This window comes from Ipomoea nil, unplaced genomic scaffold (genome assembly GCF_001879475.1).
Source record: "Ipomoea nil cultivar Tokyo-kokei standard unplaced genomic scaffold, Asagao_1.1 scaffold0099, whole genome shotgun sequence".
Classification (NCBI taxonomy): domain Eukaryota; kingdom Viridiplantae; phylum Streptophyta; class Magnoliopsida; order Solanales; family Convolvulaceae; genus Ipomoea; species Ipomoea nil.
The window spans coordinates 445,188-517,276 of NW_017616527.1; the positions used below are offsets into that span (position 1 = coordinate 445,188).

Sequence of the window (72,089 nt, forward strand, 5' to 3'; positions counted from 1 at the left end):
CCATGCATGCAAACAACTCTACTACTTCTAAATGCATCAAAGAATGATATACCACATGCTTATGGTTTTTTAAAGTATTCTTGGTCTAACGTTAGCCCCTTATGCATTTTTGAAATATGACACATGTGAAATGCCAAAATGCTCTATAACATGCTTCTAAGTCATGTATAAAATAACATGAAGAATTCAAAATATAATGTCATGCTCGATTTTCAAATAGGTAACTTCTATACATTTCACTTCAACAAATATGCTTCCATTCTCATTGATCAAATAATCGCAATTAAACATGCTATAATAGTGAATCACATTCTCAAATGATCATGCTTCTATACTTAATAAAACATCAAACAGATCACAAAGATATCAACTTCTCATATACAGTGCATAGCAAAAATATATACTCTGTGTAGTATTTCTTCACAATTTCCTTCATAACATACTCATTTTAAATCCAAAATCAATAAAATCAAAGCCAAAACGTGCGTCGAGACGGTCCCGAAGAGTCGAGCCACAAGGGCCCGTAACACTCGACCCAAAACGACACGTAGTTGAGCCACAAGGGCCTGGCCACTGCACAGATTCTTATCAGAATCAAAGTCAGGGGCCTGGGGCGGGACTCCTCATGGTCCGCCCCTTACACCCTGTTACTTCACCGGGACTAGGCAGCGGCCGTCCTCTAGGGCCGTGCCCTAGTCCCGTGCAAGCACGGCTCTAGCCGGCGGCCCTCCTGATGGGCCGCGGCTAGGGCCGTTCATCTGATCTGGTGCACACTGTGTTGTGCACCAGAAGGTTTTTCATCTGCAAAATCTAATCCAAACAAGTCCAAAACAATCTCAACAACTCACAAACAAATACTAAATCACTTTTAAGCATGAACACATCAAAACTAAGGCTTCACAGAGCCAATTTTAAAGAGGAATCCATGGGGTTATACCTCTTGTATAGTACTACAGAATTCACATATAACGTCGGGCCTTTAACGTCGGCTATATACATAGCCGACGTTAAAGCCTATTTTAATTTTTTTTTTTACAAAACTTATAACGTCAGCTATTACCAAATAGCCGATGTTATAAATAAAAAATAAAAAAATAAATACAATACGACATCGGCTATATAGATAGCCGACGTCGTAGGTTATTTAATTTTTTTAATTTTTAATTTTTTATTTATAACGTCGGCTATTGGTTAATAGCCGACATTATAGGGTTGTTAAAATAGATCTCGGGTGAAGCTGTTTTGAAATTATTTTCACTTAGCAGCAACTCCCGTTTTCCTTCTCCCCACCATCCACAAAACACCCAGCAGCCGCCCACCGTCTCCTCCCAAATCGACGTCGCACCACCACGTCTCAGCCATCCGCACCGCCGCACCGCAGCCGTCGACGTCTTCCTCTTCTTCTTCGTCTTCCGCACAGCAGACCGCAGCCACCGCCGCACCTGCCCACAACCGCAACCCTTCCCGCCTCACCGCCGCGCCGCTGTACCGCCGCTGTACCGCCGCACTGCCACTCCACCCCACTGAAAAAAATTTATGGATCTGTCCTTGATTTATAAAATCTTGATGCTTGACATTTTGTTATAGTGAGATGCACAGAGACTTATGTCAGCCGGAGTTCATGCACATTTGCAGAGGCTGACTGAGATGCACAGTGACTCTCTGTAAATCGACTGAAGAACATATTAACCCGAACATGGTTAGAATGATCAGCCAAGCAACTAACCTCTACCACCATAGGTAATCATTGCTTCACTTCACTATATTTTGATTATAAATTACTGTTTTATTCAAGTTAACTCCATATTGTAGTTGTTGAACATAGTATGTATATAATAAATCTGCAGTCCAACTATCAATTTTAACTCTAACTTAGTTTTGTAGAAAAGACTGCTTATATATTTCCATATGATTTTTAAGGTTTTAAATGATGTTTTAAGTTGTTTAGACTTAATTTTCGCTCTTAATCATATTAGTTCTTATTCTTTAGAACAACTGCTAGTTTTCAGCTCTGTTCTTCCAAGTGATGGAAAACTTAGTGCATAATGGAAGAAGATGGAATTGACTGAAGAGATTACATGAGAGAAGGTGAGTGTGTATTGAATCTGAGTGAAATGAATAGATCAGGAGCAACAATGATACAACAGAAGTCTTATATGCTAGATAGATGGAGGGAATGGCAGTTATAACTGCCAAAAAGGTGAAAAGACAAGAAAGCCCTCAGGGCTGATTCTGATTCTTCTTTCCAGTGAGCTGAGCTGTTGTGCATTGGTGTAAAGGAATGTGCAAGGCTGAGGCTTGTTTCATCATCCCCCCGTAAGCTGGAGCATGAAGATCCTGAAGGCCTAGCTTAGCATGAAACACATCAAAGCTTGGTTTGGCCAAAGCTTTAGTAAAACCATCTGCAGTCTAATTTTGAGAGGATACTGCCAGTAACTTGATTATTCCATCACTCACTTTTTGCCTAACCACATGACAATCAAGTTCATTGTGTTTAGTTCGTTCATGGAACACATAGTTCTCCCCAATTGCAATGGCTGTGTTGTTGTCACAATATAGAGCCACAGGAGTATTAAAGACTATTCTCAAATCTGCTAGCAAGTATAGAAGCCACTGAAATTCACATGTTGTTGATGCTAAAGCTCTATATTCTGCTTCAGAAGAGGACCTTGAAACAGTGGCTTGCTTTTTTGTTTTCCATGAGATTAAGGAGGCTCCAAGATAGATGCAAAAACCAGTGATGGATTTCCTGCTTTCTATACAATTTCCCCAATCTGAATTTGAGAAGCCTTGCAACTTAACTTCTGAATTTGCAGAGTAAAGTAGACCTTTTCCAGGTGCTCCTTTTAGATATCTTAACACCCTATGAGCTGCTGTTAAGTGGGTATCCCTAGGCTTGTCCACAAACTGGCTAAGTTGCTGGACAGCATAAGATATGTCTGGCCTAGTGTTGGTTAAGTAGAGAAGTTTCCCAATCAACCTCCTATAGATTTCAGGTTCTTCAAGTAATCTCCCATCAAGAGAAGTGAGTTTCTGGCCTGTGATTGCAGGAGTTTTGGCAGGCTTGGCTTCAAGGAAACCATTTTCTGCTAAGATTTCCATGGCATACTTCCTTTGGCAGATATTGATACCAAGATGATTTCTGAAGGCTTCAATTCCTAGGAAGTAATTGAGATGGCCAAGGTCCTTGATCTTGAAGGCTTTATCCAACATTTGCTTCGATTCATCAATGTGGATGGAATTAGTTCCTGCCACTAGAATGTCATCAACATAAACCAATAAGGCCAAGAAGGAGCCTTCTGACTACTTGGTGAAGAGAGAAGGATCTGCTTGAGATTGTTGAAAACCATTAAGCAATAAGGCTTTAGTCAACTTTGCATTCCACTATCTACTTGCTTGCTTGAGCCCATACAGAGATCTCATTAGTTTGCAAACTTGATTAGGCTTGGCATTTTGAAAACCTGGTGGTAGAACCATATACACTTCCTCCTCTAAGTCTCCATGAAAAAAAGCATTGTTGATATCAAGTTGTTGAACATTCCAATCCTTGGCAGCAGCCACAGCCAAAAAAGTTTTGATGTTGGTCATCCTTGCCACAGGGGAAAAAGTCTCAATGTAATCCACACCTAGCTGTTGAGTGTACCCCTTGGCAACAAGTCTAGCTTTGTACCTTTCTATGGAACCATCTGCCTTATGCTTCACTTTGTACACCCATCTATAGCCAATGGGGGATTTTCCTTTAGGTAAGTCAGTGAGGATCCATGTGTTGTTCTGAATGAGAGCTTCTATTTCCACTTCCATAGCTTTCCTCCATTCCTCATGCATTACTGCCTCTTTGTAAGACTGAGGCTCATGAGAAGAAGAAATAGAGGCTGCACAGAATCTGTGAGCAGGTGACAATCCTTGGAGAGAGATAACCTGACTGATAGGGTGAGGTGAGCTTGTCTGGCTAGATGCAACAGACTGACAGATGTAATCTTGAAACTTAGAGGGAATGTTTCTCATTCTCATGGATCTCCTTGGTTGTTGCTGTGCAACATGATCACTAGGACTATTGAGGTGGATTTCAAATTGTGGTTGATCACTGTGGCTACACTCATATTGTTGCTCATCAATATTGTCATGATCATTTATATGGCTGTCCAAGTTAGGTTGTTGAGCATGGTCATCTGAGAGGTGATCATTCTGTTGATAATCAAGATGCTCATCTGTGGGCTGATCACTTCTGAGTGTGGATCTGGCCAACTCATCAGACTGGCCAGGAACTTCTTTTCTCTGAACTGACTTTAGAGGGGTGATTTCTGCCTCCACAGAAATTGGCACCAAGGGTAGAGGTGGATCAAACAATCTTAGCATAGAAATCTCATGCTCAAAATCAGAATTGTCTCTTTTAAAAGGATATGCCTGCTCATGAAAGACAACATCCCTGGAAACAAAAACAACTTTGTCAGTCACATCATATACTATACCCTTTTATATCAGCAGGAAACCCCAAGAAGATGCATTTCTTGGCCCTGGCCTGCATTTTGTTCCTTCCCTGCGGTATGGTGGCAGCAAAACAAAGACAGCCAAAAGACTTCAAATGATTGTAATCAACACACTTGCCATACATGATTTGGAAGGGGGTATCTCCATCAAGGACCTCAGTAGGGAGCCTATTGATGAGGTATGAGGCATGCAAAACACAATGGCCCCAGAAAGTATCAGACAGTCCAAACTGGAATTTCAGAGATCTAGCCACATTTAAAATATGTTGGTGTTTCCTTTCTGCTACCCCATTCTGTTGGTGTGTGTAAGTGCAAGACCTTTGGTGAATAATCCCTTTGTCATTGAAAAAAGGTGTTCATAAGAAACTCAGTTCCATTGTCTGTTCTAACCATTTTGATCTTTGCACTAAACTAAGTAGAAACAAAATTGTAGAAGTTTTGAAATATGGATTTAACCTCAGACTTATGTCTCATAAGATGCAACCATGTGAATCTGCTACAATCATCCACAATAGTCAGAGAATAATGCTCTCCTTTTAGAGATGCCACAGCAAATGGTCCCCAAACATCCATATGTATGAGATCAAAACACTTCTCAGATTTTGTAATGCTAACAGGAAATGTAGATCTTTTGTGTTTGGCAAAATAACAAGTGTCACATATAAGATCAGAAGTAACATGGGGAGAAGCAACTTTTATTCCTTTCAACATTTTCACTTTATTCATGGGATAATGACCCAACCTATTGTGCCATGTCTCAATGGACACACTACTACACAAAATCTCAGAGTTCTTTTCAACAGACTGACTTTTCTTCTTGGTAGGGGGATTGATCCACTACAACAGAAAACGGATTTAACGTCTACATTATAACGTCGGTTTTTTGAAAATCCGACGTTAAATATTTAAAATTATTTTTTATTTTTTAAAAAAATACATATGACGTCGGTTATTTGGTATGGCCGATGCCGTATATTAAATAAAAAATAAATAAAAAATAAATACGAGATACGACGTCGGCGTTATACGTTGCCGACGCCGTATCTCAAATAAAATATATATATATATATATATATATATATATATATATATATATATATATATATATATATATATATATATGGTATACGGCGTCGGCGACGTATATCGCCGACGCCGTATACTTGAATTTAAAAAAAAAATTAAATAAATAGTAGATACGGCGTCGGAGAATTAATCTCCGACGCCGTATCTCTAATAATTAAAAAAAAAATAAAAATGGTATACGGCGTCGGCGACGTATAACGCCGACGCCGTATACTCAAATTAAAAAAATAATAATAATAATAAATAGGAGATACGGCGTCGGAGTTAAATCTCCGACGCCGTATCGTATAATTAAAAAAAAATTAAAATGGTATACGGCGTCGGCGACGTATATCGCCGACGCCGTATACTCGAATTTTAAAAAAAAAAAAAAAAATAGTAGATACGGCGTCGGAGAATTATCTCCGACGCCGTATCTACTATAATTAAAAAAATATATATTTAAATGGTATACGGCGTCGGCGTCGTATAACGCCGACGCCGTATACATAAATTAAAAAAAAATAATGAACAAGCTAGCTCCAAACGCCGTATACATAAAAAAAATAATGGTACATACAGCTCACTGCTCAGCTCCAAACGCCCTAGCTAGCTCCAAATATTTCACTCCTCCAAACGCTCCAAACGTCGTACGCTCTCTGCTCACTGCTCACTGCTCCAAACGCCGTACGCCACCGCCGCCGAACGCCCTACGCCACCGATGCTCTCCACCGCCGCCTAAGCCGTCGTCCACTGTCGTCGGCCTCGCTCTCCGCACGTCGACGTCGTCCTCGGCCTCGCTCGCAACAGTGCCGTCGTCTTCGGCCTCGGCCTCGCTCGCCGTCGCCCTAAGCCGCCGTCCTCGCCGTCGCCCAACGTCATCGCCGGTCGCCCAACGTCGTCGCCGGTCGCCGCCTCTCCTGCAAGGTACGTACGTATATATATATATATATATATATATATATATATATATATATATATATATATATATATATATATATATATATATTATAAATTAAAAATGGTTATGTATATATATTTTTTGAATTTTGAATATATTATTATTGTGTATATTTTCGAAATTTTAGGAATAATTGTGTATATATTTAATTTTATAAGTTAGTGGGTCAATTATGAATTGTTGTGTGTATATGTGGAATTTTATGAAATTTTGTTTATATATTATTGTGTATATCTTGAAATATTATTATTGTGTATATAAAATGATGTTGTTTTGGACCAAGACCCACCATGCTAGGTGAATCTTGGTCCATAATTTGTCTTTTCAAGTATATAACTTATCAAATAATTTAAGTGAACAAGCTAAGTGTATAATACATGATGATGTTATATATTGAATATATTGCACTAGTTGATACTTAATATAAAATGATGTTGTTTTGGACCAAGGACCACCATGCTAGGTGAATCTTGGTCCATAATTTGCCTTTTCAAGTATATAACTTATCAAATAATTTAAGTGAACAAGCTAAGTGTATAATACATGATGATGTTATATATTGAATATATTGCACTAGTTGATACTTAATATAAAATGATGTTGTTTTGGACCAAGGCCCACCATGCTAGGTGAATCTTGGTCCAATATAACTTATTCTAATTAGATTTGGTAATTAGATCATATCTGTCCTAACTTAATTTATTTAATAAAAAAGGTAATAAATGAGAGAGAGAGAAAGGTCGTTTTCAGAAGATGTATCCACGATGAATACAATAGTGTAAGGTCCCATTCAATCAGCCGTCATGGTTTCTTTAATAATTATGTTTTCCATTACTTAAAAAAGCTGATTAGGAATTTAAACATTTTTTTTATAAAATGAAAAATAACATTATTACATCAAGACAAGAAATATTCTTTCAAAAAGTTGAATCTATAACTCTAAAGACAACCCATACTCCAACCTTGGCGGTCCGACAAAATATTTGAGAATTGTAAAATTTGATAATTCAATGGCGCGACAGACATAGTCAAATGTCAGTGTGCATAAAAAAGAATTTGCCCAATTTAAGTATAATTTCCACACTACCACCACTAAGATTTGAACATTAATCTCTTCTTCTAAATACTGGAATAATTAAGTTAAGCCCGTACATATTGTGATGATAAAACCAGTTGTGATAACTTAAATTTGTACACTAAATAAACGTTACTTTTGTCTAATAATATATAAATTACACGCACAAAAAAAAAAAGAAGACAATTTGTATTAAAAAGATCTTGTACTAGAGATTTGATCGAAATAACATTGAACATAATCACACGTTAATTTAACTTAAAATGTTGTGAGAAAAATGTAATACTAATTGGCCGAAATGAATATAGTGTAGTTGTTGTAGTAGTTATAATTATATAAATTTGTTAAAATGTTGTTAACAAATGTTTAACTAGGTTATTATTATTTTAGATTGGCTTGTGATGGATAAAAGTTGGATGAAAGCTAATCGACTTAGTCAGGAATATGAAGATGGAGTTAGAAATTTTTTACAGTTTGCAAATAATAACCTTCTGAATAGTAATAAGAGGTTCTTCTGTCCTTGTACGTAATGTTGTAATCAGAAAAGGTTAGGTGAAGAAGACATATATGATGATCTAATTGTTAATGGGATTAATCCATATTATACACAATGGATTTGGCATGGTGAAAGCGATGTGGCTACAACATCTAACATGTATGTTGACAATGAAGATGATGAGTCTGAAGATCGGTTGGATGAAATGTTTCGCGATGTTGGAGAAGAGTTTACCAATCGGTCAAATGAGTTGGATGAATTATTGAATGATTCAAAACAACCTTTATGGCCAGGGTGTAGTAAATATACCAGATTATCTTCTGTATTAAAATTATTCAACTTGAAAGCTGGGAATGGGTGGAGCGACAAGAGCTTTACTTCTTTACTTAAAATAGTCAATGATATGCTTCCAGATGGTAATGAACTTCCCAAGAGTACATATGATGCCAAATAGATGTTGTGTCCCATGGGTATGGGATACAAAAAAATACATGCTTGCCCTAACGATTGCATATTGTTTAGGAATGATTACAAAGACTTGCATGCATGTCCAATATGCGGGGCATCTCGTTATAAAACAAGAGAGAGTGGTAAAGTACGTTTGAAAAGTCCACCAGCTAAAGTTTTGTGGTATCTCCCAATTCTTCCAAGATTTAAGCGCATGTTTGCAAATCCAAGCGATGCGAAGAACTTATCATGGCATGCAGATGAAAGAATTTCCGATGGCAAGCTTCGACACCCGGCTGATTATTCTCAATGGATAACATTTGATAATGCATTTCCTGAATTTGGCCACGAGTCGAGAAATCTTAGACTTGGACTTTGTACTGATGGTATTAACCCTCACCGGAACCTAAGTAGCAAGCATAGCTCGTGGCCAGTTATGTTGATAATTTATAATCTACCCCCGTGGTTGTGTATGAAACGCAAATACATATTATTAAGCTTGATGATTTCTGGGCCAAAACAACCAGGCAATGATATAGATGTTTTTTTGGCGCCTTTGATTGATGACTTGAAGCAATTATGGGATGAAGGTGTGTTAGTATTTGACGCATACCGGAAGGAGACTTTTAAGTTGCATGCAATGCTTTTTTGCACAATCAATGACTTTCCAGCTTATGGTAACTTGTCTGGATATAGTGTCAAAGGTCATAAGGCATGTCCCATATGTGAAGATAATACCTGTTATCATCAACTGGTTCATGGTAGAAAGACTGTATACATGGGGCATCGGAGATTTCTTGATAAATTTCACCCTTATAGAAAATTAAAAAAGGCATTCAATGGTGTTCAAGACTATACAGATGTTCCACAACCATTAACAGGGAATCAAGTTTATGAACGAGTTGAATGCATCAATGTTACTTTTGGTAAGACTCAAAAGCTTCAATCTCAAAGAGGTAAGAGGTCAAAAGAGATACCTACAAATGAGAAGAGTCCGTGGAAAAAGAAATCTATATTTTTTGATCTTCCATATTGGAAGACACTAGATGTGAGACATAGTATTGATGTGATGCATGTGGAGAAAAATGTATGTGATAGTCTTGTTGGAACTCTTTTAGACATTAAAGGTAAGACTAAAGATGGACTCAATGCTAGATTGGATTTGGTTGAAATGTGTATACGACCTACATTAGCTCCACGTTGCGGGGATAAGAGAACATATTTGCCTCCAGCTGCTCATACATTATCAAGAAAGGAGAAAATAAGTTTTTGTGAGTGTTTACGTGGAGTAAAGGTACCACAATGGTATTCATCAAATATCAGTAAACTTGTTAATATGCAAGATTTAAAGTTGGTCGGGTTGAAGTCTCATGATTGTCATGTCTTAATGCAACAACTATTGCCAGTGGCTGTTAGAGGCATATTACCTAAAAAGTTGAGATATACCATCATAAGACTTTGTTTCTTTTTCAATGCAATATGTGGGAAAGTTGTTGATCCAGACAAATTAGATGAATTGCAAAATGACATTATTGTTACACTGTGTCAGCTAGAGATGCACTTTCCACCTTCATTTTTTGATATCATGGTTCATTTGCTTGTGCATTTGGTGAGAGAGATCAAACATTGTGGGCCAGCTTATTTGAGGTGGATGTACCCATTTGAACGGTACATGAAAGTATTAAAAGGTTATGTTAGGAATCGATATAGGCCGGAAGCATCTATAGTTGAAAGCTATGTTGCAGAGGAGGTTACTGAGTTTTGTACAGAATATTTGGCAGGGGTAGAGGCTATTGGTGTTTCTACTAATCGACATGAAGGAAGAATTGCTGGGAAGGGTACTCGAGGAGTCAAAGTGAAGACTATGCCTCGTGAAGATGTTGAGGAGGCACACTTGTACATCTTGCATAATACAAGTGAAGTCGAGCCGTATTTAGATGAACACAAGGCATTGATTAGAGAGCAAAATCCAAGAAGGACAGACATGTGGATTGTGGGCGAACATAATCGAACTTTTATTCGTTGGTTCAAAAATAAAGTTATTGAAGAGAATAATATGTCTGAAACTGTTTCATGGTTAGCACATGGTCCTGGTTTGGATGTCCTATGCTATAATGGATATGACATTAATGGGTTTTCTTTTTATACAAAAGCTCAAGATGAAAAGAGCACTATGCAAAACAGTGGAGTTACTTTGGTTGCAAATTCCATGCATTTCAGTAGTTCGAAAGATACAAATCCTGTGTTCGCAGAGTTGTCATATTATGGTGTGATTGAAGAAATATGGGAAGTTGATTATGTTTTGTTTAGGGTGCCGGTGTTTCGATGTAGATGGGTAGATAATAAACATGGTGTAAAAGTTGATGAGTTAGGATTTACACTTGTTGATTTTAATCGTGAAGTGCACAAAAATGAGCAGTTCATAATGGCATCCCAAGCAAAACAAGTCTTTTATATTAGTGATCCTTGTGACAAAAAATGGTCAATTGTTCTTCATGGAAAGAGACAAATTACTAGAGATGAGAATGAAGATGTTAGTTTTGATATTGAGGAAATACCACCATTTTCTTCAAGTTTATTGCCCACTATTATTGATAATGAGATAGATGAAGTACATGCATCACGAGATGATCATCATGAAGGGATATGGGAGAATTGATTATTACATGTAATGCCCGCTATTTATTTTGTTTTTTAGTTTTCTTATTGTAGTACTTTTATATATTCTAATAATTTTTTTTTCTAAACAGGCGTATGGATTCAGCAAATGGTGATGGTACTACAGAGGATGGTACTGCACAAGATACTCATACTACTCAAAGTAGTAATACTACTTCTAAGACGAGGGGCGCCACTCGTATGCAAAAACTCATTCTGCAGCGTTCTACTGAAGGGAAACACCACATTGAGCTTGATGGATTGGAGCCTGTCTACGGGCCAGAAGGCAGTGCATTTAAAAGTTATGTTGCATTAGTGGGACGAATACATACTCCTATCACCATAGATGAATGGCCGAATGTCCCAGAAAATATTAAGAGTACTATTTGGAAACAAATCCTGGTAACTTTTAATTTTGTAAGATTTTGATTTATTCATAAAGTTTCTATAATTACATTTCTAACTAATAAATAATTTTGTTTTGCAGAATACTTATGATATTCCCGACACAACTGATATGAGGAGAGTATGGTTAAGATATGTGGGTGATCGGTGGAAAGATTTTAAAGCGAAATTGGTGAGCAAGTATATATACGGTAGTTTTGCAGGTATGAGCCCATGTATAAAATACAACTTCATTGAACAAGAGACATGGGATGAGTTTGTAAAGTCGCATACAGGTTCAGCATATGAGGTATCGTTATTATTCTATCAATATTTCCAACATAAACTCTATCATTATTATGAGGGACATGTAAAGAGTTTGATTAATATTTTGTATTTATATAGGCAAAAAGAAAAAAATATCAAGACATACAAGCTAAGAATATTCATCCACATCTTTTAGCTCGAGGAGGTTATAAAAGGTTGGAGAAGATGATGATGGATGAGAAGTTGAAAGAAAAACAAGCGTTGGCTGATGCAGATCCGACGTATACAATGAGTCCTCCAAGTCCTCCACGTAGAGCCGAAAAGTGGAAGAAAGCAAGAATTGACAAGTCAGGAAATTATCGCACTGAATCAACAAGATTGGTGGCAGAAAAAATTGTAAGTAAATATGTTGTCATTTACTAAAGTAATAGTAATTATTATTGAATAATTTTTATATATGTTAGGATGCTCTTGAGATCCAAATTTCTCAAGGAGAATTTGTTGAGAAAGGAAGACAAGATTCATTGACTGTTGCATTGGGTACTGATGAGCATTCTGGACGTGTTAGAGCCATGGGAAGAGGACATGGCTTCAAAAGTGTATTTGGCCATGCAAAACGTCGCGAAAAGCCTCCTGAAGATGTTCAACAAATGGTTGATGATGCTGTTGCAGTAGCGTTAGAGAAACAAAAGCAGCAAAATATTTCTGAACGGGAGGAATTTGGTCAACGATTAACTGAGCAATTTGAGGCAAAAATAGCTAGTATGATGTTGAAATTTAGTGCTATGCAGACTCCTTTACAAGCAAAGCAGGTGGATGACGTATGTGTGGATGTTGTGTCACTACCTCCAAGTGACAAAGCTAGTTCCCCAGACCCTTTTAGTAATTTACCGGCTGTAAGTATTCGTTTAAAGTTATCTTATTATTATTTATCAATAAAATTTTATATGATTTTTAATTAAAAATTATTGTAGTTAGGGGCACGATGTCAACTGTTCTTAGAAGATCCAATTAGACGTCCAGTAGCATATGGGACAGCTTACAGTGGTGGACAGGTTCATGGGGTTGTACTGGATATAAATCATGTGAAGGTGAGCGTAAATGAAGTTAGTGATCCAAGTGCACATGTACCAATCCCCACCAGTGAGGTTCAGCTTGTAGGTGATGCAATTCAACACTTTATTGCTTGGCCAAAGAAGCTGGTAGAGTTATGTACTAAAGTTGATGTGGTATGTATACTGAAAATATTTCGATTTTAAAATAGTAAGTAATTTACTTTTTAAAATAATAATTCTTACTTGTATTATAATTCACAGTCAAAAGAAAAGACCAAATTGACTTTTCATTCGGGTGTGCAATCCGTTCATCAACAATTCACTATACCTGATGATGATTCTTTGACTGATGGATGCAAAAAGGCCTTTTCAATAGCTCGCCGTTTTGAACACCCTCTTGTGGTCCATGTGGCTCATGGTATTATGGGCAACATTGACTATGACTTGCACCTTCTAAGTGATGAGATAATGCGTTTCTTAAATATGGAGACCATCGATGTTTCTCTAATTCAGTTCTTTATGAGGTAATAAGTTCTTTAGTATTATTTATTCATAATAGTTTTATATTTATATAGTTGGTAATCTATATATAATTGGTTGTGTTTGTGAATAGGGGTATTTACATTAGTTTTGAGTTGGCATCAAAAGACACGTATGGCTTCCTAGATCCATATTGGATTCAACCACAAATGAATAATATGGAAGACAGGAAATCATATATAAATGCCACCATGCAGTCGGTGAAGAAATTGGTATACTTAGCCCTATATGTTCTCAAGTAAGTATTAATTACGTTTTAAATAAAAGTACTTATATATAATATATTTTTATTATATATTATATTCACTTAAAACTAATAAATTATTTATTTGTAGTGAGCATTGGATGTTGATGGCGATTTGTCCTCGACTAAATGAAATTTTTTGGTTTGATTCACTTGGTCATGGGCCGCGTGAAGACATTAAACATATAATGGAAACGTATGTAAATTTATATAATTAATTAATAGTTATCATTAAACTAGTGATGCCAAGTATTTATATATATTCTATGTCTTATATTAATAGGTGTATGACTGCAACAAACATGATGAGTGGAAAGAAACAAAATCGTTCACCAAAATGGACTATATGTTCGGTAAGTACTTCATTCACTTTGTAAAACATGCAAACTTATTGTTTTTTTTTATTAATTTATTTTATTTTTATTGTAATTCAATGTAGTGTGCTATACAAAAGGGAACCACCGAATGTGGTTATTATGTGATGAAGTTCATGTTGGAAATTGTTTCCAACAATCTAAGCAAAGGAATGGATAAGGCAAGTAATTTCTTAATATATCTTTTGGCTTCAAATGTTTAAAAATACTTGCTTATTTATTAATTTTATTTCTTTTGAACTTTGTAGGCTTTGGAAAGACAAGGAAGATTGCCCTACAACAAAAAAGAGATTGATGAAGTTAGAGACAAATGGTCTAAGCTTCTTATTGATGAATGGGTTAATAAAACGCTTCTTAGTTGATACTTTACGTTTAAAATTAGTTTATGTTTATTGGCTTAATGTTTAGTAGTTTTGTTGAATTGTGGTACTTATATTAGTTTTATGTTTAGTAGCTTGAATTAGCTTAATGAATTGTGTTCTTTATATTAGTTTCATGTTTAATAGTTTGATACTTTACGTTTAAAATTAGTTTATGTTTATTGGTTTAATGTTTAGTAGTTTTGTTGAATTGTGGTACTTATATTAGTTTTATGTTTAGTAGCTTGAATTAGTTTAATAAATTAGTTGATGTTGAATGTTAAATTGCTAGCTGCGCAGGGTTTGAAAATTGATACAGGTGGGGTAGAAAACATAAAACGCATATAAATAAAAAAAAAAAAAAAGAACATACGGCGTCGGTTTTTACCTAAAAACCGACGCCGTAGGTTAATTATTATTTTTTTAAAAAATAATAAATATATACGGCTTCGGCTTTTAGGTAAAAGCCGAATCCGTATATATTTATTATTTTTTAAATATATATATATATATATATATATATATATATATATATATATACATATACGGCGCGATTTTTACCTAAAAACCGACGCCGTAGGCTAATTATTTTTTATTTTTTAAAAATAATAAATATATACGGCTTCAGCGTTTACCTAAAAACCGACGTCGTATGTAAATTATTTAAAATATATATATATATATATATATATATATATATATATATATATATATATATATATATATATATATATATATATATATATATATATATATATATATATATATATACGGCTTCGGCTTTTAGGTAAAAGCCGAAGCCATATATTACATACGACGTCGGTTGTTCAATCGACGTCGTATCATTTACTTACGACGTCTCTTAAGACGACGTCGAAAGATAACCGACGTTAAATGGGGTATTTTAACCGACGTTAAAACCGTTTCTGTAGTAGTGATCATCAGGTACAGTCCATCCTTTTGCCTAGCCAAACCATCCACCATTCAATGATGGTCCTGAATTTTGCAATAGTCAGCTCCAATAATGATCTCATAATCTGAATATTTGGTTAGCTTGCTAGCAGAGATGATATTAAAGGAGAAGGATGGAATGAATAACACATCTCTCAACAATATATTCATATGTAGCCTGACATCCCCTATGTGTGTGACACTAACAGTTTCTCCATTAGGAAGTTTAACTAGGATCCCATGAGCTGCATGATAAGACTCAAAATAATCCAAAGAACAAGTAATATGGTCTGTTTCCCCTGAGCCTAAGATCCAATTATCAACAGAATTGATGGTATTAATGAGATGAAGGTTAGAGACAAACTTGCCTTCATTTTGCTCCTGCATAGGCTTTCTGGAGTCTGGCCTATTTCCAGTATTAGAGATGGCTGCTGCTGTATTGCTGAGGGAATTGCCCCTTTGATTTTGATCTTGCAACATGACTAGAAGTTTCTGAAACTGATCAACAGAAATGACAACATCTGCAATTTGACTAACACATGCATTTGAATTCTGCTGTGAATCCTGAGTCTGTTTCCCTTTGGACTTGTAACCTGGGATCCATCCGGGAGGGAAACCATGTTTCTTATAACATTTCTCAATAGTGTGTCCAAGAATCCCACATAAAGTGCACTTAGGCACATTTTTCCCTGAATTATTGTTGAATTTCTTCTTGTTATAGGAGGTTGATGCTTCTACAACAGCCTGCTCTTCTGTGAAATCACCTTGAGCATTCTGAACTGCATTGGCTTGAATTAGTTCAGGATTCCTGGAACTCACAGATCCTTTAAGCTTCCTTTCTATCTTCAAAGACATATTGAGGACCTTTTCCATAGTGGGAATAGGATCCATAACCAATATTCCAGATTTAACATTCTCATATTCATCATTGAGCCCATCCAGAAAACGAATTATTTGATCCTCCTCTTTTTCTTTCTGAATCTTACTCATGAGGGTACATGAACACCTTGGCACACACTCACACTTAGGGATAGGCCTCATAGCATTCATCTGAACCCATAATGCATTGCTTTTGGTAAAATATTCATTGATTGAGAGGTTACCTTGTGTGCATCTATAAATCTCATTCTGCAACTCTGTAATTCTGTGGGCATCCACTTGTGAATATGTCTTTTTAAGAACACTCCAAATGTCAGCTGCAATTTCAAAATACAGAACTCCTTCTGCAATTGTGGGATTAATGGATTTGAATATCCATGAACACACAATATTGTTGCACCGCTTCCAAATAGCATACTTAGGATCTGATTCTCCAAGGTTAGCTATGCTTCCATCGACGAATCCATACTTGTTCTTGACCTCAAGAGCGATCTCCATGGATCTGCTCCAGGAGGCATAATTGACTTCCGATAGCAGAGGAGAAACAAGAACGAGATTTGGATTCTCTGTTATATGCAGGTACATGGGGTCATCAAACTCTTCTACTCGTTGGCTGCTGCTCAGACTGGTCGGAATCTGACTTGAAGTAGCTGGATCGGCAAAGTCATCGTCTCCATTTCCGTTCCCCGTCACGACTGCCGCAACGTAGCTCCGGTGATGCTCTGATACCATGATGGAAAACTTAGTGCATAATGGAAGAAGATGGAATTGACTGAAGAGATTACATGAGAGAAGGTGAGTGTGTATTGAATCTGAGTGAAATGAATAGATCAGGAGCAATAACGATACAAAAGAAGTCTTATATGCTAGATAGATGGAGGGAATGGCAGTTATAACTGCCAAAAAGGTGAAAAGACAAGAAAGCCCTCAGGGCTGATTCTGATTCTTCTTTCCAGTGAGCTGAGCTGCTGTGCATTGGTGTAAAGGAATGTGCAAGGCTGAGGCTTGTTTCATCACCAAGCGACCTGGATAATCTGCTACTATGCTCTTTCCATTTTGATATCTGCTGACATAATATCGTATGAGTGGCTTGATAGACAGGGGTTGATGGATGATAGTATTTCATCTTTTCCCACTCCATAATTTGAGAAAAAAAGAAAGTAAAGAGAGTGTATTACTTTAGTGTCGATTCCAATCATCTACATTTACCATAAGAAAACCCTTTCAATTCTCTTTGTTGGGAAGCAATAATTTCTTTAAACTGTTTTGTTGCAGCATGTTCTCGAGTTCATCATGTGGTTTCTAATATGCCCGAAAGCTATTTTCTTAAACTAGTAAAAGGATACCAGTAAAGTAGGGGATCTGTGTTATTAGAGTTTATAACTGAACTACTATTATAAAGTCTCAACTATGATCAGAACCAACCTGTTCGCATTGATTAAAGTCAATGGACTATCATTATTATTTATAACTGAACTAACCCTTGAAGGAGAAGACTGTTGTCCCAAAGAAATCCCATTCCCAGCTTTCTGAAGAAGACTGTCATATTATTAATCTAAACCCTAACTGTCTAATTATTATGGATGGTATACATTGGTAGCTTATGATCTTAATGAATATGTCTTCTTGTTAGGTATAATATTAATTACCTGGCAAGATTACATGTGATGAACATTATTGTTGCATTCATTTTATATTCTTCGTGCTTCCTACTAACATCCTTTTAGTATATTCTTCTCTCCCTAATTTCATTACTCTGATATTTTATGCAGTTTGTTTGGATCTTCCTAACTGTCAATGCGGGAATTAACTCGTTTCCTGCACAACTACAAGACTCAAGCAAACACAGACTCGGTACACCCTAAATTTCTCCTTACAGTACATTATATTTAGAAAAGAAAAAAAATCAAATTTTCAAAATTAATTTTATTCTAAATCACATGACCAATGGCATGGATGCATGTTTTATGGAGTATCCTTGTTTGTTTGTTTTGTTTTTTTTTTTTTTTTGAAATCTTTAATTGTTTGATCATGTGGAGCTTGTAAGTGTGTGACAGTTTTGTTTTCTTCCCCACTTCTCTAGTTTTTGTTGAATAATGTACATCCAAGGCTGCTTCTGCTTCTTCTTTTATGAAGCTCTATTTGAAAGTGTGTAACCGTGTTGTGTCACTTCACATTGTGGAGAAATATGTAAAATTTTCACCTTTACATTCTAGTATCATGTATTAAATATTAATGTTACAAACTTATGTCACTCGACGAGAAGTTATTGAATCCTTGACGAAATGGAGTTTTTGAATGATAAATGTACAAGAAATTTTACAATATGGTGTGTTTATACATTATACCTTGTGCTTAGAAGTTCTATGTTTTGTTGTTGTAATGCTGCTGCAGCAGCATGTTCTCGAGTTCATCATGTGGTTTCTTCCACATCAAACACATAAGACGCAAGAAGAAACATGATTTTAGCATCCCTACAGTCCCCTGGCTGTTGGCATAATTTTTTCTATTTTTTTTAATAACATAACACGTCGGTTTTTAACAAAAACCCGACGTGTTATGTTAATTTTTTTTAAAAATTAAATACATAAAGCGTCGGTTATTTCATAATAACCGACGTTATAAGTTATATAAATTAAATAAAAAAATATACGACGTCGGTTTTTATTTAACCGACGTCGTATGTTTACTATACAACGTCGCCCAGAACAACGTCGCTTTTTAGCCGACGTTAAAGGCCTTAAATAGCCGATGTTAAAAGCCTTCTGTGTAGTAGTAGTAGCCTCTTCTTCTTGCTTGGATCTCAGCCTCCTCTCCACTCAACTTCCACCACTTCCTTCACCACCTAAACACCCCAACAACAACAACATACTAAGCCTAAGAGAACTCAAAGATTGTAGACAAAGAAGGCATCAAAAGAAAGAGAGGAAATGAATGGTGGAGTGTGGAGCTTAATGTGTAGTCTTCTTCTTTCTAGCAGACAAGAATTGGGAGAGGCAAGGGAATGAGATCAGGGATTCAAAGAGGAAGATGTGTGGTTTTATAGGGTGCAAAACCCTAGGAGATTCTCTCATGATTGGTGGATGGCAAAATGGTAATTTTTGGGGTAGTTCTAGCAAAGATCAAACAAAGGAAATGCTCTTTTTGGTCCACCTTGCAACATGAACCCTAGACTAGAAATGTTAACTTTGAATACTTTTGGTTGGAAATGAATTTTCTCAAAAAGTTATTTGGGTTAACACTTGTTTAAAATCTTTTCGAATTCTCCCGGTCACACTCAGATAAATTTCTCGATTTAAATCTTAGTACGCGAAGTACTCGAAAGCTTAGGAATTTTTGAATAGAATCCATTTTTGGTGTCGAATTAATTTAAAATGTGACGAAAATATTTTATTCAAACACCGATTGATTGCAAAAAATATTAATGGAGTGAAAAGGCTATTTTGAAATTTCTTAATACCGTATTTATAAAATGAAATTTTGGGTTGTTAGAGTAAGTCCGACCGAATATCTCCTACCGTCTACGGAACCAATCTCGTGGTTCTCGTGCTGTAGAATTAGGTATTGAACTTTCAGTGTGCACACCCCCTACTAGGATTCCAAGCCTGGCGAGTAGTTTCCAACCTCGTAACGTGGGAATACGCCGCGTTACATATACTGGGACCACAATGTCCATAAAATCATCCGAGAGGATATAGTCCAAACGGGATCCTCCAAAACCTCACCGATTTAGATAATACATAAATATATCTCTCATGCATCAATCTCATGCATGCAACAACTCATCAACTTCTCAATGCATCAAAGAATGGTATACCACATGCTTATGGATTTTTGAAAGTAATACTTGGGCTCACGTTGGTCCCTTTATGCATTTTTGAAATATGGCATATGTGAGATGCAAAATACTCTATAACATGCCTCTAAACCATGTATATAAACCATAAAATACTCAAGGATATAATATCATGCTCGGTTTGCAACATAGCAAATTCTATACATTTCTATTAACAAATATGCTTCAATTCTCATTATTCAAATATCACATTCTAGCCATGCTTTCATAATAAATCATATTTTCAAAGTGATCATGCTTCTCTACTCAATACAAGTATAACATTAGACACAAAGCAAAGCATTTCTCAAACACTGTGAACTTCTCAACATTCTTTGCATACTTCCACAATCAATAGACTATAATCTCTTGAGACATAAAACACTCTTGAATCATGCTTTTCTAACAAATTAATCACTTAATGATCATGCTTCTCCATTTAACACTCAAATAGCATTAGGAAGATCAAATAAGTAGTATAAGTCTAATACAACTCACTTGCACATTTCTATAAACAATTCAATACAATTTCTATCATAACATGCTCATTTCTAAACCAAAATCCACGAAATCAAAGCCATAAGTGCGTCGAGACGATCCCGAAGTGCCGAGCCACAAGGGCGCGTAACACCTGGTCCGAAACGACACGTAGCTGAGCCATAAGGGCCCGGCCACTACACGGATAACCACAACGGAGCACTCAAACATACAATACTTTAGCATTTCTACACATTTCTATCTTCATAACAATGACTTCACAGAGTCAAAAAGAGATTGGGAATCCATGGGGTTATACCTTTAACCGAGCTCCAAAAGCTAAACACTTGATTCCACCCACCGGTCTGCTATCTCGCCGGAGAAAGGGAACGCTAGCCAACTCCACCGTAACTCCAACACTGCCAGCCAACTCCACTGCCGGAGCCGCACCGCCGGCTACTTCCGCTCGTCGCTGCTGCTCGACGAAGGACCACCCGCCGGTCTGCTATCTCGCCGGAGAAAGGGAACGCCAGCCAACTCCACCGTAACTCCAACACTGCCAGCTAACTCCACTGCCAGAGCCGCACCGCCAGCCACTTCCGCTCGTCGGTGCTGCTCGACGAAGGACCACCCGCCGGTCTGTTATCTCGCCGGAGAAAGGGAACGCCAGATTCGTTCCGTCCGCTGTTCGCGGGAAGGGAAACAAGGCCACCGTAGCTGCTCCTTCACCTGATCTGCTCTAGCCACGCCGCCGCCAGCCACAGCCAGGACTGCTCTCCGTCGGACCTGCTAATGCGCTGAAAAGGCAGGGGAGGTCGCTGGAGGAGGAGAGACTGCCACGCCGTTCACCGCCGCTGCTCAGGCTCTGCCGCCTCTGCGTTTGACATTGAGAATGAAGGGAGTGGGAACAGAGACTAAGGGATGAGAGAGATAGAGAGAGCCGGAGCTGTTGCTTCTTGGTTGGGACTCGCCGAAGGGAAGGTCGCCGGTCACTCTCACCGCACCACCTCCCCGCTGCTTCCACTGGCTACCTAAGCTAAAGCGAGAGGGAGACGAGAGACATGAGAGACGAGAAGCAGAGAGAGAAGGGGGTGCTTGGCTACTGTGTAATTCCTTCGTCTGATGGATAAAAATAACATACATATACATACGGTGGGCACTTCTGTTCGGTTTATCAGAACCAAACCGATCCGATCTGAAACGAGCCGAACCGAATTAATAATAGAAAACGGAACGGTTCGGGATTTTGTAACCCGAACGATTTAGTACCGAACCGAACCGAAACCGAACGGTTTGGCAAAAATCGAACCGAACCGAATGCTATATAATTTTTTTAATAAATAATAATAATAATAGTAATAATAATAATAATAATAATAATAATAATAATAATAATAATAATAATAATAATAATAATAATAATAATAATAATAATAAAGAAGTAAATCCAAGTTCCTTGATGCCTGCTTCGCCGTTCAGTTCTCATTCTTACTAGTACCGAACCTTAAATTTTTTATTTGATTTCTTTATAGCTTGTTGTCTACATTGCACTTTTGTTGTTTGTCGCAATTGTTCTTTACCTCACAATTATATCTAACTTGAGTTATATTTACAATATTCAGTATTTTCCTTAGTTTCATATTTTTATATAAATTTAATGTGCTTTACAGTCATTCTAATTTTGATTTCCAGTGTACTATAATTATTTTCTAGTACTGGAATATATTTCAAGTGCACTAGCAATGACAGATTGTGTCCAAAAATTAACTATATAGTAATTGACACTAGTTCTTTTAATATCAACTATATAGATAGATGATTATTCATCTTATCAATAAAAATATTCCAACTGAACCAACTGAAGAGTCGGTTGTGCAAAAACGTTAACTGATGTTTGGTAATTAGTACTTAGTATTGTGTTTGAACTTTGGATTGCTATTTTATTATATAATGTTTAGAGTTTGAATTTGGATTATGTGAATATGTATTGTTTGGTATTATGTTCGAAAAATTAGGAAATGTTGAAATTTGGGGATCTTAAACCGAACCGAACACCGAACCGAATTAAATCTGAACCGAAACCGAACCATTTCAAACCGAACTGAAACCTAATGTTAAACCGAATGGTTTAACATTTTTAAAACCGAAAAACCGAAACCGAAACCGAAAAAAACCGAACCGAAACTCGAAACTCCCACTCCTACATATACATGTCTTATACAATGAGTAGATATTTAGGTCTAGGGTTGTTATTTTGGTCAAAGTTGTATCTATAAATTGGGCTAGACAAAATATAATAGTTTGGGCATACACTTGGGTTTGAGTAAAAATATTTGGGCTAAACCATTGAGATCAAGGAATATTTGTTGGGCTTAATATCTTGGACAACAATAAATCACACTTGGCTCAAAAATCAAATCATTTAGGATAGCAAACTGATAAGAATAATTACGAGCTCGTTTCGAATAGACTGTTGGCTCAAAATTTTTAGGAAATAATTCTTCGTAGAAATAAAATAATTTATTTCGAAACTTTATAAAATAGGAATTTAGGAAAAATATTTTGGGTTGTTACATAAGGCCTATGATCGAATGGAATGGCAATTCCTGCGGAGAATGTTGGAAGTTGTGGGGTTTGATGATCGCTGGATTAAGCTAATCATGCATTGTGTTACTACAGTTCAGTATAGTATTTTGATAAATGGTGTTAACAGTGGCAGGTTAATACCGACCCGGGGTTTCAGACAGGGAGATTCGCTTTCCCCATATTTATTCATTATTTGTGCAGAAGGGTTGTCTATGTTATTGCAGAGAGCTCAGATGGCTGGCTCTATACATGGATGTATAGTGGTGTGTGCCCCCCCCCCCCCCCCCCCCCCGGTATCACTTCTACTTTTTGCAGATGATAGCCTGTTGTTCTTTAAAGCAAATAGTCAGGAGGCAAGTGTGATAAAAGAGTGTTTGAAACGTTATGAGGAGTTGTCTGGGCAAAAGGTAAATTATCATAAATCCAATATCTGTTTCAGTAAGAACACCAAGGAAGAAGACAGGGAAATGGTAGCAGCATGTTTGCAGGTAGACCAGGCGCCCAACTTTGGGAAATACCTGTGACTGCCCTCTTTTATTGGAAGGAATAAGTGAGTGGTGTTCTCCTATATTGAGGATAAAATTAAACAAAGGATTAGATCGTGGAACAAGAAATTGCTTTCATAGGCAGGTAAGGAAATCTTGTTGAAAAGTGTGGCGCAATCAATGCCAACTTTTTCAAAGAGTGTTTTCTTACTACCTGACACAGTTTGTTTGTCAATTCAGAGGACTATGAACAGATATTGGTGGGGGAGTGGTGGAGAAAGAGGAATTCACTGGAAAGCCTGGGATAAGTTATGTATCCCTAAGAAATTTGGTGGTTTGAGATTTAAGGATCTCAGAAGCTTTAATTTGGCTATGTTGGGGAAGCAAGCATGGCGTTTTCTCACAAACTCCAACTTCCTGGTTGCAAAAGTTTATAAGGCACGATATTTTCCTGCTACCTCTTTTATTGATGCCAAGGTGGGCAATTGCCCAAGTTATGTCTGGAGGAGTATTATGGCTGCTCATGATATGGTTGTTGCAGGGGTACATGGACGGATTGGGGATAGTAAAACAACATTGATCTGGGGATACCCGTGGTTGTCAGATGATCCTAGTCCTCTCGTTCAAACGAATATGCCTGAGGAGCTGAGACATGCCAGAGTTGCAGGTTTAATTGATGATCAGACTAATATGTGGGATCCCCGTATCTTATCAGCTTTATTTATTTCTGAGGATGTCAATCGTATACTCAGGATCCCTGTAAGCCCTGGTTATGACGACTCATGGTATTGGCTTGGGGACACTAATGGAATTTATACAGTAAAGAATGCCTACAGAAGTATTATGGGTAATTATGAGCATACGCCAGGGGAGTTTGATAGATGGACTAATATATGGAAAATGAGGGTGCCCCCAAAATGGAAGAATTTCCTGTGGGGAGCAGTTTGTGATATCCTACCTACCACTGGTAATTTAATTATAGAGAGAGTGGATGTTGATCCTACAAGCCAGATGTGTGGTTTAATGCATGAGAATGTTATGCATGCACTAGTTGCTTGTGATTATTCTAAACTTGTTTGGAATATTACAGGCCTGCCTATCGCAAATATTGTTACCGATTCTTTCCCTGCCTGGCTAATAGCTGCACATGCAATTTTGACAGAAGAACAGAGTGGTGTCTTGGTGGCGGTACTATATCACATATGGCGGAGCCGCAACTCTGCCGTGTGGGAAAAAACACTGCATCATCCCGCCGGTCTATGGAGGAGAGCGTCCGCGGCCATGAACTCCTTCCGTCTAGCCAATCACCGCCCTCTGTTGCCTGCATCGCACAAACCAGAACATGGTGTACACGTCAGGCCAAGGTGTTATGTGGACGCTAGTTACCGGCACGCTGTGGGGGGGGGGGGTCACCTTTGGTGTGGTGCTACTCTCGCCGAATGGAACGTTTATGGAGGCGCGAAATGGAAGGCTACCAACTTGCTTCTCATCATTTATGGCGGAAGCCTTAGCTTGTAAGGAGGCTCTATCCTGGCTGCTCGAGAGGAATATAGTGGATGTGGATCTACTCACAGATTGTTTGCAACTCCGGAGTGCCGTGCGCCAGGAGTCAACGACTCTAATGTCTTATGCTGGGTTACAGTGGACCAATCACTAGTACAAAACTGAGAATACAAGACCTACTTTCCGAGACACCTTTACGAAGAAGGTGTTGTAGAAAGAAAATGATAAAACTTTCCGTGTCACCAACCGAGTAAAGGTGCCTCAGATATTATATTATTAAAATAATAATAAAGGTATCCGCGACACCCGCTATAAAAGGTGCCTCAGATATTATATTATTAAAATAATAATACAAGAATCCGCGGCACCCGCTAAAGAAGGTGTCTCGAATATTTTATTATTAAAATAATAATAATGGTATTCGCGGCACCCTATCAAAAAGGTGCCGCGGATACCTGGTCAATTTTTATTTGGGAAAAGGGTCAAATAGGCCCTCAAACTTTAGCTCAAAAGTCAATTAGGCCCTTAAACTGTTTAAAGGTGCAATTACACCCTTCAACAATTCATTTAAATGCAACGAAGCCCAAAAACAAATTAATGACCTGCTATCACAGGTCATTAGGGTTCAAGCCACCTTCAGGCGAATTTTCCGGCAAAAAAAAAAAAAAAGAAAAAAAAAGTGACCGGCAAAATTTTCGATAAAAAAGTGACCGGTGAAATTTTCGGCAAATCTGGGTCGGTTGCTGGTCACTTTTTTTTGCCGAAAAATTCACCGGAAGGTGGCCTGAACCCTAATGACCTGTGATAGCAGGTCATTAACTTGTTTTTGGGCTTCATTGCACCTAAATGAATTGTTGATAGGTGTAATTACACCTTTAAAAAATTTAGGGGTCTAATTGACTTTTAAGCTAAAGTTCGAAGGCCTATTTGACCCTTTTCCCTTATTATTATTATTTTTTCCTTAACTTGTCGCGATGAAAGCCAAATTATTCAATCACTACCAGTCCACGCTCTCATCAGCCGCTTAGCTACCATCGTCCCCACTTCACTACCTCCATCGTAAAAATCGCACACGGTCCACGTCGCCATCACACAAGCTCCATCGTTGCGGGCTCTGATTGGTTGAATAGAAGTCCATCGGTGCGGTTCTCGCTCTCAGAATGGACGAATTTGGTGAGAACAGAGGAGAAATTCTCCTTGGTGGGACGCTTTGCAAGAGAACGACCCCCGCTGGACCGTTTAAGAACGGAGTTACGAGAGACTCTACGGCCAGAAGGGGAGTTACACATTGGATCGCTTGATAGACGGTGCATCCTTTTGCGATTCTCATCAGAGGCTGATTGTAGACGTGTGTGGCTTCGAAATCAGATTGCAGTAGCTGGCAGTCGTCTTTGGCTAGCTAGATGGACGCCGGAGCAGAGGACCAATAGGGATACGCCATGGAAACTAGTATGGATTCAGTTTCCCTCCTTGCCGATTCATTTATTCAATTCATATGCTCTAGCAAAAATTTGTGAGCCTCTAGGTCGGGTTGTGTCTCTGGACGCAGCTACGACTAGAAAAACAAAGCCAAGTGTAGCCAAATTGAAATTAGAGATTGATGCATCTAAGCCCTTTGTTGATCCAATTTGGATTGAATATGTTGGGGATGGAGGTATTGTGAGTGGATTTTGGCAAAAAGTAGAGGTGGATAAGCTGCCGAGATATTGTACAGGTTGTGGATGCTTTGGACACAGCCTTGCAGGCTGCCGGAGGTTTGGGGGTGGTGCTGGTATTTTGAAAAGAGAGGCTGAGAAAGCTTGCTCACAACCTGCTTGTAATAATGACCATGAAGGGCTGTATAGCCCTGTAGAGGGTAAAGAATGCACTCCAACTGATTGTGAAAATGTCTCTAAGAGGACTCCAGCAGATTGTGATATTGCACCTGTAACTACTCGATAGAATGGCAAAGAGAATAAACTTGAACTTGATATGGAAAAAAAGACTAAATCATGAGGCTAATGAAATCATTAAGGAGGCTGCAATGAGTCTTCTAGATGAAATAGCAGAAGTGGTGATGAATGAGAAGCCAACCTCAGAAAATCTGGAAAATGACTGTGTAGTTGAACAAGTTGCAGCTGAAAAACAGCCTATTGCTCCTATTGAAAAAGGGGAAATGGAGGCTGAACAAGGGGTGGTGGAAGTGAACTCTATCACGGTTAGCTTGAAAATGGTTATAAGATTGAAGATGGTAGCAGGCTGTTAAAACATATAAGTGAAGGTAACTCCTATATTATTTTTTCAGTGATAATACCTGTAACAAGTATTGGAAAGATGGTTAGCTGACTTATTTTTATGTTTTGAATTTCAGGGTTATAATGTATAGGGCACAGGGATAGAGAGATGGAGCAATCAAGTGTTATTTAAGGTGATTGTGATGAAAGTGATTGTTAGCTTGTTGGTAGCAGAAATTAAATACGGAGTAGTTAAAAGTGTAGGAAATTGTGGGTTAGAAATGACGGCGGATTCCATCTCTTCTCTTCTGCTAGGTAGGCTGCGTTGGTTTATGATTTCTCATTAATGTTAATCATTTTCTTCATCTTGGCTTTGTAGGGATATTTAATCTAGCAGTATCCTTCTTGATGATAAATACGAGGTCAGGCTGGGAAGTCTGAGCAAAGTTTGTGTTCAGGGCAGTGATAATCATGAGAATATGATCTCAAAATTTCTGCGAATACCACAGTAAGTAGTTCAATGAAAAGATCGCATATTTCTACATTGAATCCAATCTTCTGATTTGTGATTCTGTACTTAGATCACATTGCTCCTCAAATTTCATTCAAGAGCCTTAATCTTATATGATTATGATTTTTGGTGGTAAAGAGGATAGTCATTCTGGGTATTAATTTGTAATTCTTCTAAAAAATAATCCTGCAACCTGGCGGATTAAACAGATGGAATGCTAAAAATGTGTAAATTCATTGATAAATATGTTGATATTGTGTCAATACTCGAACTAATTAGAAGTGAAAAGAAATTAGATAAAGGATTTTAAAATTATAAGCTTCTCTAGAGGTTGAAATGAAATGTTGTTAATTGATGAATATTAGGCTTCTTTACTTTACATTTGGTTTAATATGCATTTGCCCAGAGTTGTGAGGTCTCTCTGCTTTTGACATACACCTCCGTTAGAAATAAGTCTTAAGTGAGGCTTGTTTTCAACTCATGAGAAAATTGGTTAATAGGAAGCTAATGAATATAGTTTTTTTTTTTTTTTTATTAACACATTTTGAAGTAAATTTAAGATAATTAACCTTTGTTTTTATTTATTGTTTGATGTGATATATATTAACATGAATATATATATATATATATATATATATATATATATATATATATATATATATAGTCTTGAAAATAACCTCTGATTTTATTTTCATGTTTGGCTATATTCACGGAAGATGTTTTCTTTCAATTTTGCTAACAATAGGAAACTGTTGAAGATTTTAACAATGCATTAGGACTTGTTTTTATAAACTTTGAGCATAGAAATTTTTTTATATAAAGAACAGCTCTATATTTGGGAATTGACCAGCAATTTTTAAGACATAATTTGCTTGACTTTTCATGAGAGCTTATATATGTGTCTCTCTTTGTGTACACATTGTACCCCAAAGGGAGATTTAGTTGCTATCTTGCATGAGACTATTACTGATCACCCCTTTCAATTTATGGGCTTAAACCAACTGGTTCCACAATTTTAATATATAACAGATTTGGCCTCTTGCTTATGTTTACTTTGGGACTAAGATATTGCCTTGATTTAGGGAGTTCTGCTTCGCGGAATAATTAAAGATGTTGGAATTATGTGTTCTTGTGGGATGTGCAAGGGATCCATATAGTAAGTATCTATTATTTTAAAACTTCAGTTTGGTCCTCTGACAATAGTTTAACTGTTATAAATGTAAAAATTTCTCAGTACTCTCACATTTTGTGATTGCTAGTGCCATTCCTTACAACATCTGTTGCAAATCTTCAACTATGTGATTCATGATTGATTGTTACAAGATCAGAAGATGAAGTGGGGTAAGCTTGATTTTGAATTTTGAAATGCACTCTTGTATTTTATGTCATCTGTTTTGTAATAATTTAAGACTTGTTGGATTTCTAGTGAGTGAAACAAGGCTTGATTTCAGATAGATGTGTGTTTTTGCTGCAAATACTAAAAGGTTGCAGTGTTTGAAGTACATAAAATGATAAAATTAGTTCCAGATTTTAATTAGTAGATTAATGATTTAATGGACCCTAGTAGTCTGTGCTTATGTGATTTTGAAGTGAGTAAACCAATTCTGTTTTTTCAAATAGTAGTTGAAGTAGGGCTAGGAATTTCTACTGGTTTTCAGAATTTAATTACACTTTGAGAAATGTTGTATTTTTAAATAATTTTTTTTTAGAAAAAGAGTATCCGCGACACCCTCTGTGAAGAGGTGTCACGGATACACTTAATTAAAATAAATAAATAAATACTTTCTGAGGCACCTGTCACGCAGCAGGTGCCTCGGAAAGTCTGTATTAAAAAAAATAAAAAATGTCTATTTAGCTTTCCGCGACACCTTATACAGGTGCCTCGGAAAGCAAAACACTTTCAGAGGCTCTGGAATTACAGGTGACTCGGAAAGTGTTTTATAGGAGACTCAGATAGCTTTTTTTACTAGTGAATGTAGGTCGTTGATGACTTTATTTACTTATTGTTCGTTAAGTTATGTTTCTAGGCAGGTTAATACACATGCCCATGTTTTAGCTTCTTTAGCTTTTGCTCAGGACCAGTTTATGGTATGGGATTCAATCCCTCCTGACTCTATTGCAGCTTTGCTTCATTAATACAATCAATTATTGGTTGGCTTTCAAAAAAAAAAAAAAGTAAATGAGCAAAATATGTCAAAATCTTTAATTCCTTTCAAAACATCAATGTGTTATTTATTTGAAGATATTGTATATATTGCAAGAAAAAATTAAAATCACATTGATTTGACATAGATATTGCTCAAGAATTGTACTGAATGAATATGAGATGCATATATAATTATATATTATTGTTACATGATTTTAAAGATTTGTATCATGTATTGAAATTATTTGTATAAAGATAATAAACATATATTAAAAGCTTTAATTGCAATTTGTTGGTAGCATGTAAGAATCATCATTCTTGAATACTCTGACTAGGAAGATAGTTTTTAAGTAAACCTCGATTTCACCATTCGACCAGTGAGGTTTTAAGAAGTAGGGTGTACTGTTGATCATGCTGGCTAGTTAAAACGCCACTTGATCCTCACTTGAAATGAGATTGATTTTCACATAAAATTAAAAATCTAAGCCTTGCAAATAACTTGTATTAGTTTACATTATATTATGTAAGTGTAGTGGAGTTGCTTAGTTCTTTTAATAATGAGAAAAATAAAAGAAAAAAAAATTGAGATAATAACCTTAAAATGTTAAAGCTATTATAGTTAAATTCGTTTTGTTGAAATTTGTGTAAATAAATTATTCTCTAATAAATGCTGGTTTGAATATATTCTTTGTATATGAGATTAATTTCTTCTGAGAATATCATGTAAAACTTGTGATTATGTTGTTCAACATAAAGTAGCATCAAACAACATTATTTTTGTGACTTACTGCTAATGAGGATTTATTATTATTTATATTTAAAATCTTAATTGATGCATTTTGAATATCTTGGATTCTTGTATAAAGGGAAATTTTAGTGGTTTGAGGTAACCAATCTGGTTAAAATAGGTATCACTATTGAGTGCGTATTAACCAAGTGCAGAGTTGTTATATTGGGCACCAAAGATTAATTTGGGTAAGAGAGATCAAGATCAAGTACGTATAATACTTTTGAGAAAAGTATTTGTAAGTGTTGTTTTGGAGGTAATTAGCTCCTTATATTTCTTCTCTATAAGTCTCTCTAGTACCAATAATAATAATAAATAAATAAATAAATAAAAGAAAAAAGAAAGAAAGTTTCATGTTATATATGCATGAAAGTCTCAAGGAAATTATTTTTGAGTATTAAATAAAGTACTTATTAAAGAGTACATAAGTTTTAATCGAGAAGATCAACTTACTCCAATACAAAAGACTAACCTTGAGGTTAGTCATTGAAGAATGACTTAAAAGCTGAAAAGATGATGAGTTCGTAATGGATCACACTTTTGTAGTTAAACAAATCATAGAAAGAATCACAAAGTAGTACAACATTCTTTATCTTCACATTATCAGTTTAATTTCTCCCATATAAATTATTTGAATGAACTCTTGGTGAAATTGGACACACATTAAAGATGGTAGGTGTAATAAGAAAATTTGGTATCATGTTGAATCCGTTTAAGCAATTGTAATAGGTTTACCAGTTTTCCTTCTTACTTTCTTCGGAAGAATGTGTTAAACCCACACTATTTTTAGCTATATTCTTCACATTCCGTTTGGTAAGCTCTCTCTCTCTATCACTGTGAATGTATGAAATCTAGTTATTCATCTAACTCAACTAACCAGCGTAGTGAAGCTTAATACGTTAGTTAGTTACAAGCTAGCTAGGAGATGGAAGAATTTTTCTTTTCTTTCTCTGCTATCTCCGCTCGCAACTAATTAGCTATGTTTATGTCTTGGCCTTGGCTTTTCACCAACCTCCGCCCTAAAGGTTAAGTCCAGCACCATGGAGTTAGGATAATTGTTGAGCGGAGGCTTGAAGGGTCAAGTTTAGCACTGTTTGACGGAGGTTAGTAAAGGTCAAGTCTAATACCTGGTGGCTGGGAATTGTTGGCCAACGTCAGAGGAAATGGTTTATAAGGCCAAGTCCAACATCTAGCGTCTCGAAAATATGTAGCAATATAAGAAAATAAAGTTATGGCTTCACTATTGGCTATAGCTTTTAGCGTGGTAATAAATACTTAACCCTAACAAGTGATATCAGAGACAAGTCACATGTGGGTGGTGATAAGTATTTAGTCCTAACCCTTTGCCATTATATTCCATTGTTTAACAATTACTCATCATGCAACTACTGCCAAAAAGCCAAGCAATAGGCAGAAGTGGAAGATCAGATGTGGAAGCTTAAGGTTGGCGAAGGTGGCGGGCCGTACATGTACAGTACAAACAACTACGTTGGCAGACAAACATGGGAGTACGACCCTGGCGCCGGTACGCCGGAAGAACGAGAAGCGGTTGAAAAAGCCCGCCTAGAGTTCAGAAAAAACCGGGAGAAAGGTTTCCGTGCCTGCGGTGATTTGTTAATGAGAATGCAGGTCACAGTAACAATAGTTTATTTTTAGTAATTTCCAATTTTGGATGATTAATTAGCCAATTATATATATATATATTTATTATCTATAGATGATTAAAGAAAGTGGGATTGATGTGTGGAGCATTCCCCCGATAAGACTAGGAGATGAAGAAGAAGTGAAGTACGAGGCTGTCACAACCGCCGTCAGAAAAGCTGTCCGATTGAACCGTGCACTTCAAGCTAGAGATGGACACTGGCCAGCTCAGAATGGTGGCTGCTTGTTTTTCACTCCTCCCTTGGTAAATTTTGTTCTAATGGTTACTTTTGGTGGATGGGAGGGTGGGGTTGCCAAATTATTGTATGCACCATGGACCACTCAATGTTGTATGGACCATAATAAAAAGTATATTTTTAACATATTAAATATACATTATTTTTGTATTGAATGTACATTATATAATATAATGTACACTCATTACACAAATAATGTAAATTTTCTGAATACAATGTAAATTTTTAATATATTGAAAGTATATTATTTGTGTAATGAGTGTATATTATATTGTTTAATGTACACTCATATACTATACATAAATAATGTATATTCCCTGAATATAATGTACATTTTTAATATATTGAAAGTACATTATTTTTATACTAAATATACATTATTTTACAGTATACAAAATATGGTCCATACAGCTTTTATGAACCATTCCACACAATAATGATTGGGTTACGTTGGGTTGGGTTGTATTGAACAATTAAAATCACTTTTTCAAAATGATTTGCAGCTAATTGCGTTGTACACAAGCAGATCAATCAATACAATTTTAACATCAGAGCATAAAAAAGAATTACTTCGATATATCTACAATCATCAAGTAAGTAATGGTAACAAAATATAAGTCCTTAAATTATGTGAATTTTTATTATATACTCTTTTTTGTGATGATGAGGAAAACCCGCAACCACTATACTAGAGCTGTGTATTAGGTAAATCTGGCATTGTGACCTTAGCCAGTGAAGGATCACAAGGAGGTAAACTAGTATAAGTTGCCCAGAGCTAATCAACTCAAACCTAGAAGGTTGGAATTTGAACTCGTGACCTTGTGGTTGCAAGAATCCGCCTACAGCCACTACCTAAGGGTGTGCACTAGGTAAACCTCACCTTATGACCCTGCCGGCAAAGGACCACAAGGAGGTAAACCAGCTTAAATTGCTCATAGCTGACAGGCTCAAACCAAGAAAGTTGAGATTCGAACTTGTGATCTTGTAATTTCAAAAACCCGCAACCACTACCAGATGGTGTGCACGGAGTAAATCCTGCCTAGTGACCCTGCAAATGATCACAAGGAGGTAAACTAGTTTAGGTTACTCATAACTGACCGACTCAAACTAAGAATGTTGAGATTCGAACTCGTGATCTTGTGGTTACAAATTTGTATCCTTACTCTTGTTTGGTCCAAAGTGAGATGTTATTTTGGTTTGATAGAATGGAGATGGAGGATGGGGAATGTACATAGGTGGAAACAGTACTATGATTGGGTCAGCACTTAGCTATGTGGCCTTGCGTTTGCTTGGAGAAGGACCTGATGACGGTGATGGTGCCATTGCTAGGGGTCGTAAGTGGATTCTTGATCACGGTGGTGCCACTCAAATTCCTTCTTGGGGAAAGATTTATCTTTCGGTACGTAATATTTATAATATGTAGGAATAAGGGTCAAATAGGCCACCAACTACACACCAAAGTGTAATTAGACCATTGAACTTAAAAAGAATGCAATTGAGTCATTGAACAACACAAAAAAAAAAAATGCAATTCAGCCCAAAAAACAGAAACTGCCGACCGGAGACGAATCGTCTCCGTGGCTGGAGATGGATGGAGAGAAAGACCTTCGTCTCCATGGCTATGGAGACGAAGGTCTTTGTCTCCATGGCTGGAGACAGAGGTTCGTCTCCGGCCGCCATTTTTTGTTTTTTTGTTTTTTAAAATTATTTATTTATTAAAAATTATTTTAAAAAATTAATTTTAAAATTGGTAACTTGCTACTATATGTAAACAAGTCATTTTGGGTTAAATTGCATGTTTTTGTGTTGTTCAATGACTTAATTGCATTCTTTTTTAGTTCAATGGCCTAATTACATTTTGGTGTGCAGTTGGGTGGCGTATTTGACCCTTATTCCTAATATGTAATTATGAATGGATATTATTGGTTAATTTATTTTAATGTCATATGGGTCCTTCAAGTATAATAGTTTTGTCACGTTTAGTCCTAAACTTTTAAGTTAATCACTCATCATCCTTGAACTTTCAAATTTACCATCCATTGTCTTTCAACTAACTATCAAATTTTAACTAGTCATGGTCGGTCTTTCAACTTTCAAAATTTAACTAGTTATGGTCCTCTTGGAAGAATCAGATAAAATTTGATAGTTGAAGAACCGGGGGTGGTTAACTTGAAAGTTGAAGAATCACAGATGGTAACAATTTAAAAGTCGGAGGAGCTCATATGGCACTAACTCTTTATCTTAAATTGTAACCTATAAAAATTTAGGTTCAAATTTAACAAATTTAATTAAAATAAATAACTGTTTCATGTCAAATTCATGAATTTTATTCGTGATGAATTCTACTTGAATGTTTGTTATATCAAACATGGAGTTTCATGTCAAATTCATTACTTTGTCCCTAATGAATTTCATTTTGTACTTTACATTCTCAATGTGTTTATAAATGTAGGTTGAGTAACGTAATATCTAAAACAAACAATATTTTTTTTATATTTATTTTTTATAAGTCATCAAAGTATCACATCTAGAGGTAATTTAGTGCATACTCTAACCAAACAAATTCACGGAAATGTAATTTCGGAAAATATGTTTTCCACAAACAATTTCTTTTAAAAAATTAGTTAGCATATTTGATGTTAATGAGTAGCATAGCGATTAAAAATTCTTCAAGCATTTGGTTTATCTAAACTTTTTTTAAAAAAAAAATTTCCAATATAATCTTGGGACATGCAAATACAAAGGGCAATGGAAGAAAAATGTAATTTGATAAATTTTACATATTTTTAGCTGCATACAAAAAAAAACAAAAAAAAAAATACAAAAAAGAAGAAGAAGAAGTAATTTAATAAAATTGAGGGTGTGTTTGGTTCATGGTATATACACTAGGAATGAGAATCAAAATCATAATTAGTGTTTGGTTGACAATCTTTTAAAACACAACTATGGATTTGATTACCCCCTTCAATTAAGAATCCCATCCCCTAATTAAAAACGGGTAACATTCAATCTTATTGGTAATATGATTTTTAAGTTTGGATTACTGGTTTTAGATTTTTGTTTTGATTTTTTGTTCATATTGGTGCTTTGAATGTTATTATATTATGATCAATTGTCTTAATTTTTATTTTTATTTTTTGTATTTTTAAAACATTTATTCCCATTATAGGATCATACATAACCAAACATCAATATTAACATACAATATATAATCATCACTTGATTTTTCAATTGTAATAAAATTTGTATACTCCATATTTAAATCTTAAATAAATTTTGGTGTAGGTGCTTGGAGTGTACGAGTGGGATGGGTGTAATCCACTTTCGCCAGAATTCTGGCTTTTCCCTTCCAATTTTCCATTTCATCCAGGTAATTGTTTAAGTTCATCCTTAATTAATAATTTATATAAAACTTTTTATCTCTGAATTGTTTCACTTTTGAAAATTTGATCCGTCAATTATTCTTAATGTTGCATTTTAAATCCATAGTGTTATGTAATTATCAAACCTCATTAACATATGATGTTATTTTTATTATTTAGAATTAATTTTCACTATTAAAAGTAATGTTTCTTTAGAGAGAGTGAAACTTCAGCCACGGACATTGATTTTAAATAATAAAAATAACCTCTTAAAAAAGAGTTTGCTAATGGAGTTTGATAATTATATAACAGGAACTAAAACTTAACATAATAGATAGTTAAGGGACTAAATCAGATAGTTATACCATTGATCAGGGTCCAATATGCAAGGTGGAGTCTGGTCCTAAACGACGTATAAATTATGTATTTTTAATATTGCAATTGTGAACTTCTAAAATATAAATTGTGTTTCTAAGTCAAAACACATAACAACTATAGATGGAAATTTGTGAATACAATTTACTACTGTATTTGAAAGTAACTTGTAAATACAAAATAAGATAATCAATTACATATATGTTAATATTGTGTGTTAGTAGATACAAATTGTGAGTTTTTAAAAAAATAAATTGTCAACATTTAGTATGTAAATTGTGAACATCCGGTATGTAAATTGTGAACATTTGGACCTGTGTCCACCTTGTGCCCGGGTCAACAGAATAATTTGCGGACTAAATATATTCAAATCAATTAACAGGCCCGGGGCCAAATTTCCAAAAAGTGAAATAATTCAGAGACAAAAAGCATTATTTTCCAAAAATAAAATACTTATCATCAATAACAACTACTCACATTACAATATAATATAGCAAAAATGTGGTGCTACTGTCGGACAACATACATGCCTATGTCATACTTGTATGCAAAGAGATATCGTGGACCATTAACGGATGTAGTTCTCGCTCTAAGAAATGAAATTCATGTCAAATCCTATGAACAGATTGATTGGAACCAGGCTCGCATGGCTTGTTGTAAGGTAATTTACACAAAAATTACAATACCGTATATCCTTTTTGAAAATAATAAAAAATTTAACTATACAAATAACTACCAATGCATACATGCATGCAGGAGGACCTGTACTATCCTCATAGTTTCATACAAGATCTGCTATGGAACGCCCTTCAATATTGCACTGAGCCATTCATGAGGCGTTGGCCTTTCAAGAAAATTAGAGAAATGGCTATGAGAAAAGCAATCAAATATATGCGCTATGAAGCTGAAGAGACCAGATATATTACCATTGGCTGCATAGAAAAGGTTAAAATATAATGCATTAGATCAAATTACTTGCTAATTAAATAGAATAATTTAATGAAAAATTGATTGATATTGCCTTATAATTTATAGCAAAGGGTAATAGAATTTTACATATTATAAATTAAACTAAATAGGAATGAAATCATTATTACATTTTATTTTGAGTTGATTCCATTTTTTCTCCTAAATTTACAAGTGTCATTTCACTTTTAATATTATTGTAAGTCGTAACATATCCATTTTTGTTTCCCATCAACAAACTTTTTTAAATGATGTTAAATTAAATACGATGACATTTCGATCTTTTATACAAAGTGGGTTAATTCACTATATTTTTATTTTTTATTCTTGAAAAAAATCCTTAATTGAGGGCTATAGTCCCTTGTCTTATTCAATTGCAATCCGCGCATCTGCACTAAATCAAACATCTACATCAGTAGAATGACATACCAAAAAAAAAAAAAAAAAAAACTTAGAACTGAATTTTTTACAGATGCCCAAAAATGGTAACGTCACAGACTTACAGTACCAATAGGGATATTACGAAAAAAAAAAAATTAAATGCAGAATCTCATCACCTATAAATCTAAGATAAAAAATGAAATGAACTCTATTATTTTTGGGTATAGAGTTTGCAAATGATGTGCTGGTGGGCAGAGGATCCAAATGGCGATGAGTTAAAATACCATCTTGCTAGAGTTCCTGATTACTTGTGGCTGGCAGAAGATGGAATGTCAATGCATGGTTTTGGAAGTCAGAATTGGGACGCAGCTTTTGCCACCCAAGCTATAATTGCCAGTGGCATGGTAGAAGAATATGGGGACTGCCTGAGAAAGGTCCATTTCTATATCAAAGAATCACAGGTATGTCAAAACATTTGCTTAAAAATTATAGTTAGTAGCGAAAGTGTAATTAATTTTATATTATTTATTTATAGACCGTCATTGCATTTTTGAAAGATAGAGTGCTAGCACTTCACAGCACCCAGCAATCCAACATATTCCTAGCCACCAATTGATGAACTTGACTGTTTATCGGCCTCGGCCCAACAATAACAATAATATAAATGTATTTATGTAGGTAAAAGAAAATCCAAAAGGAGACTTCAAAAGTATGTATCGTCATGTCACGAAAGGATCATGGACATTCTCAGATCAAGATCATGGTTGGGCTGTCTCTGATTGCACAGCAGAAACTCTTAAGGTAATTTAGTTTGGTATCTAAACGAAAATTAAATTTCTCTGTTAATAAGACAATTCAATGCCGGCCTGTGTGAACTTTGCTGCAGTGTCTGCTACTCCTTGGGGAAATGCCACACAAAATTATAGGAGAAAAGCCTGATGTTCAACGCCTGTATGAAGCTGTAGATGTCTGCCTTTATCTTCAAGTAAGACTTAGCTTTCCCATATTCTAAGGATAAAAAACTTATCATTACACCAAAAACTATAGTTAGTATACAACCACGCATTAAGTTCTTTCTCGTCCTCCGCCCAATAAATCCCTTTCCCAGCACCAACCGGTCTTACTTTCACACATTGAGCCCTTAACGGCCTCCACCTAACAATTTCTCCCTCCAACACCAACCAATCTTACTGCCACACATTAAGACCTTTATTAGCCTCCGCCCAACAACTCCCCCCTCCTAGCACCATACTGTCTTACCCCACACACTAAGCCCTTAACGGCCTCCGCTCAATAATTCCACCTCCCAACAACTACCGGTCTTACTGCCACACATTAAGCCCTCGCCTCCTCCCAATAATTCCCACTCCCAGCACCAACCCGTGACTTGGCTACGATACCATTAGATAGGATCAAATGTTTGTCACTATGCTAAAAGTTATAGCTAGCAGCAAAGGCACAACTTCATTTCTTTATACCACCAGAGATTAATTTTTGAAACGTTGGGTGCTGGACTTGGCACTTTACGCCGTTTACCGGCCACCACCCAACAATTCACCAATCATAGGGTGATAGTCTTGGTCTTTACCTACCTCCTTCCAACACTTATCAATTATTTTCCATAGTAGTTATCATTGACAGCTAATCAACATTATATTTTTTTGTTGTATGTTTACATTAATTAAGAGTCCGGAGAGTGGTGGCTTTGCTACCTGGGAGCCTCCAGTTCCACAACCATACCTGCAAGTGTTGAACCCTTCTGAAATATTTGCTGATATTGTGGTTGAAGAAGAGTAAGACCATTATATTGTTCTTCCAATAAAATAGCAATAACAAATAACCATATATAGCAACAATAATTGTACTAATAAGCGTGAATTTGATGTGTTAGGCACATAGAACCTACTGGGTCTATAATCAGTGCTCTTGTAGCCTTCAGATGCCATTATCCAAATTATAGACCAAAAGAAGTTAATATCTCCATTGCAAAGGCAGTACAGTACCTAGAAAAACAGCAGGAATCAGATGGATCATGGTATGGCTACTGGGGAGTTTGCTTTCTCTATGGCACTTTCTTTGCCCTATTAGGGCTAACAGCTGCAGGAAAAAGTTATGAGAATTGTGAAGCCGTCTGCAACGCCGCTCACTTCTTCCTGTCAAAACAGAATCAAGAGGGTGGCTGGGGAGAATGCCTTCAATCTTGCCCAAGCATGGTATATCTAATCAACCTGACTCTGATACCACTTGTTAGGATAATTGTTTACCATTACGTCAGAAATCATATTTCACAGGGAAGACACAACTTTATTTCTTTATGTATTGTCACATTTTCAAGAAGCAGGCTGCTGGACTAGTCTTTCACTAGCCAGCTCCGTCCAACAATCCCCTAACCACAAATTGATGGACTTGACTCTTTACTTGCATCTGCCCAACAATTCTTTAAATTCTCTAGCTTACTACGTTTTGATAATTTTGTGGTGCAGAGATACATACCGCTTGAAGGGACCGGTACGAATTTGGTACAAACATCATGGGCAATGCTAGGACTTATGTACACTGGACAGGTTAGTGTAGTTTAATGAAATTGAATGGTACGTATTATATGTGGTTTGATGCATGCCTAAAGTTCTTCTATTCAATCCAAGTGTTTATTTCTCGGTTTTAACAACCAGGCTGAGAGGGATCCAACCCCTTTACACAGAGCAGCAAAGTTATTGATCAATGCACAAATGGAAGATGGAGATTTCCCTCAACAAGTAAGATCAACTAATTTAAGTTTTTCATTTTTCTTTCCCAAATGTTTTCCTAATAATAAGTATGAAAAAAAAAACAGGATATTACTGGAGTGTACATGAAGAACTGCATGTTACATTATGCATCACATAGGAGTTATTTTCCATTGATGGCACTATCAGAATATCGTAAACGGGTGTGGACATAAAAAAAAAAAAAAAGCCACTAAAATCCAAATCCTAGCTATTACCAACAAAATGTTGTCTGTTTAATTTTATGATGTAACAATGTAGTACAAATACAGTATTATTACTTTTAAGTAAGATCGAACTAGTGTTGAGCCCCAACATAGTTTGGATATTTTGGTTTAGTTTATATATATGTTATTGAATTGTGTTTATAATAATACAAATATTGTACTTTAATCTTTTGTTTTTAGAAGAACTAGTATGCACAAATTATTATTAATTTAACAAATTTACCAATTAAATTTTTGACATCATCTGAATTGGCAAAGAAAGTAATGATTGTGGAAACAGAAAAACGTACTTGCGTTCTTGAGTTCAGAATTAGTTTGATTAAAAATGTAAGTATAACTATACAATGTAATTTTTAATATTTTTAAAAGTTTAATTATGTTATTATTATGTTGATTTTAAAGTTTACTGTTACTTGTATTATTATTTGAATTTGATTTTTTTTAAAGGAATTTGAATTTGAAATAACTACTTTAATTATATAACTAACATATTTAAATAAAACTTCTAAATAAAATAACAGGTGATATTTGTCGAAAATCTCCACAAAAAACTTATTCATTTGAAAAAGATTATTCATGTAAGAACTATATTTATTTTATATCTAATTTCTCCTCTTTATATGTGTTGAGTCAAATTAATTATAATTGAGGTTTAAATTAATATATATACACAAATTATATTAAATATAAAACTTTACCAATAAATTTGAACACAATAAACTTTTTCCATACTTCATTATGCTTTAATATATATATAGGGATAGAGATAGAGATATAATAATAAAATATAATTTATAAAATAAAAATGCACATATATTTCAATTTCAGTTTTACGATGAACGATATGCTCTCTCCTTCTGAGACGCCGGAAGGAAGTTTCCGGCCACCGGAGATTCAAGACCTGCTTGAACGCAGTACCAAGAAGCCTAAACGCGGCAGAGACTCTCTATCCCAAGATGGAACTCACTCACCGGAAGCTCCCCCGGATACTCCCATGTCTGCTCCTAATGCTCCACCGCCCACGAAAGACAATCGCCCACCACAGGCTTCGTACAAACAGACTTTAACGGGATTCGTCTCGTCTAGGCAAATCGACGACAGTATCCCAGAGGAGGAAGCATCAGACGATGAATACCCGGATGAACCAGATGACCCTGACTGCCCAAGAATTAGGGTCACCAAAGAGGAGAAAGCAAGACTTCGACGCCCATGGCGACGATTGGCTATAATTTTCTACTTCGACAACTACAGACTCTCTGGAAACTGGAAGGCCATCTGGAGCTTATTGATCTGAACTACGAGTATTTTCTGGCAAAATTTGAGCTACAAAGCGACTACGATTACGCATTAACTGGAGGCCCATGGACGATTCTTGACCACTACATAATGGTAAAATTATGGCGGCCTAACTTCAATCCTCAACTGGATACAACAGAGAAACTGATCGTTTGGATTCGATTCCCAACTTTGCCAATCGAGTACTTCGACGATGCCTTCTTGCAAAAGATTGGTGACAAAATCGGGAAACCTATCAAGATTGACGTAACTACGAGCTTGGCCTCCAGATGTAAGTTTGCACGCGTCTGCGTGGAACTTGACTTCTCCAAACGCCTATTATCCAAGTTTACACTAGAAGACCAAGTCTGCCCGATTGAATATGAGGGTCTGCATCTAGTCTGTTTCAAATGCGGCAAATATGGGCATAAAAAAGATCATTGTGGAATCGGGTCTGGCAATGACCAAGCCGAAGAATCATCCCAAGAAAACACTACCACGGCCATGGAGGAGGGAGAAGGCAACAACCACACCTTGGCTCCCAACAAGAACGCTATGGTCACCCCAAACCTGCACACAGAGAAGTTTGGTGCTTGGATGCTAGTACAACGAAAGGATCGAAGGAGACCTAAAGCATCAAGAGGTGGCCAAGACAAGCGTTATCCAGCAAACAACTCCCAAGACATGGCCACTCCAATAGCTCAAACCAACCATGCTCTCAATTCACGCTTCACCCCCCTGCGCGATCTGGAACCAGAGGGGCATAATGATGAGTTCGCATTCCATTCAGAAGACCCAGGACAGCCGTCTGCTATGCCCACTGATAACCCTGACCAAGCAGCAACAACTGCACCGGAACCCATCATCCATCCGTCGCGTCATCTAAAGGAAACACGTACAACGCACAGAGGTAGGGGCGGCAGGCCTGTCACCCCAAGGAATATACATATGGAGGAAGCTGCAGAGATCTTTGCCCAAGCCCCAGCTATCGTCTCGGACTCCAATCCCCGCACCTTCCAATCTAGAGCAAACCGTGGACAGCAAAGGGGTAGAGGTGGCAGACCGGCCATCACAAGGAAAGCAGCAGCTGAAGATGAACATTTACTTGTTCGAGGATCGTCAAGTGGTAGGATTATCACACGAAATACTATCTACCACCACTCCCGCCCCCCAGATACTCCAGCACCACCAAATGCCCCGTCACCCATCCTCAACGTCCCACCGGACGACGGGATGGACTTTTTCGACTGTGATACTCCGAAAAATGCTATGATCGACTCTGCCGATAGCAGTGGTCACAATGTTGGTTTGGCGGCTCCCCGCCCGCTTGTTTGAGCCCCCTTTCCCCATTTGTTTTTTTATAATGATAGTCTTCTCATGGAACTGCCAAGGCGCGGCATCACAAACATTTCGCCGGCCTTAAAACATCACATTCGTGAGCACAATCCCGACATCATCTGTCTCCTTGAACCCAGGGTATCTGGCAACCAGGCAGACAAAATTTGCATTAATATAGGATTTGCAGAATGGCTCAGAGTTGAGGCACTGGGTTTCTCCGGTGGACTTTGGGTATTCTGGAAGGTCTCTACGATGGTAGAAATCCACTACACTCATCCACAGTTTATAGTACTAAGGATCTATCAAGACAACTCTCAACCATGGTTCTTAGCCTTCGTTTATGGTAGCCCAGATTTTGCTCTAAGAAGAAACCTGTTCGTGGAGCTTTCCCAAGATCAACTTGATTTCCATGGACCATGGTTGTCCATGGGCGATTTCAATTCGGTTCTTAGCAGGGAGGAAGTTTCGGAAAATTATAACTTCTCATCAAACAGGTCGACGGGCTTCAAAGACTGGATATTTAGGGAAGGACTCATAGATCTCGGTACAACGGGACGACATTCACTTGGTCTAGAGGACTCGATCCAGATTCCTACAGGGCTGCAAGATTAGACCGGGCGCTTTGCAACACGGAATGGAGATGTCTATTTCCTGATGCAGAGACCACAATTCTCCCAAGAATGGCCTCGGATCACTCTCCAATCCTAGTTAATACTCATCTGACTACAAGAGTGAAGGTGGATAAAAAGTTCAGATTCAACGCTATATGGACAACTCACCCAGATTTTATCGAAGTGGTCAGAACCAGTTGGGACGGGTTGGCAGACATCGAAACCAACAAGAAGAATCTGGCTTATAAACTGGAAAAGTGGAATCAAGACACTTTTGGTAACTTGTACCATAGAAAAAAGAGGCTAATTACAAGGATTCAAGGTGCACAACGCAGCCTTGCTAATAAATTCAGACCAGATCTTTTAAAACTCGAAAGGAAGTTACGGAAAGAACTTGAAACGACTCTTTTTCAAGAAGAACTTTTATGGTACCAACGTTCGCGTGAAGACTGGATTGCCTCGGGAGATAGGAATACCAGATTCTATCATATTGCTACAGAGGCTAAGAAAGCTTCTGGAAAAATCTCCAACCTTAAAGACAGTCACGGCAACATCATTCAAGAGGAAGATGCCCTTCTAGTGCATATCAGTCAGTTTTTTGTAGACCTATTCACCGATGACAACATCTACCCAGTCCAGTCCAAGCTTAAGGGAAACTTCCCACGGCTAAGCGAGGCGATATGGCAGGATATCAACAAACCCTTTGTGAAGGAAGAAATTAAACGGGCTTTGTTTGACATGCCTACCTTCAAAACTCCGGGCCCCGATGGCTTTCATGCCGGATTCTACCAGCAGTCGTGGTCTATCATTGGCGACGATATTACTAACTTTGCTCTTGATTTTTTTGCAACAGGTAAACTGCCGAAGGGCTGTAATGATACTACAATAGCTGTTATTCCCAAAGTGCAGAATCCAGAATCAGTGAGGCAGCTCCGCCCAATTGGACTTTGTAACACCACATACAAGATCATCACCAAGTCCCTAACGACACGACTAAAGGAAGCTATGAAGCTGCTTATAGGCCCTCAGCAATCCAGTTTCGTCCCCGGCAGACAAACGACAGACAATATTTTAGTTTATCAAGAGATCCTAAAATCAATGAGATCTAAAAAAGGCTTGCAAGGCTGGATGATCCTTAAGATCGATTTGGAAAAGGCATACGACAGGCTTTCTTGGGAATTCATACGCTCAACTCTACAACAGATTGGACTGAATCAAGAATGGATAAGGAACGTAATGGAGTGCATCACCTCCCCGAGGCTAGCCATCGCCCTCAACGGTAAGGTCTCGGACTGGTTCCAACCAAGCAGAGGAATCCGACAAGGCAATCCAATCTCCCCGCTGATCTTTGTATTATGCGTTGAAAGACTTTGCCACCACATAAACAGCCTAAAGGAAGCAGGTAGCTGGGAAGGCATTAATCTGTCTAGGAACGGGTCGTGTCTCTCACATCTACTGTTTGCAGATGATATGATTCTCCTCGGACAGGCCACAATTCGGCAAGCTGAAGTTATCAAAAACTGCCTGGAAATTTTCTGTCAAGAATCCGGCCAGCGTGTGAACTTCCATAAATCTACGATCCATTTCTCAAATAACACGCTGCTTCACCGCCAACAGGAAATATCGAATCTACTGAGCATCCCCATAGCAGAGAACATGGGCAAATATTTAGGCGTTCCTTCCCAGCACGGACGTCTGAAAAATGAGAACTTTGATGGCCTAATTTCAAGGATCCAAAATTGCCTAGCAGGTTGGAAAATGAAATCCCTCTCCTTTGCAGGTAGGAGAATTCTTGCGCAATCCGTCCTCTCGGGTATCCCTCTCTACTCGATGCAAACTACACTGTTACCATCTGGAGTGGTGAAACATATTGAAAAATTAATTCGCAACTTCCTCTGGGGAGGCACAGAGGATACCAGAAAATGTAGCTTGGTGTCTTGGAACACAATTACCATGAATAAGGAACACGGAGGCTTGGGCATCTTGAATCTAGAAGCAATGAATTTGGCCTTCTTGACGAAGCTCGGCTGGAGACTGCTAACAGATGACGACAGTCTATGGGTCAAAATAATGAGAAGCAAGTACACAAACAACTGCTTGAACCCGGCCACTTGGCAAACTAAACCAAATTGTTCTAATGCTTGGAAAGGAATCGTTAAAGCAGCTCCGACCCTAATTAAAGGCACCAAGAGCCTAGTAAGAAACGGAAGGAACACCAGATTCTAGATGGACTCCTGGATAGGACACAAGCCACTCATTGAAGATTTCCCGATGAGCCTTCCCCTTCCCGAGCTATATGCTCCGGTGTCTGACTATTGGATCGAATCCGCCGGATGGGACTGGACAAAAATAGGTAATAACCTCCCCCCGAGGTCTGTGACCAGCTTGCAGTATTCACTATTTCTGATGACGAAGACTTAAACGACCTCCTGGGATGGCACGGTGAGAACAACGACTTCTCAGTTAAATCAGCTTACAGGATAGCTAATGGATCAGCAAACTCCCAAGTTTCATCAGCATGGGAAAACATATGGAAAACGAAAATCCCTAGTAAGTTTCAAACCTTACTTTGGCTTATCAAGCACGACCGAGTAATGTCGAACTCAAACAGGAAAAGAAGAGGCTTTACGGACTCCAGCAGATGTAGTGCGTGTGGATGTGATGATGAAACAACAGAACACATATTTCGTAGCTGCCCGGAAGCTCACAACATTTGGTTGGAAGTTCTCCCTTGCATGACCACCATTGGGCAAAATTTCCCTTTTCAGAAGTGGCTCGACTGGGGCATTCTTGGCCCTACCAAAGGTAATCAGAGAACCAGCTCTAGTACCCTCTTTTCTACAGTCATATGGTGGATTTGGAGATGGAGAAACAACAGGGCCTTTAATGGTGAGATCAAGAGCTTGAGGTTTAAAAGCTACTGGATCCAATCACAAGTCGTCGAAATCTCCGCTGCTTTCACAAGGAGCAACCTGCCAGGCAACCAAGCAATCACGAAGAAATGGAATCTAATCAAGTGGACCAAACCGCCCCCAGGATGGACTAAGATTAACGTAGATGGAAGTTTTCATTTTTCCAGTAGGAAAGCCAGCATAGGTGGGCTTGCTCGTAACCACAAAGGCGAATGGTTGAAAGGATTCTCTTATAACGTTGGGGCAAGTTCAGCAGAAATGGCTGAAGCATGGGCAATGCTTAAAGGTATACAACTGGCCAAGTTTATTGGAAGTCGGCAAACATGCTTCGAATCCGACTCAATGAAGATTGTAGAGGCTATAAATGGTAACACAGTAACAAACTCTGCGATAGACAACATCCTTCGAGCTTGTTTCAGGGAACTCGCAGATGTGGGCACATGGAATCTAATGTTCGTGCCTCGTGAGCAAAATGTGGCGGCCGATGCTCTAGCCAAAGAAGATATTCAACAGCTTCACCCCCACATCATAAATCACCCCCTGAAGTTCTCCTAGATATATTAGAGAATGATCAGAATGGCTACCCAGTATGGCGCCTTCTGAGTGCTTGAGGCTTACCTCGGTTGTCCCCCTTCCAACAGTATCCAAAAAAAAAAAAAAAATGCACATAATAACTTTGAAAAAATATGTAGAAATACATCTACCCACACAATTAATGCATTCATACTTGCTAATCTTGTTTCTATAAAAACGCATTCACACTTTGGAGGGAAAATTTTGTGGCTAGATTCTATTTTATTATATATAAAGAAGATAAAGATATAAAGATTAAATACTACTCCTTTCGTCGCATTTTATGTGTTCAGTTCAGCTATAAAGGTTTGATTGAAGTTATTTTTAATTCAAAATTTTAAAATATTAACTCTATTATTAATATACACTAAGCTACTAGCACAAAAAAGGTATATAAATGTGACTTTTCATCACTTTTTTTTAAAGAGGCGATGTTTGGTTAAAAAATGTGCCGTAACAAAATTTTTAATGAATTAATAAAAAATCCTGATCCATTTTAAACAAAAGGGACACAGTTTCTTAGAAATAAAATTAAAAAAACCACATCGAGTTTCCACGACCCATTCTATTTCCGAATATAATGAGTCACAGAAACTCGGTCAATATAAAATTTAAGAACGAAAAGAGTAAATACTTTCTGAAGAAAGGGCCGTGAAAAGTAATAAATTAAAAAAAAATTAACTTTTTGCGACCCTTCTTTGAAAAAGGTCGTAGAAAGTGACCACAATTTTTGCGCCTTGATATGGATCATGATGTTTCCTTCATTCACACCCTTCCCACTTACCTCTTCTCCGATCCTCTCCTCTTCTCTCCTTAGTTCGACAACTTTTCTTTCGTTGTCGTCATTGTTTGTCATTCTAACTGTCCGTCGTTTCTCCATCGTTGTAGCCACACCATCACCGTCTCTCCGTCATGGCCGATTTCTCTGTTCCATCTCTCCATCATCGCTAACGCACCAATCTCTCTCCTCTCTATTGCCGCATCGACGCACCAATCTCGCTCCTCTCTGTTGCCGCCTACTCCTTGATCTCCCCTTCGATCGCCAGATTTTCGCTGCCACCTTTTTTATTGTAAAAAATATGTTGTTTTTTTAAGTACTACTGACTCTGTTACAATGTAATATCGAGTCAATAACACCCAATTAGGGAACAAACCCATGGCCTCCCATTTGAGAGAGTCATTTCGTGCCACTAGACCACAAGGTGATTGACAAAGAAATTAAATAAAAATATGTATTGTTGTTGTTGTTGTTGTTATTATTATTATTATTATTATTATTATTATTATTTTATTATTATTTTATTAAATATGATATTTATTTTGTTGATTTTTTAAAAGGTTTATTCAAATTTTTATTATTTTGTGGTTATTTTTGTTATTATATCTTAATATGTATAAAAATATGAATTTTGGTGATTATATATATATATATGAATGTAAGGTAACTTTTTTGCAATTATGTATTAATGTGTGCATGTCCATGTCTTTTAAATTTTTATTTTTATTTTATTTCAAAATTTGGTGATTTTAAGATGAGTTATTGTGATAATTAAATATTAATGTGTGTATACCTATGAATTAAGAATTTGTTGAAAGAAAATCCAGACAAGGGAGAAAAGATGATCATTTCTTATATTCATTCATCTGTATTCAATCATATAACCACAACACTTCTATATATAGTGTACAAACGTAACGAAAGATATAATGGAGACATAAATACAGGAACCGTTACAACCGTTATATAATCTATAATAATGTCCACATAATGATATATTTATAACACTTCCCCTTAGACATTATTTGCCCACGATCTTGCCTCGTTAAAAACTTGATAGGAAAACCCTGCGGGAAAAAGCTAGTTAAGAAAAGCGTATAATAGAAAATATATTTATGCCTCATTAAAAACTTCACTAGGAAAACCACATGGGAAAAACCTAGTTAAAGAAAAGAGTACATGATATATGTAAAAACATATATTGTATTGGTCGCCTCATTAAAAACCTTAACTTAAGAAAACCCTGTGGGAAAAAATTTAGTTAAGGAAAAAAGAGTACACAACCATAAGCCTTCAGGGGGCACAATCTGCATAATCTTCAGGATTTTGGGTTTGTCTACTTAAACAATTATTTTGTAACTTTTCCCCATTTACATTATTATATCATACTCATGCCTCATTAACAATCTTAAGCTAAGAAAACCTAGTGGGAAATAATCTTAGCTAAGGAAAAGAGTACAATCATTAGTCGTCAAGACCCCATCTTCAGGATTGATTAATGTAAAATGATACTCCCCCTCAAGATAATAATCTTTAAGTCCATACATTAAATTTCCAAAATGTATAAAAGAATTTTGTAAATAAATATGTACAATTGTCAATGGAATGAATATACTCTATAATAATCTCGTGACTCTTTTGGAGCTCACGTGGGTATAATATTTACATCATAATGTTTAGTCAAAAGGATTTCATTATATATCGTTTTATCATTTATGCAGCACAATCTTTATTCTCCCTTAATAGGACAATGGGGGTAAATATAGTACAACCATTTTTGGAACTTGGCATTATGGGGATAAAAATAATAGCCAGTACCCAAGTAACCCGTTATATATTGGCTTACTGGTGGAGTAAAACACATTTTTGGTCCTAGACTTATAGTGACACAGACAATTTTAGTCTTTCATAAAAAAATCAGACAATTTGTGGACACTCTTATTATTACAAGGACAATTTTGATCCTCCGTCACTCTTTTCGTTAGATGCCCCGTTAGGGTGGGGGTATTTGCATCTTTTCATCATACCTCATTCTCTTTAGAATCCAACTTCTCAAGCTTCCCTTCTTCCCCCATTTGCTTCTATCACCTCCTGTCACTGGCAGCAATGGAGTCACTCAATCCGGCTTTGATCTCCTGAAATGCTTCCTTAGAATCTTGTTTGCAGCAACACAGATGGCATACACGACGTAGATGGAGAAAAAACCCATTGCAACCCCAAAACTGACCTCGCCAAGAATCTGAATCATGAGCAGAGACAAACTCGCGAAAATGAAGAAACAAACATCCCTTAAGAATCATTTCTTGTCAATCTGAACGCCTTGCTCAGTAACACACAAAGCCACATGCCAACAACTACACAAGTCACAAACACGGCCTAGAGTCGGGGGTAACCTCAACAAATTCGAGAGCTTTTCGAGACAACGACAAAAGTAATCTGCATGTTTTGGATACAGCCGGTGAGATTCGAGAAAAAAAGAGTGCTCGTGAAGAAGGTGCGAGCTTCAAGAAAGCAGAGAGAGTAATGTTGAAAAGACGCAATTACCCCCTCTCAAACGGGGCATCTAACGAAAATATTGACGGAGGACCAAAATTGTCCTTGTCACAATAAGAGTGTCCATAAATTGTCTGATTTTTTTAAAGAGGACTAAAATTGTCCGTGCCCCTACAAGTCTAGGACCAAAAATGTCTTTTATTCCATACTGGTGTATAAAAACTTCAAGGAAAAACTCGATCTTCAAGTCGAGATAATACTTAGCTTTCCTAAGCTTTTGTTTCAAAATCTCCGTCTTTAGACATGAACTGATATCATCAAGCTCTTTAGATATTTCATTGATGCTTATACCATCAATACTGACTGAGAAAATAAATAAGTCTATTATCAACTCTTTATTGAGAACATAATGATACATATTATTCCTTCTACATGAGGATAATTGTAACACCCCTAAAAATTTAAGATATTTAAAATTCATAAAATAAAGTCGAATCTAACATTTAAATCTCAAAAAAAACATAATCTATTCATAGAGTCGGGGTGTTATGCCACACCTAGGTTTGAGAACCTAGGTGCACAGGCTAAACTAACCGAGCATGGTCAATCCATAAATCGATATCAAATTACAACCCAAGGCACGTAGGCCATCCACTATGCTAGAGCTAACTAAACTAAGTCCACGGTTCCGTCTAACGCGCTCCGTAGCTAAAGCCCATCACCTGAAAAACATTCGGTGTAACAACCGTCAGCGAATAATGCTGGTAACCCACTCCAATGCGTTAAGTACAATATAGGTAGATATAAGAAACTCATTTTGAAACTAGAATACATATATACTTACGAGACTCTAATTTAAATCCAAGATCAAGACTCAAGGTACATTAATAGACTCAACAGTATAGAATACTCATAAGAACTAACATGCATCCTAAGAACGCAATACAGGACATAACAGGCAGATAAGCATACAAATAACAATTAGAGGCAACAAAGGCATTAAAGATAATCAATTACCAAGTAGTCATCAAAGCACGCAATTCATCTTCCAACCTTATACCAAGTTCCAAGCTTATAGCTGCCCCACGTCCTTATATCAGTTCCAACCTATACCTCCAGGCCACCCCTTATATTGCCACCCCTTATCCCTCCAGGAAACTACATGCCCCCACCGACAAACCACCTATCAACCACCAACATATCAAGATGGTGCCGCAGTGCCATTCACATGATCCGCACCTCTAGTGCCAATATCAAGGGGTTAGCGCATATAGCTCTAACATGACACCGCAACACTTATAACTTGACTCATGCTCAACGACAAGCAAGTCTAAGGTGGGTTTGTGCCTTCAGCACAGTAACCGCTATGGCCTGTACCTTTAGTACAATGACCGGGCACAAGTGGTTCCAATCTCCAAGAATTCATTTCCACTAATCACAATCTCATTATCATCATCATCATCATCATCATCATCATCATCATTCACACCGTCCACTATGCAATGACCTCGATACTCATCATCATTTAATCAATCAACACACAATCAATCAATAGCAATCAAGACATAACAACAACGACACTTACTACACATAAATTCCTAGAACGGTATTCAAAACATCAAACGAGACTCATACACGACAAACGGGGTACAACGGGACACGGGGAAAAACATCACGAACCAAGACAAGCTTCCAACGTGTGGGTGGCGGGTGGAGGACCACCCGTCGGCCACCCGGCGGCGGCGACCCACCGTTCCAGCGGGTGCTCGGCATGCAGTCGCCTGCCCGCCGGAACAGTACATACGGGCAGCGGGTAGGTGGCGGGCACCCATGCCCCCACCTACCCCCCCTCCACTGGTACGCATGCAACTTTTCGGTCCCGGGATCACTCGTGGAACCCGAAACCATGTCCAGACACATTCAAACACATAACGACAACACCACGGATTCAATTAACGGAATTAAACCAAGAATCATACAAAATACATTCTAACACAATTCCTAAACATGTCCAGAACCAACATTAATCATATAACGGTCCAGGAGCATCCGGGACCACAAGAATATCAAGAAATCTATATGCAAAGTCCTAGGCTAGACTTAACACCCGATCATGCGTAATCCCACCCAAATACACCAGGAACATCATAATACGAAATTCACGATATAAACCCTAGGGCTCTAGACATAATTAAAATACAAGATCATACAAATAATCAATCACAATATCAAGAACATCAAGATTATCAAATAAACACAATATAAACCTTAATCAAAGCTCTATCAAGACCCAATCACAGAATTACACATACGATTATCAAAGGAGCCAATGAATAAGATATAGCAAGGAAAATAGGTTTTGTAAGACATGGGTTACCTCTTAGCCGTATTCAATATCCTTGGCTACTAAGGTTCTTCTCTAAGTTTTCCCTCCAGTGGATTCCTCTACGTTTGGTGGAAGGGGAATTCCTTTGTAGGTTTAACTGTGGTAGGGTTTCTAAATGCTTCCTAAGTCCGTATATATAGATTTAGGAGTCCTAACTAGGGCCTGAATGGTAAAGGTCTACTTTTCCTATTCCTTATAGAATTAAGGACTTGGTTAAGGATAAGGGTCCATAGTCCGTTGTGGACCACACTAATAATGGAGATTCTAGTCTAATTAAATCATTCTTAATTATATGGTGATGGAATTAATTAAATAATTAATCAGAATACGGAGGCCGTAACACGGGGTGATACACCCTCCCCCCTTACAAGGTGCTTCGTCCCCGAAGCTCGGGTTGAGATTACTCTTTTCGCTCCTAGGTGTCATGCAAATTGGTCTTCTAATTAAGGAAATGGGGCCCAAGCTTGCCATTTAACGAGTGTAGGGTGGGGGTTGATTAGGTCGGTTGTAAGGGAGGCATGAGATTTTGAGTATACCTTGGTTTCCCGCTCTTGAGCTTGAAGCTCCACGTGTGCCCAACATGGTCTCGATTGCAGCCACCCTCCTGTCCAATGAACTCGTCACGAGATTCAAGGACGAGAACCCTTCATCCATGATCCGATTCTGCCTCGTGAGTTGTGCGAGGATGCGCTCATTGGTGGACCTCTCGTCTCGGTCCTCCAGGTTTCCCCTTCTTTGTGTGGGTTCAGGTTGGCTAGGCTTGCTTTCTTCTTCCTGCTCCTCCTACTCATCCCTTTCTTGCATCGCCCATTTTATTTTCTTGTTTGAGATCTCCAGCTGGTCCACCAACATTCGTCGTTCTTCCGGGGATTTCAGGCAAACCTCCTCGAGGGTGATGTACTGTCCTTCTCCGACATGGTAAATGTCATTGCGGCGGAGGTTTTGGGCATTGATAATCATCCCACTCATGGGTCTGGCCTCAGTCAGACTTATGTCCACCCCCTTCTTTTCCATGATCCAGCTTAGGATTATCCCGTAGGGTAGACTGAGCCGGTTGCTAGACTTGCAAAATTCCATGTGTTTCAACATAAGGGCAGGCAGATTGAAATTGACCTTATGCTTAAGGAAATAAGAAAAGGTGCATTCCAAGCTCCCCACATCCTTGCTCTTGTTGTTAGTGGGCAACAGGCTGTCGGACACAATCATAGCTAGTAGCTTTTATTCGATGGTTAACAGCTTCTTAATTGGCCTTGTGGTCGAAGTGAAACCGCCTTCTCTTTCCAACAAATACCTGAGATAATCGTTGTACCCCGTGTCTTGGGTGCTGACCCACGCCTTTCGGTCATAGTCTGACACACCCTGTGGCAGTCAGTTTCAGGAGTTTAGTGAAGCGGCTCTCGGAGAGCACTATCTCCTTGCCCCGGACTTTGGAGGTAATCTCAACTTGTCCCCTTGTTTGGTGGCTACCAAATGGCAATAGAACTCCTTGACCAATTCGGGTACGTGTCCCCTTTTAGCCCGAGGTACGTATCTAGCAAGCCTTGGAAATTAAGCATGTCAACCAACTCTAGAGAGAATTGGTCGGGTTCGAGTGCTTTACCTCCAATCACAATGTAGTCAGCGTTGTTCCACTCTGGGATTCGGGCATTGGAGGACTTTTTCAACATTGTAAGATTTTAGGAGGCGGCTACGGTGCGGGGTTGGTTTTCCGGTGAGAGCTCCGACGAGAACTCCGGCGACTGTGGCGGCGGACGTTGCGGTTTCGGTGGAGACCTGGGAGTCGGCGGCGAGGGCCTTGACTGCTTTTGGGCGGGGATGGTGGTGGCGTCGTGGCGTGGCAGCGGGGTCCGGCCGGGTCGTCGACGGGAAGGCAGCGTCGCGGGCGGCCTGCGGGTGGTGGCGGTTGGCAGGTGGTGTGGTGGTGGTTTGACGGGCGGTCGATGGGGGGTTCGTGGTGGCGAGTGGCCGGTGGTGTGCGGCTGGCGGTGAGCTGCTGGTGTGCGGCCGAGAGGGAAGGGGGAGGGAGAGAGAGAGAGAGAGAGAGAGAGTGGGTGGAAGAAGAAGAAGAAGGAAGAAGGGTTTTTGATTTGGGGATTTTGGGTTTTAGGGATTTGGAGGGGTTTAAGAAAATTGGCTTCCCTTAAAGTTTTAAAAAACACTCATGGTTTAGTGGTTAAGGCTTTGGTTTTATAAGTAAGAGGTCCAGGGTTTAATTCCTTTTAGTGCACTCCTTTTATACCCTTGAGGGTTTTCCATTATTCATTGTCCTATTCGTTGTCCTAGGGTGGGAGGAGTCCCGATTAGGCTTCTTGGTTGTACCCATTGACCTTGCCGAATGTTGGTCTTGGGATTCCCGGATTGTAGGAGGCACAAATTTAATCCTTTTAATTAAATCCGAGGGGTGGAGTAAGAGGGATTAAAATGATTGAACTAATTAACTTCGTCTTTTATTTAAAGGTACGAGAACTTCTAAACAGTCAAACTAAATAAGCGATTCTACAAAAAGGTAGTTTTACAAGGGTTCGTAGTTTATCCTAGATAGAATTCCTCCTCTAGATTCTCTTCCAATTGGTTCGTGGGGTCATCGTCTCCTAGAGCTACGTTTTTTGCGTCGATCCCGACTTCGGCTTCGAGGTCGGTCTAGGTGCGGCTAATGGCGAATACCTTTCCGGATGCCCCGTAATTCCCCCGATTGTTCGCGTTTCATTTTTGGGCCACGACCGTAGGTTTTGCGCTTGGAGGTTGGGTGCATTGCAAGGCCTTATGTCCTTCCCCTCCGCAGTTGAAACATCGTAAGGCGTTTCCGAGGCAGTCCTTGCCCCTATGGTCCTTATTGCATTTCCTGCAAAGGAATTGCCTTGCGTTGGTTTCGTTGTACCTTGTGGACGATCCTTGATTAGGTGGGTTGCCCGTCCTTGTGTTAGAGTCGTTCCTTGCTCTTTTCATAGTCGGTCCCCCACTTCCAGTATTCTTCTTGCGGATTTGTTCTTGAACTCCTCGTTGTAGAAGTTGGATTCGGTAAAGATCGGTGGCACTGGTGTAAGCCTCGTTAAGGTTTCTAGGCTTACTCACGATTAGAGCCATTTGAGCTTCGAAGTTGAGGCCCGTCACAAACTCCTCTATTTTGGTCGTCTCTGTAGGCACCAGTTCAGGTGCGAAACGAGCTAGCTCAAGAAATCATTTGTGGTATTCCATTACCGTGGTCATCCCCTGTTTTAGGTGGAGGAATTCTTCGTACATGGCTGCCCTTATGTGTGCGGGGTAGAACCGTCCCCGTAGTCGTACCTTTAGGGATTCCCAGTTGAATCCCAATTCTTGCCTACAAGCAGGTCCTTCGTGAACCCACCAAAGATTGGCTTCGTGTCCGAAGTAGAATGAGGCAATTTCTACACGGCGTCCCTCCGAGCATTCTACTACCTCGAAGATCTTGTCGAATGTTCGGATCCATTCTTCGAGGGTCGCGGGATCTTCTTCTCCTAAGAAGATAGGAGGGCGATGGCTTGAGACTTGGCAAGCTACATCTGAGTTTTCGTTCGGCGGTGGTGGTCGGTTGTTGTTATGGAGGATGGCGTTGCTTAGTGTCTGGGCGACATGAGTCAGTTGCTGTAGGTTCTGAGCTAGTGATTCGTGGACAGAGGGTTCGGGGGTCCTTGACTGACTCCTTATCGGTGCCTTTCCGGTGTCTACAGGACCAACACCGATCGTAATGGTAAGTTAGGGGTTCGCATCCTTACCTTGATGCTATAATTACGGGGAATTTTTAAGCTAAGCGCAGAAATAGAGTGAGGAGAAGCTTAAGAAGATAACGTTAGATAAACTCACAGCCTCACCGCGTGTCCTAGGCCTCCTAGATCCTAAGTATTTAAACACCTAGAGTTAAAGGTTATCGTCTTAAGGTCTCAGTCTTGGAGTATTACCCTAGGTGCAGCCAAGATTCTTAAAGTCTAGTTAATTTCCCAAGTATGTAATTCCTTAGAGTTCAAGCTTAATGCTCCAAATTTATTTCCTAAGTATCTCAAACACTTAGAATTCAAGCATAACGTCTTAAAGTCTTATCCTAAGGGCATTGTCCTACGGTCGAACATAGGTTCTAATACCAACTGTAACACCCCTAAATTTTAAGATATTTAAAATTCATAAAATAAAGATGAATCTAACATTTAAATCCCAAACAGAGGATAATCTATTCATAGAGTCGGGGTGTTATGCCACACCTAGATTTGAGAACCTAGGTGCACAGGCTAAACTAACCGAGCATGGTCAATCCATAAATCGATATCCAATTACAACCCAAGGCACGCATGCCATCCACTATGCTAGAGCTAACTAAACTAAGTCCACGGTTCCGTCTAACGCGCTTCGTAGCTAAAGCCCATCACCTTAAAAACATTCGGTGTAACAACCGTCAGCGAATAATGCTGGTAACCCACTCCAACGCGTTAAGTACAATATAGGTAGATATAAGAAAATCATTTTGAAACTACAATACATATATACTTACGAGACTCTAATTTAAATCCAAGATCAAGACTCAAGGTACATTAACAGACTCAACAGTATAGAATACTCATAAGAACTAACATGCATCCTAAGAACGCAATACAGGACATAACAGGCAGATAAGCATACAAATAGCAATTAGAGGCAACGAAGGCATTCAAGATAATCAATTACCAAGTAGTCATCAAAGCACGCAATTCATCTTCCAACCTTATACCAAGTTCCAACCTTGTAGCTGTCCTCCGTCCTTATATCAGTTCCAACCTATACCTCCAGGCCACCCTTATATCGCCACCCCTTATCCCTCCGGGCAACTACATGCCCCCACCGACAAACCACCTATCAACCACCAACATATCAAGATGGTACCGCAGTGCCATTCGCATGATCTGCACATCTAGTGCCAATATCAAGGGGTTAGCGCATATAGCTCTAACATGACACCGCAGCACTTATAACCTGACTCATGCTCAACGACAAGCAAGTCTAAGTTGGGTTTGTGCCTTCAGCACAGTAACCGCTATGGCCTGTACCTTTAGTACAATGACCGGGCACAAGTGGTGTAACACCCCAGATTTTCAAGACTTTTAAAACTTATATAATAAAGGTAAATTCTCATTAAATCCCCAAACAGAGCAGTACTAAACATAAGAATACGGGGTGTTATGCCACATCTGAGCTGGAGAACTCAGATGCACAGGCAAAACTATCTAATTATCCTTAAACAACATCATTACATCATTATGGCACGCAGGCCGAATATGAAACTATCTATCTAAGCCTTGGGTCCTCTAGCGCGCTCCGGAGCTCATCGTCTGTGCCTGAAAGCCAAATATATCTGTTCAGCGAATAATGCTGGTAACCCACTCTAACGCGTTGAAATACCGTATAAGTATATATATATATATATATATATATATATATATATATATATATATATATATATATATATATATATATATATATATATATATATATATATATATATATAAGAAATGTCATTTTGAAGCAGGAAGATATATCCTAGGAAACTCTAGTTTCAAAACCGGAATAGACTCGACAAATAGGGATAAACACATTCGACAGTTATAACCAAGCATGTAAAGGTACTAGCATATATCCTACGGGATAAGTACATTCAACAGTTGTAACCAAGCATGTAAAGATACTAGCATATATCCTATGGTTACGGATTCACTTCATCTCATTAATTTCATCATTCATCTCATCACACAAGCACACTTTGATTGCGCCACAGGACCAATCGCATGCCCATACATGAGGGTCAACGCATATAACTCTGACACGGCCCCGCAGCACCCTGCCTCGTATCGCAACACGAAGGGGTCGATCGCAACCGACCGATGAACCGCTGCTCATCATAATGTTTGATCGCAACCAAACAGTGGACCGCAGCCCAAGAGTGATCGTCTGGCCGCAGCCAGGAATATGAACCGCAGCTCATGTAAAACGTTTGATCGCAACCAAACGGTGGACCGCAGCCCGAGAGTGTAATTCTGACCGCAGCCAGCTTCTGAACCGCAGCTCAGGAATAACCAATTTGATCGCAACCAAATTGGGGTATCATGCACACATAACACATAACAAGCACATGCAACCCATATTAACACATTGGGAAAGGGGAGAAAACGTATAATGAAACTTATGCGTGGTCATCCACAACAAGGAATAATCCTAAGGGGTTCATACTTCTTTCACCTAGGCCAACGGGATACCAATTCGACTAGCATGCAATATATAAGACTCATTTATCCTACGAACGGGCATAGTGTGTGAAGGCATAGTGTGTGAAGGCATGTGGCCCTATTTCAAGTCTTAAATAATAACTAGTCCTATGGAAATCATAAAACACACATATGTATTATTTCACATGTTAGTCTAGTGCATGATTAACAATTAAATTCACGTACTTAATATCGTGGCATAACCAAACATTTGTCATATAAATTCAGGAAGGTCATAAATCATATAATAATTAGTCAAATAGCGAAAATTAGATTATGAGGAAAAGATTGTAAGTAATTAGGATGAAAGGCTCTTGCTTCTTATGGGATAAATAAATTCTGGGGAGATAATAGAATTAGAATCTTTATTTTGTATTCCATGGATAACGACGGATGATCACATAACAAGTATTGGCACTTATATGCAGATTGCTTGTAATTAGTAATATTGTATATATGCATAGTGGGATGCCTTATAACATACCGTTTTCGTCTAGCATGCGTGTATATGTACATGAGTGTGTGTAAGTGTGTGTTTTGACATAAACATGCGAGCTGTGTGATTTGTCATGCAACGCATATGAAAAATACAAGTTTCCACCTATAATTGGACCATGCAATTTGCATACAAATATTCTTTAATAAGTACGAGTAAGATAGCCTAGGTTCACGAGCACTAAAGGTTTTGTCTTGAGAAATCTTGACAGAATTTAATCACACAAGGACTTAGGAAAATTAGTTTTCTCTCGGTGGTAATTAGGTTTTAGGTAGGCGTAATTTTTACCTCTAGAAGCCTAGAATATCTGAACAACTTTAGAGCCGAAGACCCTTGATTGCTGATTCCTAAATTAATTGATGACCTGATGATGAGGCTAAAGTTTTTTTTTTTAATTATTTAGGGAAGGTAGGAGTGGTAACAGGGAGGTCATGCGAGGGGAAAGGTAGAATTTATGGTTATCTCAGGATATGTGTATGTATATATATATATATATATATATATATATATATATATATATATATATATATATATATATATATATATATATATATATATATATATATATATATAAGAGTGATGTAATTTGTACGAAATGATATTTCAGGGTTAGGATATGCTAAGGGCAAACCCATAGATGTATATAAGATTATTGTAGCTAGGGTACATGTGTATGCTTTGGGCTAGGGATATTGCTGTATGTAATATGACTGTAACAATTTATATGGATACGTATGAATAAGGGAGGATGTTCTATAGGCTCATAAGTTTACTATATATATATATATATATATATATATATATATATATATATATATATATATATATATATAAAAGCACGTAGGGACGTACCGTATATGGCGCAGCCATGGAAGGTTTAAGATTAAGCACGGTGATTAGGTTTAGGGTGTAATAATAATAATAATAATAATAATAATAATAATAATAATAATAATAACAATAACAATAACAATAACAATAACAATAACAATAACAATAACAATAACAATAACAATAACAATAACAATAACAATAATAATAATAATAACAATAATAATAATAATAACAATAATAATAATAATAATAATAATAATAATAATAATAATAATAATAATAATAATAATAATAATAATAATAATAATAATAATAATAATTTTGGTGTAAGTGTAGCATATGAATGTAAATGGGGATTTACTACATACTTTTAGGGATGTATATATGTATATATAATAGAAGTTTTAGGGGAATATATTTAGAATAGTAGTGATATACCTATTTATGTATAAATGTTTGTGTAGGGGGTCCTTATCTTAGTGGTAAAAGGGTTCTAAACAAGGTATTTGGAAGTTTGTGGTCTATTATGCAACATGGACCAAAGTCTAGAGGATAGCTTTAAGATAGTTTGGGGACGAAATATATTTTTCCAAAGATAATTTCTAGATGGCCATTGTTTTAGGTTTCTACCGGTCTCACTCATATTGACTTTCGGGTCGAATCTTAATACGCAAATGTATCCGAGGGTTTAGATTTCTAGAATTATAATTAGTCCCTATAATTTCTATGTACCAGGACTATGTGGTCCAATGGTATCCGGGTTGGACTTCCATTTGGAAGGTTGTGAGTTCAAGCCTCAGTGGAGGCGTTATTAGCTCTTTGTGTTTCAGTAGGTTGAGAAAGTATATGAACAGATACTACAATGTAATAGAGCTAGTAGCATTCAAAAAAAAAAAAATTAATTAGGAAGGTAATTCGACTTTCATGTTCAAGCATTAGATTGTTATCTATATGTGTTAAAAATTAATTAGGAAGGTAATTCGACTTTAGATTGTTATCTATATGTGTTAAAAATTAATTAGGAAGGTAATTCGACTTTCATGTTCAAGCATTAGATTGTTATCTATATGTTAAACACATAGGAAGTATCAAGGGGGATACACAAAGGCATAATGGATCAATAAAAACGAGAAGTCGTGAAAACATACCGGACCAGTGGGCGGTCGACCGCCTATCAAGTCCCCACTGGGATGTGGCAGTGGGCACGTGGTGGGTGGTCGACCCCCTGTCAAGGCCCCCACTGGTACGTGACTGTGAAGGAGGAATCACTTCGGGAAAAGCCCCCAGAATGCACAATTTCAAGGAATTCCATACTTATGTGAACAACGAAAGGGGTTTGAATACATGGAAAAACTCAAGGGATCACATTATTAATTAGGAATATGGGAGACTTCAACTAAGTATCGTAAGGATCCCACACCCCATTCTTTCCCTTCTTAATTAAATCTATGTTCCCCAAAATTTCCCTTCACGCAACTCATGTAAGTACTTATCGGGCTATTTAGTGAGTTAACTATATTGGTCAATTATGATTAGGACAAGTGAGCCCCTATAAGTTGAATAAAATTACTAATTGCAAGTTCCAAAATACTTTATCAGGTAACAGATATCCAAATAACGCATGTTTGATCAAACAGTTAAGCAATAATATGCAGTTCTTAACATGGTCTAAAATCAATTAGGAACATATATGCTTAAGAAAATAAACAAGTATGATGATCAAAGAGTGATAAGCAACAAAGCAGATAAAAGCATGCAAGGACATAACAAATTCCTAGGGCTAGTATGTGGAATGAAGAGTTAGTGTGTTGTACTCTTACCTTGATGTGATAAGCGAAGGGGGAAATTCTTTAAATTAATGTGGGGTAAAGTGAGGGGAGGTTATGTGATGATAGGTAGGTTCACAATCTCACCGCGCATCCTAAGATTCCTGAATCCTATGTTCCTAAATACCTAGGGTTCAAGCCTAATGTCCTAAAGTCTGATTCTTATCCTAGGGTCAAACTTAGGCTCTGATACCAACTGTAACACCCCAGATTTTCAAGACTTTTAAAACTTATATAATAAAGGTAAATTCTCATTAAATCCCCAAACAGAGCAGTACTAAACATAAGAATACGGGGTGTTATGCCACATCTGAGCTGGAGAACTCAGATGCACAGGCAAAACTATCTAATTATCCTTAAACAACATCATTACATCATTATGGCACGCAGGCCGAATATGAAACTATCTATCTAAGCCTTGGGTCCTCTAGCGCGCTCCGGAGCTAATCGTCTGTGCCTGAAAGCCAAATATATCTGTTCAGCGAATAATGCTGGTAACCCACTCTAACGCGTTGAAATACCGTATAAGTATATATATATATATATATATATATATATATATATATATATATATATATATATATAAGAAATGTCATTTTGAAGCAGGAAGATATATCCTAGGAAACTCTAGTTTCAAAACCGGAATAGACTCGACAAATAGGGATAAGCACATTCAACAGTTATAACCAAGCATGTAAAGGTACTAGCATATATCCTACGGGATAAGCACATTCAACAGTTGTAACCAAGCATGTAAAGATACTAGCATATATCCTATGGTCACGGATTCACTTCATCTCATTAATATCATCATTCGTCTCATCACACAAGCACACTTTGATGGCGCCACAAGACCAATCGCATGCCGATACATGAGGGTCAACGCATATAGCTCTGACACGGCCCCGCAGCACCCTGCCTCGTATCGCAACATGAAGGGGTCGATCGCAATCGACCGATGAACCGCAGCTCATCATAATGTTTGATCGCAACCAAACAGTGGACCGCAGCCCAAGAGTGATCGTCTGACCGCAGCCAGGAATATGAACCGCAGCTCATGTAAAACGTTTGATCGCAACCAAACGGTGGACCGCAGCCCGAGAGTATAATTTTGACCGCAGCCAGCTTCTGAACCGCAGCTCAGGAATACCCAATTTGATCGCAACCAAACTGGGGTATCATGCACACATAACACATAGCAAGCACATGCAACCCATATTAACACATTGGGAAAGGGGAGGAAACGTATAATGAAACCTATGCGTGGTCATCCACAACTAGGAGTAATCCTAAGGGGTTCATACTTCTTTCACCTAGGCCAACGAGATATCAATTTGTGATTGTGCCTTGATAGAGCTTATTTTAGGGTTTATGTTGTGATTGATTGATAATCTTGATGATCCTAATATTCGTATGTGGTTATATGCATGATCTTGTGTTTTGGGCATGTCTAGAGCTTGTCATTACGGTTTTATGTGATAGTATCTTGATGTTCTTGGGGTCTTGATGCTTTTAATTTACTATGTGTTCTAGTCTTGAATCTTGGCGTGTTTAGGGTTTGCATCTAGAGTGTAATTGTGTTGTTTATTGGCTTAATTCTTGTTGTTCAAGTCCATATTATTGTTGATATGTGTTTGGACTTGATTTTGGATAAAAGTGATGAATTCCCGGGTAGGGAATGTGCTAAGAAACATGTGTACCAGCGGGTAGTCGGTGAGGGGACGAACCCCCACCTGACCACCCGCCAGTATGGTCACCCGTACCAGCGAGTGGCCGGCGGGTGGACGACCACCCGCCGATGTACCCGCTGGTACGAGGCCGTCCGCCGGCGGGCAGACGGCGGTGGTTGTCCACTCGCCGTTCCAACCGCTGGTACGGACGGCGTGGTGTGTCGTTTTCCTCAGTTTGTTGTTTCCCCGTGCCCCGTTTGATGTTTGGGAGTCCAGCTTGATGTTTCGGGTACCGTTTTAGGAGTTGTGAGTCTTGATTATTGCATGTGGTGTAAGTTGGTACCCCGTTGGCCTAGGATGAGAATTGTATGTTCCCTTTAGAGCCTTGTTCCCTTCCCTTGTCGTGGCATTGTGAATATTGAGTATTGGTATTGGAATATTGATCGTTGTTGATTGTTATCGTTGAATGTTGATTGTTATGTGGTTGTCCATGATGAGAAAAGATATGTGATTGGTGGGAAAGATCTATGTTGGCGGATTGATGCACTATGCGTGCTTATGTGACGGGCTACAGTACCTTTGACGTGTGGTGCTGCAGTGCCCATGATATGTATTAATTGTGTTGCGGTACAATCTGTTTAATGGCACTGCAGTGCTAAGAGATCGGTGGTCTTGTTGGTAGTATGTCGGTGGGGAGCATGCGCTGCTTCGGAGGAATAAGGAAGGCGTTATAAGGGTGACCTAGAGGTACAGGTTGGAACTGAAATAAGGTTGGAGAGGCGTAAAGGTTGGAACTTGGTATAAGGCTAGATCATGGACACGTATTGTTGTCGTTGTTTGGTATCTTGTTACTTATATTGTCTTGTGGTTTAGGCATGCTAGTATTCTTATGTTGTTTAATGATGTCCAGTCTATTGTCATGTCCTGCTATTGTCTTGTCTCGTGGTCTTAGGTTGCATGCAGTACCTTATGTTGTTTTATAGTGTCGATTCTGCTGATATGTCTTGAGTCTTGATCTTGGTTTTAAAGCTAGAGTTTGTTTATGATTATATATGTATTCCAGTCTCAAAATGATTTCCTTATATCTACCTATATTGTACTCAACGCGTGGCAGTGGGTTTCCAGCATTATTCGCTGACGGTTGTTACACAGTATTTTTTTCAAGTACTGATCAGTAGCTTCGGAGTGCGCTAGGTGGACATGTGGATTTGGCTTTGTTAGTTCTAGTCGTAGTTAGATGGCCTGCGTGCCTTGAATTGTGTTTTCCGTTTGTAACGTTGGATTATGCTTTGTTTATTTAGTTTAGCCTGTGCATCTAAGTTCTCAAGCTTAGATGTGGCATATCACCCCGACTTTTATGTTTAGTTTCTGCTTTGTTTGGGTATTTATGATATAGACTTGCCTTTATCTCATAAGCTTTAAATGTTTTTAAAAAATTGGGGTGTTACAGTCTCCCAGGATAAAATGGATCACAGCTTTAAGTTTGAGCACTCAAACAAAAAGTCTGGTGAACTAGAGCAACAGTGAGTACTTTTTTCAGAAATAAGAGAAGATGGAATAAAGCTATTTATAAGAGAAGATAGAATAAATAGCATTATAATTTGAAATAAATTCAGAAATTGTAACATTTAATTTTTTTTTTTGGATGACACTCGTGCTCGCAGGTGCCGACGTACACGTGCCAAGCCTTTTCAGGCTCATTTTGGTATTTGATGTGCAACAGAGAGCTTTTATGCTATACAATTCAACCTTCTTCTAAAAGACTCTTGTATATATAGTGGTGTAAACCCACTTCCCAAACCACTGGGACAAATTTATTCAAAGCCTTTCCAGTTTCCGGCCACCTTCATTTTCTTTTAGCTCAAATGGTTCTCTTTTGAGAATCAATTTCTTGTTCACCTTCCCATAATCCGTTTGAGCGTACAATATATCAATTTCTTCTTCTCACTACGAATAGTGCAAATCCACTTTAACCCGACCTAAATCGGAAGTGAAAACCATATATATTTGTACTACAAAATAGTCCCTTAAAATGTCATTTTAAGCTAAAATTTTAACAAATAGAACTCACAAATCTTTAATGTAGTCGTTTGGGGGTTTTAATTTAGTAGAGATTCTAATTAATTAACTTGGGGATTTGTTGATAATACTCTTAATAAAGATATTAGCTTAAATTTGAAGGTCTTGCAGTCTCACGCATAAGCACCGTTTTTGGGTGCATATTTATTGCGGTCAATGAGTTCCTCGAGGTATTATATTATATATTGAGTAAATACCGGCGGAGGTCCTCTGACTTTGGTGGCACTGTCACTTTTAGTTCTCAACTTTTAAATTAACCACTTTTAGTCCTTGTACTTTTTGTTTCTAGTCATCTATGGTCCTTTCGTTAAACTTGACCATCTAATGCCGTTTTCTAAAAGATAATTCAGTCCTTTCATAATTAATTTATTAATTATTATGTTTAATTTCCTCATCAGAATAGTCAAACAATGGTTTCCCCATCTATGAACGTGTACAAAACCAGCCCGTGAATCAAAATGGCGTACAAAAGCTGGTACAAAGGTTGTGCCAAAACAACGTCGGGATATCTCGGTATGACTCGGCAAACATAATAATTAATAAATTAATTATGAAAGGACTGAATTATCCTTGAGAAAACGGCATTAGATGGTCAAGTTTAACGGAAGGACCATAGATGGCTAGAAACAAAAAGTAAGAGGACTAAGAGTGGTTAATTTAAAAGTTGAGGACTAAAAGTGGCAGTGCCACCAAAGTTAGAGGACCTCCGCTGGTATTTACTCATATTATATTTATAGGCACAATCAAGTACCTTTTAGTTTTTTATTGATTTCTCTAATTTTGCTTTCGATTTTTTTTTTCTTCTTTCTCTTGGTGTTGCTTAATCTTTTATTTTAATTAATTCTTTTTATCATCATATATTTGCAACTTGATAATGAAATAATAGTTTATACTAGTAGTCATACTTTTTATGCGATATGACACTCGTTATCCAATCTTCTAAACTAAAAATATATGATAGGTGTTGAAAACATAGAGAAGAGCAAAGGGACTCGTTGGCTTATCTTTGTTTCAACTTTCAAGTTTAGTAATAGATGGGCTTGGTGGAAAATCTCTACCAAAGGAGAAAAATAACTTTCTATTCATATAAAAACACTAGATGGATAATGCCCAATGATTATTTTTAAATAAATATTTCAAAGTATAAGGGATTCATTATACAATGAGATTGAAACTTTAAATTTGACTTGCTGTGTATATGACTGAGATTTTAGTTGTAATATGAACTCTTTATCTTACAAACACCTATTGATATTTAGTAGTGGTAGTTTTTCCCTTACATGTTTCATGTGTTGTGAGATGTGTGTCGTAGGTTATCATGTGAAAGTATTGAACAAAATATTATTAATATTTATTATATTTGTATAAAATACTTGGTAAATAAATATATATAACATGTTTTGTATTATAACTTTGATATTTAATTACAAGATATATAATGTAAAAAGAAGACAATTGACAATGCAGTGAATATAATAAATTAATACATTTGAAGGTAAGAAATCTTTGAATTGTAAAAAATGGAGATAATATAACTAATGAAATTATATTTCTTTTAAATTTTGTTATAATGAATACTTTTTTTTTTTTAAAATAAAGCATTATAGAGATCTAATTCTAAATTAATTAAATGCATATGTATTATTTTTTGTTGTAGCTACTAATTTCTTTAGTTTAATAAGAGTAAGAAAGTGTCGTACATACTTTTCATCAACAATAATGAAATTAATGATTTTTTTTTTTAAAATTCCCATTCCTTGTTGAGACAAATTATTTTGAGAGTTTGTCAATGACAATTGCTACAATTGCTGTCAATAGATGATGATAATAAATAATTCAAAATATATGGTTACAATATATATTGTTATAATGATATAGTAAAAATTAACTTAAAAATTTATTTAGAAGTTTTCATGCATTGATAAAATTCTGATGTGTAAACTTGTTCAATTGGAGCTAGTAGGATGTTAACATTGTCAATTATTTGAAAAATGGTCCTACCGTTTTAGAGTCCATGTGTAATTGTATTTATGATCAACAACTTTGTAGTTAGGCTGCACAGGTCTGACAATGATGTAAGAACTATTTTTTCAGATAAAAAAAATAATAGTATAATATTTGTAAAGTAATGTACAATTGTACCATTATAAAAAAATACAAAAAATATTAATACCATAATGACCTAAATCATTCCAATAATGCAAAAGCATAATTGAAATATTAAGTTTTGTTCTAAATAATCAAAAGAAGATTAATTAAACGAAAAAAAATAAAACAAATAAATAAAAAAAAACTTAACCTAATTTTTTTTTTTAAATTCAAGATAATCAAATGATTTTTAAAGTTCCTAATTTATAATCTTTGTTGCTCAACTTTGAATACTATGTATTTAGTCCGGCTAATTATTTGACCAAAGTTTATGTTAAATTTTATATTATATATTTTTTAATACGTTTTAACATATTCATAATATATGTTTAACAATTATGCCAACTCTAATTGGGATGGGGTTCGAACCTAAGACCTTTCTTATATAAATTAATGAGTATGTTAAGAATAATAAATAGTTAACGGAATATTCCGTTACTAAAGTTTATACTAACGGAATTTAGGGTTATTTAAGGGAAGAAAATAATATAATAGAGGGTAAATAATGAAAATCATTAAAAAAATACTAAAATCAAAATAATATGAACCATTCATTTTAAGAAACAACTACTACCGACATTTTTTTTTGTTCCAGTTAAGGGTCTAACATTATTGACTCTTATTAGATTTGTAGATAAAATCAAAATAATATGAACCATTCATTTTAAGAAACAACTACTACCGACATTTTTTTTGTTCCGGTTAAGGGTCTAACATTATTGACTCTTATTAGATTTGTAGATTTATAAATGTAGATTAGGAATTTCTTCCTTAGAAATAAGGAAACGAGTGAAATAGAGAGATTAAACCACCTATTCAACCACTATAAATTTATTACTCCACTCTCTATATTTTCTTTGACTTTATATTACCACATTGATCCATACTACACATGTAACACCCCGTGTTACGGCCTTCAATCCAGGATTAATTATTTAATTAATCCCGCTAATAATAATTAAATATGATTTAATTATGTTAGGTTTCCCTTTAATTAATTAATAGGGTCCACCATGAACCGTGGACCCTTGCCTAAATTAGAGGCTTAAGCCTATTAGGAATAAAGAAAGTAAACCTTTTACTATTCAGATCCTAATTAGCAATCCTAGACCTAGTTATCTATTAGGAATAAAGGAAGTAGGCCTTTTACTATCCAGATTATGATTAGGATCCGCTTTAATTAATATGGTCCAATGTGGACCACGGACCCTTATCCCTAAAACAAGTCCCTAGTCCTATAAGGAATAGAATTAGTAAACCCATACCATTCAGGCCCTAATTAGGAGTCTTAAATATATAAATAGGGAACTTAGGAGGCACCTAGAATTCCCACCACAATAATCTCTCACCATCCAAAGAGTTCCAAGAATTCCCCTAGGAGAAATCAAGAAAGCAAGAAAGCTTAAAGAAAGATCCTTCATAGCCAAGGAATTAATTAAGGCTAAGAGGTAACCCATGTCTCAACAAAACCTATTTTCATAGTTATGATTCCCCCTTAGGGTTTCCCCATATTATTGTGTATTAATGACTTGTAATGATTATTATTGATGATTGATGTGATGATCCCATGAGGGATCTTGATAATCTTGATATTGGGAGATTCTTGATTATTATGATGTTCTTGATGATTATATGGAGTTCTTGATGATTATGTGTTGTTCTTGATAATTGTATGATGCCCTTGATGCTTATGTGTTATTCTTACCGAATCTTGCAATTAGAAGGCGAATCGTATTCTTGTTGATATAAAAGTGATTAGAACCCTAGGTTGTACCGTATGATGTTATTCTTGGGTTATCGGGTGGGGTAATCGCATGTTTGGGTGTTGATTATGTTTAGAAAAGCATGATAGGTTATGTGCCGTTCGTTTCTCGTATGTGATCCGTTAATTGTCTACGTGTTGTCGTTGATTGCGTTGCAAAGTGTCTAAGCATGGTTTCGGGTTCCACAATGGTTCCCGGGGCGAATTTGTGTGATAAGAGTCAGTGGGGGGTAGGGGACCCGCCACCTACCCACGGCCGGAATAGTGATCCCGGCAGCGGGCAGCCGGCGGGCGGGCAGCTACCCGCCGGCGACCCGCTGCCCGGAATAGTAAATCCGGCGGGCAGCCGGCGGGTGGCCCCCACCCACCGGCTACCCGCTGGAATTTTCCCCATCTTGGGTTCCCGGCTTCCCCGTTTGATGTTTCCCCGTCCCCCGTGGTGTCCCAACGGACTCCGTTTATCGTGCCTATGTCTAGTTTGATATTTCGGGTACCGTTCGTAGGTTTATGAGTCTATTATATTGCATGCTAGTTGAATTGGTATCCCGTTGACCTAGGTGGAAGAAGTATGAACCCCTTAGGACTATCCTTAGTATGTGATGGATCACGCATAGATTTTGTTATACGTTTTCTCCCCCTTCCCATTGTGTTAATGTGGGTTGCATGTACTTGCTATGTGTTATGTGTGCATGTAACCCCGAGTTGGTTAAGATCAATCGGGCTATACGGGCAGTCGGGTGGGCTGAGAACCATACCGGCTGTTAACCAGGCTGGTAGAGACCGGTCAGGTATATAAATATTATATAGGACTAAGTTCCACTATACGGGCAGTCGGATGGGCTGAGAACCATACCGGCTGTTAACCAGGCTGGTAGAGACCGGTCAGGTATATAAATATTATATAGGACAAAGGTCCACTATACGGGCAGTTGAATGGGCTGAGAACCATCCCAACTGTTAACCAGGCTGGTAAAGACCGGTCAGGTATATAAATATTATGTAGAACAAAGGTCCATCAGTCGGTTGCGATCGGCTCCTCCGTAATGTGAGACGGGGCAGGGTGCTGCGGGGCCGTGTCAGAGCTATATGCGCTGACCCTCATGTATGGGCATGCGATTGGTCCTGTGGCGCCAACAAAGTATGCTATGTGATGAGATATGGAGGAGTTGTGTTTATGAGTATATTGGGGGATGCGATTATGGGGTTTATGTTGGGGATTGTTTATGTTGAGTTATGATTATTGTCTATGCCTTGCCTTATCTGCTTTATCTGTTGTGAACTACATATGCTTGTTATGACTGTTGATTGTGTCTAGCCTTATCTGTCGAGTCATTCCCGGTTTTAAAGCTAGAGTTCGTAGGATATATCTTCATGCTCAAAATGGTTTTCGTATATCTATATATACCTCTATATGTATTGTATTTCAACGCGTTGGAGTGGGTTACCAGCATCTCTCGCTGAACAGATATATTTGGCTTTCAGGCACAGAAGATTAAGTCACTGGAGCGCGCTAGAACTCGGAGTGTAGAAATAGATAGTTTCCCTTTCGGCCTGCGTGCCATGTTTATTCATTTATGCTTTTGAGGATATTAGTTAGTTAGCCTGTGCATCTGGGTTCTCTAGCCTAGGTGTGGCATAGCACCCCGAACACTTGTGTTATGTTTTGGGATTTAATGGGATTTCACCTTTATTTTATAAGTTTTAAATATCTTAAAAATCTGGGGTGTTACAACACACAAGCACGTATAATCTATTGTTTGAAATTCTTAATTTGTGATTTTAAAATTACGGCAAATAAAAGACTTCCATTATAGCTATTTGTGGCAAACCTAGCTGAAAGCTGAAAAGTAGGTGAAAATTGAAAAGCTATAAGTTAGGAGCTAAAAAATGAAGAGTTTTTAAGC

The 72,089-nt window shown here is 37.6% G+C and overlaps 1 protein-coding gene and 1 long non-coding RNA gene across 2 annotated transcripts; both read left to right on the plus strand.

The window, feature by feature from the left end:
* The first annotated feature begins 1,662 nt into the window (after positions 1-1,662).
* LOC109178215 lies at positions 1,663-18,567 on the plus strand. Its single transcript, XR_002053685.1, has 2 exons — positions 1,663-1,740; positions 18,015-18,567. It is a non-coding gene; the product is annotated as an uncharacterized LOC109178215 (long non-coding RNA).
* An 8,735-nt stretch (positions 18,568-27,302) lies between these two features.
* LOC109177996 (dammarenediol II synthase-like) lies at positions 27,303-40,925 on the plus strand. Its single transcript, XM_019327522.1, has 19 exons — positions 27,303-27,535; positions 27,721-27,849; positions 28,935-29,008; positions 29,112-29,193; positions 32,185-32,414; positions 32,503-32,691; positions 33,187-33,276; positions 33,888-34,082; positions 35,969-36,053; positions 36,915-37,081; positions 37,177-37,365; positions 37,995-38,228; positions 38,446-38,568; positions 38,654-38,752; positions 39,454-39,560; positions 39,659-39,980; positions 40,251-40,331; positions 40,440-40,523; positions 40,601-40,925. The coding sequence occupies exons 5-19, from the start codon at positions 32,214-32,216 to the stop codon at positions 40,706-40,708; spliced, it is 2,274 nt and encodes a 757-aa protein (XP_019183067.1). The 5' UTR covers positions 27,303-27,535; positions 27,721-27,849; positions 28,935-29,008; positions 29,112-29,193; positions 32,185-32,213; the 3' UTR covers positions 40,709-40,925.
* The last annotated feature ends 31,164 nt before the right edge of the window (positions 40,926-72,089 follow it).

Coding starts and splice junctions, on each gene's coding strand:
- LOC109177996 (XM_019327522.1), top strand. CDS start 32,214: ATGTGGAAGCTTAAGGTTGGCGAAGGTGGCGGGCCGTACATGTACAGT. Junction 33,277..33,887: donor GATATATCTACAATCATCAA/GTAAGTAATGGT, acceptor TTGGTTTGATAG/AATGGAGATGGAGGATGGGG. Junction 36,054..36,914: donor CAATTTTCCATTTCATCCAG/GTAATTGTTTAA, acceptor AATATAATATAG/CAAAAATGTGGTGCTACTGT.